This window comes from Fundulus heteroclitus, chromosome 24 (assembly GCF_011125445.2).
Source record: "Fundulus heteroclitus isolate FHET01 chromosome 24, MU-UCD_Fhet_4.1, whole genome shotgun sequence".
Lineage (NCBI taxonomy): Eukaryota > Metazoa > Chordata > Actinopteri > Cyprinodontiformes > Fundulidae > Fundulus > Fundulus heteroclitus.
The window spans coordinates 1,966,818-2,038,906 of record NC_046384.1 but is presented as its reverse complement, the minus strand read 5'-3'; the positions used below and the strand labels follow the sequence as shown (position 1 = coordinate 2,038,906).

Genomic DNA, 72,089 nt, shown 5'->3' with positions numbered 1-72,089 from the left:
GAAAGGCAGCGTTGGAGGAATCTTTAGAACCTGCGAGGTGTTTCAACTGTTTAGAAGCAGTAGAGCTTTCTGAGCTATCTAAAATTTTAGCTTCATCTAAACCTTCTATCTGTATGTTAGACCCAATCCCAACCAAGATTTTTAAGGAATATTCCCTTTGATCAGTGGCACTATTTTAGACATGATCAATCTATCCCTAGTAAATGGATATGTACCACATGCTTTTAAAGTAGCTGTTATTAAACCTTTACTTAAGAAACCTTCTCTTGATCAAGATGGGTTAGTGATTGGAACAGCCTTCCTGCATCTATCCGTTCGCTTACGTCTTTTCCTCTGTTCCGAACTGCTTTGTTAACACATTTTCAGACTACTTGTCTATGTTTCTAGTATTTTAGACTTAGCAGTAATATGTGTCATGTTAGTTATGGTTGTATGAATGTGTCTATATGTAGAAATATACATATCTCGTAATGTATGAATGTGTCTATATGTAGAAATATACACATCTAGTAATGTCAACTTTGTCAGTTATATTTGGGAGTATTGTGCCCTACTTATTACCACTCCTAAAATGCTTGACTTTCAATTCAATTCAATTCAATTCAATTCAATTTTATTTATATAGCGCCAAATCATGAAACATGTCATCTCAAGGCACTTTACAAAGTCAAGTTCAATCATATTATACAGATTGGGTCAGATTATACAGATTGGTCAAAAATGTCCTATATAAGGAAACCAGTTGATTGCATCAAAGTCCCGACAAGCAGCATTCACTCCTGGGGAACCGTAGAGCCACAGGGAGAGTCGTCTGCATTGTACATGGCTTTGCTGCAATCCCTCATACTGAGCAAGCATGAAGCGACAGTGGGAAGAAAAACCACCCATTAACGGGAAGGAAAAACCTCCGGCAGAACCGGGCTCAGTATGAACGGTCATCTGCCTCGACCGACTGGGGTTACAGAAGACAGAACAGAGACACAACAAGACAGACAAACAAGCACAGAAGCACACATTGATCTAGTAATCTGTTCTACATTAGATGGTAGTAGCGGGTGAGCCGTCTTCTCTGGATGATGTCACAGTTAACAGAACGCCAGACCAGGTGTACCTACTATGAAGAAAAAGAGAGAGAGCAAAAAGTTAAAAGCTGAAATGACGACAGTCATTTCAATGTAATACAATGCAAAACTGGAGAACAGTAGACTGAAGAACAGTAGAAATCAGTAGAGTGAGAAAATTAGACCCTGATGTCCTCCAGCAGCCTAGGCCTATCACAGCACAACTATAGAGATAGCTCAGGGTATGAGCCACTCTAACTATAAGCTTTGTCAAAAAGGAAAGTTTTAACATTAGTCTTAAAAATAGATAGGGTGTCTGCCTCACGGACCAAAACTGGGAGTTGGTTCCACAGGAGAGGAGCCTGATAGCTAAAGGATCTGCCTCCCATTCTACTTTTAGAGACTCTAGGAACCAGCAGCAGACCTGCAGTCTGAGAGCGAAGTGCTCTGTTAGGAACATACGGGGTAATCAGAGCTCTGATATATGGTGGAGCTTGATTATTAAGGGCTTTATACGTTAGAAGGAGAATTTTAAATTCTATTCTTGATTTAACAGGAAGCCAATGAAGGGAAGCTAAAATTGGAGAAATATGATCCCTCTTGTTGATTTTCATCAGAACTCTTGCCGCAGCATTTTGAATCAGCTGAAGACTTCGAACTGCATTTTGTGGACTTCCTGATAGTAAAGAATTACAATAGTCCAGCCTTGAAGTAACAAATGCATGGACTAGTTTTTCAGCATCACTCCTGGACAGAATGTTTCTAATTTTGGCGATATTCCGGAGGTGAAAAAAGGAAACTCTGGAAACCTGTTTAATATGGGATTTAAATGACATGTCTTGGTCGAAAACAACACCAAGATTTTTAACTTTATTACCAGAGGCCAAGTTAATGCCATCCAGATTAAGGGATTGATTAAGAACTTTATTTTTTGAAGACTCTGGCCCAAAGATTACAACTTCTGTCTTGTCAGAATTTAAATGCAGGAAATTTAAAGTCATCCAGCTTTTGATGTCATCAAGACATGACTGCAGTCGAAGTAACTGATTGGATTCATCAGGATTTATGGATAAATATAGCTGAGTGTCATCAGCATAACAGTGGAAATTAATCCCATGCTGTCTGATAATTTTGCCAATCGGAAGCATATATATAGTAAATAGAATTGGTCCAAGGACTGAACCCTGTGGTACTCCACAAGTGACCCTAGAGTTTGAGGAAGATTTATTATTAACATGAACAAACTGGAATCTGTCCGACAGATAAGATTTAAACCAGCCTAATGCTTTTCCCTTAATCCCTACAGTATGCTCAAGTCTTTGTAGGAGAATATTGTGATCAACTGTATCAAATGCAGCACTGAGATCTAACAGGACAAGTATAGACACAAGTCCATTATCTGAGGCCATGAGAATATCATTAGTGACCTTCACCAGAGCTGTTTCAGTGCTATGATGAGCTCTGAAGCCTGACTGAAACTCCTCAAGTAGGTCATTACTTTGTAAATGTTCACATAGTTGATTAGCAACTACTTTCTCAAGAATTTTAGATAAGAAAAGAAGATTAGATATAGGTCTGTAATTTACTAACTCATCTTGATCAAGAGATGGTTTCTTAAGTAAAGGTTTAATAACAGCTACTTTAAAAGCCTGTGGTACATATCCATTTACCAAGGATACATTAATCATGTCTAAAATAGGACCACTGATCAGAGGGAATACCTCCTTAAACAACTTGGTTGGGATTGGGTCTAACATACAGGTAGAAGGTTTAGATGAAGCTAAAATTTTAGATAGCTCAGAAAGCTCTACTGCTTTTAAACAGTTCAGACACTGCGCAGGTTCTAAGGATTCCTCCAATGCTGCCTCACTTACTGAGGATGAGGTAATCATGTTTGGGAGGATGCCAATTATTTTATTTTTAATGGAATCAATTTTATTTATGAAGAATCCCATAAAATCATTACTGCTAAGAGCTAAGGGAATAGATGGATCATCAGAGCTGTGGCTCTGGGTAAGTTTGGCAACTGTACTGAAGAGAAATCTAGGATTATTCTTATTCTCCTCAATTAATGATGAAAAATATGCTGCTCTAGCTCTGCGAAGGGTCTTGTTATACAACAATAGACTGTTCTTCCAGATTAGGTAGGATTCCTCTTGGTGTGTAGAGCGCCATTTTCTCTCCAATTTCCTAACATTGTGCTTCAAGGAACGCAGCTCTGAATTAAACCAAGGAGCCAGCTTCCTGTGAATAATCAACTTCTTTTTCAAGGGAGCTACATTGTCTAATGCAGAACGCAATGACGAAGTCATACCGTTTACAAAGACATCTATTTGTGAATTGGAAGAAACAACATTGCTGCCATCTACAGGGCATTTCTGCAATACGGAGGATATTAAAAAGGGGACAGACTCTTTAAGTTTTGATACAGCATTATCCGATAAAGATCTACTATAATGGAACCCTCTTTTGGGGGTGGAGAACTCAGTTAGATTAAACTCAAATGTTATTAAAAAATGATCAGATAGGACAGGGTTGTGAGGAAATACTGTTAATTCTTCACAATCAATGCCATATGTCAGAACAAGGTCTAAAGTATGGAGCTGAGAGTGCGTCGGTTCATGCACATTTTGAGCAAAACCAATTGAATCTAGGATAGTTTTAAAGGCTACACTAAGGTTATCACATTCTGTGTCAACATGGATGTTAAAATCACCCACTATAATAGCCTTATCAGTATTTAACACCAAATCAGATAAGAAATCTGACAACTCATCCAAAAACTGAGTGTAAGGGCCTGGTGGACGATACAAAACAACAAACAGAAGAGGTTTTATTGCTTTGCAGCTTGGATGAGGGAAACTGAGGGTTAAATGTTCAAAAGAACTGTAGTTATTAATTGGCCTGGGACTAATTAATAAATCAGACTGAAAGATAGTTGCCACTCCTCCTCCTCTTCCCACAGATCTGGGAATGTGGAAATTTGAATAATTGGAGGGAGTTGACTCATTTATACTAACGTAGTCCTCTTGTAGCCAGGTTTCTGTGAGACAAAACAAATCAATCTGTTTATCAGAAATCAATTCATTAACTAACAAAGTCTTTGGAGGGAGAGACCTTATATTTAATAGACCACATTTAATTGTTTTATTTTTAGGTTCAAGGTGAACCGTATTGATTTTTATTAGGTTTTTATGATTTGTTCCTTTTAGATAAGTTTTTGATCTGTTAAGTTTTGGCCGTGGGAAAGACACCGTCTCAATAGGATAATGGATGGGTAACAGTACAGAAGCTGCAGAGAGGTGTGTTAAACTACGGCTCTGCTTCCTGGTCTGGACCCTGGATTGTCAGCATTTAGGAGGACTAATAAATCCGGCCAGATTTCTAGAAAGAAGAGCTGCACCATCCAAAGTAGGATGGATGCCGTCTCTCCGGATCAGACCAGGTTTTCCCCAGAAAGTTCTCCAGTTATCAATGTAGCCCACGTCGTTTTCAGGACACCACCTAGACAACCAGCGGTTGAATGATGACATGCGGCTAAACATGTCATCACTGGTCAAATCAGGCAGGGGACCAGAGAAAATTACGGAGTCCGACATTGCTTTAGCAAACTCACACACCGAAGCAACACCAACTTTAGTGACCTCCGATCGGCGTGATCGGGTGTCATTACCGCCAGCGTGAATAACAATCTTACTGTATTTACGCTTATCCTTAGCCAGCAGTTTTAGGTAAGATTCTATGTCGCCCGTTCTGGCCCCTGGCAGGCATTTAACTATGGTCCCTGGTGTCTCTAGTGCCACGTTTCTGACTATTGAGCTCCCAATAACCAGGATCGGCTTCTCAGCGGGTGTGTCGCTGAGTGGGGAAAATTTATTTGAAACGCAGACGGGTCGGTGGTGAACTGGGGGCTGAAATCTAGAGCTATGCTTCCTACGAACTGTCACCCAGCCGGCCTGCTTACCCGGCTGCTCGGGTGCTTCTGGAGGACCACTAAGTGAACTAACGCTAGGTCTATGTGGCTCCGCGCTAGCAGAGGGGCGGCTATCAGCTGGTCTTTCCATAGCACGGAGCCGGGACTCTAATTCTGACACCCTCGCCTCCAAAGCTACAAAAACACTACATTTATTACAAGTACCATTATCACTAAAGGAGGCAGAGGAATAGCTAAACATCTGACACAGAGAGCAGGAGATAAGGGGAGACTTAGTCAGAGACGGAGAAGCTGAAGTAATAGTAGGAGAGGAAGCCATTGTGGAGCTAAGGCTAGGCTAGGCTAAAGCTAGGCTAGCGCCCTTCTACCACGCCAAGAGAGCAAACCGTGAAACACGAGGAGTTCCCAAGCGTGATGTGCAGCAACAGAAAATGTTTTAAAAGTGCTTATGTGTTAGAAACAGATGTTACAGCAAAGAGATTAAAGATAAAAGCGAGAGAATCTGGAGCAACAAACCGTTGCTCACGCAGTGAAAACAGGAAGTGATACAATACGCCTTATGTTCTTCTAGTTTCAGAGCACCATCATGCTAAGATTATATAAGGTTTTATTGTTTAGTGGTATAAATACTGCAGTTTGGGAATTACTGTGATTTGCTTTACTCTTTCTGTGTCGAGGGGGTTAATGAGAGCTTGTGTGTATGTGTGTGTGTGGTGGTTTTTTCTTGTATCTTGTATATTGTATCTACTCTGTTGTTTTCCTTTCTACATTGTTTGGATATGTTACTGAGGACCCCCATGAAAACGAGATGTTTAATCTCATGGGGCTGATCCTCTAATAAATGTTTATAAATAAATAAATAAAATTATAGACCTATATCTAATCTTCTTTTCCCATCTAAAATTCTTGAGAAAGTAGTTGCTAATCAACTATGTGAACATTTACATAGTAATGACCTACTTGAGAAGTTTCAGTAAGGCTTCAGAGCTCATCAATTCAATTCAATTCAATTTTATTTATATAGCGCCAATTCATGAAACATGTCATCTCAAGGCACTTTACAAAGTTAAATTCAATCATATTATACAGATTGGGTCAGATTATAGAAATTGGTCAAAAAAAAAAATTCCTATATAAGGGAACCAGTTGATTGTATCAAAGTCCCGACAAGCAGCATTCACTCCTGGGGAACCGTAGAGCCACAGGGAGAGTCGTCTGCATTGTCCATGGCTTTGCAGCAATCCCTCATACTGAGCAAGCATGAAGCGACAGCAGAAAGAAAAACTCCCCATTAAACGGGAAGGAAAACCTCTAGCAGAGCCAGAACCAGGTTCAGTATGAACGGTCATCTGCCTCGACCGACTGGGGGTTACAGAAGACAGAGCAGAGACACAACAAGAGAGACAAAAAAAGCACAGAAGCTCACATTGATCCAGTAATCTGTTCTACATTAGATGGTAATAGCGGGTGAGCTGTCTTCTCTGGATGATGTCACAGTTAACAGAACGCCAGACCAGGTGTACCTACTATAAAGAAAAAAGAGAGAGAACAGAAAGTTACAAGCAGAAATGACAACACGTAATGCATAATTGAAAAACAGTAGAACTCTATAGAGTGAGAAAAATAGATCCTGATGTCCTCCAGTAGCCTAAGCCTATAGCAGCACAACCCCATAGGTAGGTCAGGGCAACATAAGCCACTCTAGTTATAAGCTTTGTCAAAAAGGAAAGTTTTAGGATTAGTCTTAAAAGTAGACAGGGTGTCTGCCTCACGGACCAAAACAGGGAGTTGGTTCCACAGGAGAGGAGCCTGATAGCTAAAGGATCTGCCTCCCATTCTACTTTTAGAGACTCTAGGAACCACCAGCAGACCTGCAGTCTGAGAGTGAAGTGCTCTGTTAGGAACATACGGGGTAATCAGAGCTCCGATATATGATGGAGCTTGATTATTAAGGGCTTTATACGTTAGAAGGAGAATTTTAAATTCTATTCTTGATTTAACAGGAAGCTAATGAAGGGACGCTAAAATTGGAGAAATATAATCCCGCTTGTTGATTTTCATCATAGCACTGAAACAGCTCTGGTGAAGGTCACTAATGATATTTTCATGGCCTTAGATAATGGACTTGTGTCTATACGCGTCCTGATAGATCTCAGTGCTTCATTTGATTGTTGGTCGTAATATTCTCCTACAAAGACTTGAGCATACTGAAAGCATTAGGCTGGTTTAAATCCTATCTGACAGATTCCACTTTGTTCATGTTAATAATAAATCTTCAAACTCTAGGGTCCCTTGTGGAGTACCACAGGGTTCAGTCCTTGGACCAATTCTCTTCACTATATATATGCTTCTGATTGGCAAAATTATCAGAGAGCATGGGATTAATTTCCACTGTTATGCTGATGACACTCTATATTTATCCATAAATCCTGATGAATCCAATCAGTTACTTCGACTGCAGTCATGCCTTGATGACAAAAGCTGGATGACTTTAAATTTTATGCATTTAAATTCTGACAAGACAGAGTTAAAAAATAAACTTCTTAACCAATCACTTAATCTGGATGGCATTAACTTGGCCTCTGGTAATAAAGTAAAACATCTTGCTGTTAGTTTTTACCAAGGCATGTCATTTAAAAGGTTTCCAGAGTTTCTTTTTTTCGCCTCAGGAATATCTGCAAAATTAGAAACATTCTGTCCAGGAGTGATGCTGAAAAACTAGTTCATGCATTTGTTACTTCAAGGTTGGACTATTCTAATTCTTTACTATCAGGAAGTCCACAAAATGCAGTTTAAAGTCTTCAGCTGATCCAAAATGCTGCAGCAAGAGTTCTGATGAAAATCAACAAGAGAGATCATATTTCTCCAATTTTAGCTTCCCTTCATTTAAAATTCTTCTTCTAACGTATAAAGCCCTTAATAATCAAGCTCCATCATATATCAGAGCTCTGATTACCCCGTATGTTCCTAACAGAGCACTTCACTCTCAGACTGCAAGTCTGCTGGTGGTTCCTAGAGTCTCTAAAAGTAGAATGGGAGGCAGAAACTCATGAACTTACACTCTCTGACATTAGCAGAGTTGCTGAATTTACATAAAACAACCACAGAAGTTTTGTACTTCTTTGTGTGGGAAAAAGTGCCTGCATGTGGAGGATGGAGCCGCAGCGCTGTGCAACACAGAAACTTTTGGGATGATCATTATTTCCTCATTAGTTCACGAGTTCTCAATCACTCTCAGAACCTGGTGCGGGTCCATTCTATGCACTCAGAACAGTCAGACCCAACACATTTGTTTTCCTTTTTCCCCACACAAAGAAGTACAAAACGTCTGCGGTTGTTTTATGTAAAATCAACAACTCTGCTAATGTCAGAGAGTTTCTACTTTGAATAAAGCTTGGTGCAAGTTAACGCACGTCATGATCATTTATTTGATTTTAAGCTCAAGTAAACAATGCTTTTGGAATACTTTATTTCCTTTTAATCCGATCAGGGAATTTTGCGCATGTAAACAAGGTCCTGTCATTAACCAGCCAACGAGCTAACAGCCACATTAGCAGCTATCAGACTGACGTTAAGGAACGACTTTGGCTGTGAAGGACTCCACTCAAAACTTTTTTCAACGACAAACCACGATCCAAGACGCAGGTAACAAGGCACATTTTTTGCTAGCGCTCAAATTAGCAAAGGCTAGTAAGCCTTTCTCCAAATGAATTTTTTAAAAGAATGCATAACTGAGACAGCAGGTGTCTTGTGTCCGGAGAACAAAGACAAGTTTGAAAAAAATGAGTTTATCACACAGGACAGGGACTCGCAGCGTGGAACTGATTGATGAAGATATATCTGGCATGTAAAACAAAAAGGCGGAGTCCTTTAAGTAATGTTCACTTGATTAAAGTAACGATATAAAAGAAACTGCTCAGCTCTTCATTTTTATCCAATGGGTTAATGACAGTTTTGAGATAGCGGAGGAGTTTTTGACCATGGAGTCCCTGAAAGGACAAACGCTGGGAGAGGATTTATATCACCGGTTGTCTGTTGTCATGGAAGGAATGAAGCTGAATCTGTGTGCACCAGTTAGTCCATATTACAGTTTAATCATGTCGTTAATGCAGTTTTAAAATTTGTAACCTTCATACGAGCGAGGGGACTTTTACATAGTCAGTTTATTACGTTTCTGTAGGAAACTGATGCCGATCATCAGGACTTGCTTTACCGCTCTGGTGTCCGTGGGTTAGGTTTGGGCAAAATAAAGAGGAGATTTGGGCATTTTGGCGTTAATGGAGGAAATCTGACGGATTTCCTGAGCTGAGGGACAAGAACTGGCTTCGTGACTTTGCTTTTGCTGTGGACATATTTTCACACGTGAATGCGGTACCGCGCACGTGACGTCACCGTCTCAAGAGCAACGCCCCTTTTGCCGCTTAGGTAGGGCATACAGGAGAGAACGCACGGATAACCCAGCTATTACAAGCGCAACAGAACCAGCGATATGACCGACTTTGCAGCCGTTAAACTTTCCCAAGACGATGTTCCAGGCGCACGGATTACTGGTCGAACTGTCAAAGAACACACCAACCTTCAGCTCAAACGATGGCTTGAGGTTCGAGGGCTTAAAAAGACTGGAAAACGGGCCGAGTTGATGAACGGTAAGCTTTGTTTTTTTTTCCTGCGCGGCGATCATGGCAGCGTCGGCCGTTTTTTTTGTTGTTGTTGTTTGCAATCACCATCCAGGAATGGGTATATGTTTAATGTTTGTCTCATTTGAAATGTTTTTGAGTAAGCCTGGTAGCAGGCTATCATGTTAGCGCCTGCTACTATGATAGCCTATATGCTGTCATGGTAGCAGGCGCTACTTTATTAACATGTCGGCCACCAAAATACTCTTACCTTGACTTGATGTCGCTGGAATTGGGTCAGGATGTTCTTCGGTTGGGCCCTTTCCTCCGACAAAATGCTTGCTACATATGTACTTGAATTTGGTAACTTTTTCCGGGTTGAACTGTTGTGTAGGCCGACCGCCCCGGTGTACCCAGCGCACACATTTCTCCTTGGCAGTCTTGAAGAAAACATCCTTCATATGCGGCCGATCAGCGTACCTCGAGTCGCTGTTGCCCGTTCCATAGCAACAATGTTTAAAAACCATGGTCTTAGATTTGGAAAAAGCATTTGTTTACCGAGTAAAACCTAGGCTAACGCACGTCTCTTTTACAGCAAAACAGCGGCGGACTATGCAAGCTTGCCCTACTGCGTACCACGTGATGTGACGTCATCGTGACGTTACGTTTCTAAAAATAGCTCGCGCGCGGTACCCCATTAACTGAACTTAAAGCTACAGAGGGACCAAAGTTAATATAAACAAAAAGAGGCTGAGACAAAATAGATAAAATGTAAAAATGTATAGCAAAAAAACAGGATAAAAAAAAGATAAAAACTAAAAAGTGCATGACAGCACAACTCAAAACAATTTTAAGAGCTATAAAGAAAATAAAACCACAAGATAAACAAAAGCTGTCCCCTGTTGAACAGCTTGGAGGGGAAAGATCAGTTTGTGCTCAACACGTGAGAGCCTTCAAATACAAACTCACCTTATTCTCCAGACAAATTTCAGACAAATCTTTCACTTATTTTCCCACGTTAGCCTTGTAAACAGAGGTTTCCCAAAAACTACAGCAACAATGATCCTGAAGCAGCACCACAGGAGCTGCAGCTGATCCTCAGTCTGACTCCCTTTTAAAGGACAAATTCTTAACATGAATGACTTTGATGCTTCACTTCATGAAGCCACGTTTCCAAACCTGCAGAGGACGACACAGAAGATGCTGCAGCTGTTTGGCTCAGCCTCTGTGTGAGCAGACGTTCTGCATCATGATCTTCACCAAAGTCCATCACAGATCCAAGTTAACGGACCAACACCTGAGCTCTATCCTGAGATTTACCACAAAAAACCTCCAGACTAGGACTGGCAATAAAGGAGACCACCATCACCGTTCCTACTGAAAGTTAACGTGATTTCACTCTGTTGTGGAGAAAAAATAAAAGAATAATGTATCCAATAAAGCTTGGATGTTCTTGCTTTACTACCTGTTAAAGGCCAAACCTTCACATGTCATTTTTAGTAATTTACACAAATACTTCATAAATCTGCTCCTGGCACGGACCCTCTGTCTGGTTTAACAACCCGCTGTGGCCCACGAGTCAAAAAGTTTACCCACCCCTGCATTAGCACCTCCTATGCTACATGCTAAGCTAACATTAGCGCACCATGTGCTACATGCTAAGCTAACATTAGCACTCCCTATGAAGTCTGCCATGTTTCAACATAAATGACTGTCATAATATGACAAAGTTAATTTAAAACGTGAACAACGAGTTGTGATGAAGAGGAGGAATCCATCAGCTGCTGAAAACGGCTCCTAAACTTTAGCTCCATCCACACAGTTAGCATGAAGAAGGAAATCTCCAAACCTGATGGGTGCAGCAGAACTCTGGGCTGGAAAACATCCCCCATCATTGGTGTCTCCTCTGCTGCGTCCTGCCGCTCTTTGAGCTCCTGCTTCCCTCCAGTTTCTCCGCTGTGCCTCCAGCTGCTGGACTTCTTTCCAGACTTCATCACCTGCAGCAGCTGCTGCTCTCTTTCAGCCTCACCAACACTCCCGATTCTGGCCTCACAGCAACACAAGGACAAAGGACAAAGAACCCGGAAGTGATCAACGCGGCTGCGCATTAGGCGCTCTTCTTCTTCTTCTTTGTGATTTTTACTGGAGGGTGACATCTAACGTTAAGATGTATTATCGCCATCTACTGTGCTGGAGTGTGGACCAGAATTTCTCCCTTTAATCTAAATTCTTATGTATAATCCTGTGTCCAACGAGTATGACACCTAGTTTCTCTGTCAAGAGGAATCAGACAGGGTTGCCCAATTTCACCTAAATTATTTATACTAACAACGCAAATGCTTACCTTACTAATTATGAAAAATTCAAATTTACATGGTATCAAAGTTTTTGACAGGGAATTCAAAATAAATCAATTTGCTGATGACACAACAATTTTTCTAAGAGATAAAACTATGGTAGACATTGAGCTTAAATCCATTTTAAAGTTTTCCAAAGCATCTGGTCTGTCTCTCAATATTAATAAATGTGAACTTCTGCCGATCCATTCCAGCTCTGAGGCGTCTCTTGCCTCCATTACAGTTAAGTCCGAAGTTAAATATCTGGGAATATTGATTTTGAAAAATGTTATTAGAAGAGAGGATGAAAACATTGGTAGTTGCTTAAAAGGCATGAAGAGATCCTTGAGTCATTGGTTAACGAGAGATCTGACTATTTTTGGACGAACTCTTTTATCCAAAGCTGAAGGAGTATCTAAATTAATTTATCCATGCCATTCTGCTTTTATCTCTGACAAAAATATTAGGAAAGCCAATTCAATAATCTTTCAATTTATCTGGAGGAATAAAACTCACTATCTACGACGATCACATCACGTTAAAGATTATGATAAAGGTGGTATTAGAGCTTTAGATTTTGAGGCTCTGGTTGGTTCATTTAGGATAAATTGGCTAAAAAACCTTTTTGTCTCATTCCAATTCAATGTGGTTTCATATCCCTAAATCTATATTTAATAAGCTTGGTGGCTGGGATTTCTTGCTTAAATGTGATTTTGAATTAACCAAAATTAACATTTCACTGTCTAATTTTCATAAACAAGTTTTACATTTTTGGAAGATGATATTTACCCACAACTTTACCCCTCATGGATCCGTAGTGTGGAATAACAGATCAATATTAATAAATAGAAAATCTATTTTTAAAGCTGACTGGTATGAAAAAGGTGTTTTATTTGTAACTGATTTAATGGACAGTAATGGTGTTTTGCTAAATCATAGGGATTATACCAACAAATTTAATCTGTACTGTACTTGTAATGAATATCTAAAAATATGCAAAACTATTCCTGTCGCTCTGATCCATCTCATCCAAAACACCTTAAGATATTCAAATGTTACTCAATCTTTACCCAAATTCAAAATTGGAGAATATTGTGTGAGTGATTAAAAATGTAATAATGCGATGCTTGTGACTGCCTTCAAATTCAAATTATTTAATGATTACTATAATAGTTTTTTGAAAACAACAAATTTGCTTATATTTGAGAAGGCGTTCTCTAAGTATGTTAAATGGCCGATTTCACCAAAGGTTAAAGAGACTCACTTTAAAATCTCTCACAATATTTACCCAGTGGCAGAATTTTTGCACAAAAGATTTAAATTTGACTTAACATGCTGTGCCTTTTGTGAATCTCCGGATGAATCCCTTAATCATCTCTTTTTTTTTCCTGTCCTTATTCTTTTAAACTATGGAGAGACATAAAAAATTGGTTGTCCCTTAAAATTGAAGACATCCCAGAAATAACCATCACCCACATATTGTATTATGTTGATGACCTTAATAGTAAAATATCAGATATGGTTAATATTGTATTCCTGCTTGTCAAATATCATATACATTGCTGTAAATGGAGATGCTCTACTCCTTGTTTTGATTTTTGTCTTAACCAATTTAAACTGTATTACACCTCATTGAAACATTTGAAATCTGTTTTTGTCAAAAAAGTAACTGCCAGTATTTCTACTTTCCTTTTGTTTTAAATCTTGCTCTATAATCATTCATTGGCCTTATTGTTTATGTATCTGTTCTTAGTTTCTAGCCCCATTTTATGTCTATTTTTTCTACCCATGTTGTAATGTTTGTACCTCAACGAGTCTTTGCACACTATTTGTTTGATATATAAATAAAGTAAAAAAAAATGAAACAAAAAAAATCCTGTTTCCTTCAAAAATGTAATAACTGCTCTATTTTTTAATTAATAACTAATTAAGTTTTAATATCTCTATATCACATTGCCTAATTTCTTGTTTTAGCTTCTCTCTACTTGCTGTATATTTTTCACAATGAATTATTACATGTTCTACTGTTTCCATGTCCATACCACATTCACAACTACCTGTTGGATGTTTACCTATCACATGTTTTATTTAACCCTGTATGTCCGAGCCACAATCTTGTCATTACTACTTGTTCTTTTCGATTTTCTCCTATTATTTCCATAATCCCTACTTTCTTTTGTATTTGAAATAGATGACAACCTTTAGTTCCTTCCTCCCACATTTGTTGCTATTCAGATCTAATTTTGCTCTTTATAATTGATTTTATTTCAGATTTACCATATGCTATTTCCTGCTTTGTTTTAAAGACATTTTAGCTAAATGATCTGCCATATCATTCATTACCTTCTATATTTTTATGAGCAGGTATCCACATAAACCTAATCTTTGTTTCAGTTTGTTTCATTCTAAATAACACTTTATACATTTCTTAATCTAACTCCATACAACTATCAGATGAGACATTTAAAATAGACATTAGTGATGATAATGAATCTGAACATATAAGAACTTTTTCAGTTTTATTTTGCTCTACCCACTGTAAGGCCATGAGAATTGCTAACATTTCCACGGTATATACAGCTAAATTGTCCGATGTTCTTTGTTTCATATATATATATATATAATTCAGGAATAGCATAAGAAAATCCTGTTTTATTTGAAATTAAATCTTTTGAACCATCTGTATATATAATTTTAAAGGATTTATACATATTCTCAATTCTATCCTTTACAACATTTACCCAGTTATTATCTTTATTAATCTGCATTTCTTTATAAACCTCTAAATCAACATTCGCAGAAGGAGACAACCAAAAAAGTGTAATTGGATAAGGCACCGCAGCACAGTATCTCTTTCCCTGTATACCTATCTCCCTACTGCATTTATCTGCTGCCCATTAAAAACAGTCTGTTTTAGCTTTTCCACTCTCCCAGCAAGGTGTCAGGATTCTTACTGCTGAATTATTCTCCTCCTTATGTCCCTGCAAACTCACCCAATAATTCAGCATAATTTGCTTTTGTCTTAATTCTAAAGGAATCTCCCCCATTTCCACCTGCACTGCCAAAGATGGAGATGTTTTCAAAGCTCCACAGCATAATCTCAAAGCTTGATTCTGATTTACAGTCTTTGTTTTATCAACTGAGAATTTAACCCCCCAGTTATAAGCCCAATTTTCGACAGATTTAATAGCATTTTGTATTTTTTCATACACTAGTCTTACATTTTTCCCTTTTCTCCACAAAGCTCTATCATCAGCAAATAATGACTGCATGACATCCTGATCTACTTCTGTAAAAACATCATTAATCACGATTCAGAATAATAAAGGACTGATAATACTTCCCTGTGGAGTTCCATTATGAATTTATATTTATCAGATCTTGTTACTCCCATCTGTACTCCCAACTACAACATATTTAAAGGACAAGTCCGGTCAAAATCAGAATTCAAACTGCTGAAAGTACTTTAAATATAAAACTATTACATACTGTTCATTAAATAATACTTTTTTTAATTAAGAGTCATTTTCATTTAATCATGTTTACCGTAAATCCTCTAATATTGGCCTGTATTCCATTAGCGGCCGGGACTCTAACATTGGCCGGTCTCGCTGTCAGAGGAGGTAAATAATGGCCGGTCTCTCATACTATGATTAGAACCAATGTTTTTTCTGGGCAGGCTTCAACATTATACTTGTGATAGTAACATACAAGTACCACAGGGGGGGAAGTGTTTGCTAACGAATCTAAGCCATCTCTCTAGTAGCCTGGTCATCGCCTCGCTCTTGACTCGAACGTGAGACTTCAGTTTTCAGTCACCAGTAGGCCTAGGCTAACGTTAACGTTTACCATGGCAGCGAGGAGACGAAAATTTGACATCAAGTTCAAAGAGAACGTGCTGGAATATGCTGCAGAGCACTCCGGGGAGCAAGCTGCTAAACATTTTAACATTGACCCGAAAAGAATAAGATACTGGAAAAAGCAGAAAATAGATCTAGCCACAGCAAACAAAAAGAGAGCAAGGCTGCCAGGAGGAGGGAGAAAAAAGGTTAGCGAGGAGTCGGACACAAAACTCTCTGAGTGGATCCATTCAATGAGGGACAATCATAACTGAGTGTCGAGAAAAATGATCCGAAACAAGGCTCTGGAAATCTACCTTACAGTGAGTGATGGCGGTGCGCGATTTCTGGCTAGCAGGGGTTGGCTGCAAAAGTTTTTAAAGCGAAATGGCTTCGCATTGCGACGTCGGAAGGACCCAGATCTCCTCACAGAGAAACTTGTCTCATTCGTCGACTACGTGAGCAAGACTGTCGTCTCGAAAAGAATTTCAGAGAAGGACATAATTGCAATGGATGAGACTGCCGTTTGGTTCGATATGGTGTCTCCCAGTACCATTGACGTAAGAGGGACGAAGAGCGTTGCGCTCAAAACAACTACGAGAAAAGCCATCTCACTGTTGTCCTTGCTGCCAAGGCTGATGGCACAAAACTCAAGCCTTACGTCGTCTTCCGGGGGGCCATCCGCGAGGTGAAGGCAATGCAGCAAGAAATCTCAAGAGCTGTCATCGCCACATCTGCCAACGGCTAGATGAATGATGACTTGACCACAGCATGGCTCAGGTCAGTGGTAGGCAAATTCAGTTTTCGCCCACGCCTGCTGGTGTGGGATGCCTACCGCTGTCACATCAGCATCGCTACCAAACAGGAATTGAGGCCCTACAACGTCACAACCGCGGTGATCCCAGGAGGCTGCACTAAGTATGTGCAAGCCCCCGATGTCATGTGGAACCAGCCCTTCAAAGCGAGCCTACATGCTTCTTATGATGAGTGGATGGCCGGGGACGCAGACAAGCAATACACAAGTGGAGGGAACCTAAAAGCACCATCTCGCCGTCTGCTTGTGGACTGGGTTCTCGCTGCTTGGGACAAGCTGGACAAGGACCTGATCATCAAGTCCTTCAAAGTGTGTGGGCAGTCTGTGAAACCCGAGAGGGACAGGTATGAAATTAGCACTCACTTCTATCACTATCACTATTGCATTCGTGAGTGAGCCTGTCCACTGTGACTTGCAATAACAGCCAAACTAAATTAATGTATCGTTCTTTACAGCCCTGCGCTGCTGGACGACAGGCCCTGACTGCTGCCCGTCTGCGTGAGGAAGAGAACAGACACGCAGCAGAACATGAGGAGGACGAAGAGGAACTGTACAATAATGAACTTGTTATAGAGACTGGCGCGAGTGATGAGGAGATTAAAGGGAGAGATGAAGAGGAGGAGGAAATTGAGGAGGAGGATTAAACATAATTGGAGGATTTTTTTTTTTTTTTTTTTTTTTTACTTCAAACCAAACGAGACAATTTGAGTGAGCGATAAGGTGTCTAAACCTGTAAGTTGCCTTTTGTTATGAATCAATAGCCTAATTATCACCATGTATGGTTAAGTGTTTACAATGCACTAGTAGCACTACTGGTATGTTTGCTACGTTTTTGTTACCATATTACTACACTGGAATTTAGCCTGAATTACCGGTAGGCTATTTGTTGTTAATGTTCTGTATACCGTTATGGTAACTTTTTCAATAAATTAACCTATTATTTTATAGGTTCAAATAGACACAAAATCTCATTTTTATTCATTCCACTGGTAGTCTGTTTTGCTCAAATAGAAATAGAGGCCTGTCTCTAATTCTGGCCTCTTTCCAATAAAGGCCTAGACCGCGATGCACTTTAGTGAAATAAAGGCCCGGGCCTATACTAGAGGATTTACGGTATGTGGAGGCGTCCATCTTGGTCAAGAATAGTACTGTCACCTCTCAGTTTGTGACGTCACATCGCGGGACTGGCTGTTGAGCAAGTCCCAAGGCTATATCTGTTAATTGTCACTACGCGCTATTATCCAAGATGGCAACGACCAGTGCTCAAATGTGAAGCAGAGAGTGATGGATTAATTAGCCACAGCGATGAGAGTCATCATCATCTGATAGCGATATGGATTTTTTAGAAGACTTTCTTGATAGCAACCTGACATTTGACGTATTCCAGTCGTACCAGTTTGAGCCGAGGAGACCAAAAAGGGACGATGTGAGTTGAATCTGTCTGCTGCGGCTCTGGTGTTTAGACACCACAGACGCCTCCTTATTTTTGTGTTATTCTTCTCAGTTTGTTCTTCTTCCCAATGAAATATCTCAATGTCAACATCAATTAAAATTAGGGCTGTCGGTTTTAACGCGTTAACTTTGTTTGACCATAACGGAGCCTTTGTTAATAGCATTATTGTTTTTTTCCCCACCACGCCCTCCGGACTGTGTTTTTTTTTTTTTTCTCGGCTTACGTTGTTCCAAAATTGCTAGAGACTTGCACAACAGACCCGTGCTCACTGTTGCGAAGTCCACTTATTTTATGCGATTTTGATCTTGTTTTTCTAAAGTCGGAAAACAAGGAACAGAGTTGAAATAAGTAATGTTTTTTCCACTTTTACCTGTATTGTTACATCCAACTGCCATGCACGTGGGCATTGTTGCTTTGACAATAGCTCTTGTGAATTTCAATGGTGAGGTCCTCTTGAAATCCAAAATAATTGTTGTTGATCGCAGCTGTGTACAACAGTTCCTATTGAGTTTGCCTGTAAAGCGCAGAGAACTGCCCTAGGCTCACCGCGATGTTACGTCACAGGATGTGATGTCAGGCGGCCGTTTTTGCCCATAATTGGGCAATAATGGCTGCCCCCAGTATCAGTGATTGCAACGACAATTTATGGTTTTATTTATTTACTGATTAACGCTAAATTCACAAAATCACCACAAACGTATTAGTTTTAGTTATAGGTAATAGTCCGCTGATTTTTCCTTTATGACCGGACTTCCCCTTTAAAATGCTACTGCTACAACAATAAAATACACTATCACAATTATGTTAATGACACAACACTGCATATCACAAATTAATTGCAATGAACAGATTAACACCTGGATCTGTCAAAATCTTCTTCAGCTAAATAAAGAAAAAAACTTAAGTTTCGATTTTTGGGCCAAAACAGCATAGTACAAGTCAGTGCCCACCTTGAGTCATTTTGTTACTGAAAAGTGCTGGAGAGATAAACTCTCCTTGTCTTGAGTCCAGTGGTTTAAAGAGATTTGTCTAAGCCCGATATCTTGGCAATATCATGAACCCTGTCCTGAATTTCAACAACTACATTAAAGTTATCACTAAGACATCAAATTATCACAAGGATATTACCAGACTTAGATGACTGATGTCCCAAAAAGACTATTTTAATGCTGTTTTTACAGGATTTAGATAGAACAACAATAAGACAATTATGTGTTCAAAATACACTGTTACAGTCCTTAAAAAAGAAAGTACGATCATCATATTAGTCCAATTCTTAACTCTGACTACACCACCATGCACATAGAACTGGAGAGGTATTTTAGGGACTGATGCACCCCAAATGTTTAAAAGAGCATTTCCACAAGTCCTTCATCCCAGCTGCTTTCAGCCTTTATAATCTCTCCTGTTTGGGATTAAGTGTGGACAACAATGTGATTAAGTGTGGACAACATGCTAATGGTTGCTCAGGTTGTGATGTGATCATAAATCATCTATGATTTATGTTGCTAATACAATCATGTGTACTACATAGTCTTTTCACACCATTATGTGAATTGGCTGCTGTTTTTCCAAAGCATCACCACCGAAGGATGTCTCTCCTTTGTGAGTTCTCATGTTTGAGTTTAAATCTATCTTACTGGACAATATTTCCCCACATGCATCAGAACCAAAAGGTTTCTCCTCTACATGGATTCTCATGTGTGTATTTAAGTCTGACTTATCTGTAAATCTTTCACCACATGCATCACAAACTAAGGGTTTTTCTTCCATGTGATCCCCCATGTGTCTTTTCAATTGTGACTTCCAGGAAAATCTTCTCCCACATGCATCACAACAAAAAGGTTTTTCTCCCGTGTGGATTCCCATGTGTCTTCTTAAATATGATTTGAGGGAGAATCTTCTTCCACATGCTTCACAACCAAAAGGTTTCTCTCCTGAGTGGATTTTCATGTGTGTATTTAAGTCTGACTTGTCAGTAAATCTTTTACCACAAGCATCACAACCAAAAGGTTTCTCTCCTGTGTGGATTCTCATGTGTCTATTGAAGTCTGACTTATCCGTAAATCTTTTACCACATGCATCACATCCAAAAGGTTTCTCTCCTGTGTGAAGTCTCATGTGTCTATTAAAGTCTGACTTATCTGTAAATCTTTTACCACATGCATCACAACCAAAAGGTTTTTCTCCAGTGTGGTTTCCCATGTGTCTTTTTAATTGTGAGTTCAAGGAAAATCTTTTACCACATGCATCACAACCAAAAGGTTTTTCTCCTGTGTGAATTCCCATGTGTCTTTTTAGATGTGACTTCCAGGAAAATCTTCTACCACATGCATCACAACTAAAAGGTTTTTCTCCTGTGTGGATTCCCATGTGTCTTTTTAAATTTGACTTCTTGGAAAACCTTTTACCGCATGCATCACAACCAAAAGGTTTTTCTCCCATGTGGTTTCCCATGTGTCTTTTTAATTGTGACTTCAAGGAAAATCTTCTCCCACATGTATCACAACCAAAACTTTTTTCTCTTGTGTGGATTCTGACATGTCTTTTTAAATATGACTTGAGGGAAAACCTTCTCTCACATACATCACAACCAAAAGGTTTCTCTCCTGTGTGGATTCTCATGTGTGTATTTAAATCTGACTTGTCGGTAAATCTTTTACCACATACTTCGCAACCAAAAGGTTTCTCTCCTGTGTGGATTCTTGTGTGTCTATTCAAGTCTGACTTGACGGTAAATCTTTTACCACATACATCACACCCAAAAGGTTTCTCTCCTGTGTGGATTCTTGTGTGTCTATTTAGGTCTGACTTATCTGTAAATCTTTTACCACATACATCACAACTAAAAGGTTTCTCTCCCGTGTGAATTCTTAAGTGTTCTTTTAAAATTGACTCTTTGTAATATCTCTTTCCACAAACATCACAACCAAAGGATTTCTCGCTGGTGTGGTTTATGTTTGTCTTTGGATTTTTTTTCCAATTAAACTTTTTACTACCAACAAGAACTTTTTTCATTGAAACCACATTTGTGTCACCCTCTTCAATTTTTACTTTTATATAGTCAGATGTAGTGCTGACTGGAAAATCTCTGTCTTCTATTAGCTGTTGATGAAAGTAAGCGAATGCAGGTTTCTCTTCATCCTCTTCACTCTTCATATTAACAGTTGATGGAAACCTGGAATCTTCCGTCTCCTCGTTCAAATTCAGTTGCTCTTCTTCCTGGCTGACCCAGATTGTTTCAATTTCCTCCTTTATGTAGAAAAGCTCTATCTCCTGCTGATCCACATCAAGACTCCTTTCTTCAGGGACCTCTTCTTTAAAATCACCAGGCAACACTGAAACACATAACATGCCTTATCACTACATATATCTTGACAATGTAACAACCATGGTAAAGTTTAGATCCAGAGACTATTTTAAATAGGTGAACATGGCAGAGCACATGATATAACGACTGAGTTTTCCTCTGCTCTTGTATATTGTTACATTTCATAACCTTTGTCGTCACCTTCCACAGCGACACGTTTGTCATCTTAGCCTCCACCCTGACCAGACAGCATTTCCCCTGTATTTAGCTAGGCAGCTCCAAGTGTGAAGCCCAAGGCTGAGTTTGAAGATGTTCTCCGAGCATATGTTTCATGTTTATGCTCCAATTAGATCCAGTGAGTCATAGACTTCTGCTTCACCTTTAACCCGCTAGCATTAGTCTTAAGCCTACAGGTAATAACACTTTTATGTTATATCCCCTAATTCTATTTGTAGGTATAGGCCTAACCCTTTAGGTCCTAGGGAGAACCTAACCGAGCTGGGTACTTGCAACCTGAGAAGGTTGCAAGTACCTGATTCAAACCCTTCAGGTGATATTTTTTTAAACAAAATCCCTCTGACTGCAACAAGCTCGTAACGTAACATCCTGGGAACTTGTAGGAGGGAAAGACGGCACAGTTTCTGAAGGCAAAGGGTGTTTCCGTTTAGGATAAATCAGGATCGCTGACTGGTCAGTTATTGACGAGCCTCGAGGTTTGATTAACAGGCGGCTATTTGACAGGACAGGTTGTGAGACAAGCAGGGAAGAAGACATGGTGACAAAGTTAAACACTGCTGCTTCAGGTTGAATACCAACCAGTAATACATAATGTGCGAACGTTTATCCCATGTTGAGGCATGAAATGACTCACTAGTCTCAACCTGAATGCATCCAGACTCTAGCATGAACGCTTGACCCAGAGAGTCAGGAGATCTGAACTGGAGCCTCTAGTCAGAGGTTGAGGAAATAGGATGTGAGCACGTAGAGTCAGACTGAGCTGACATTTAGTCTGATAGGAAGCTGATGAATCCAGAGAGTTTTGGCCTTCAGCTGCAACACAGGACCCAGAAACAAAGTAAAGCAATCCTTACTGTTGATAGGAGCAGCAGTTAATGGAAAGCTGCTATCAGTCTCCTCCTTCACAAGGAGCTGCTCTCCTTCCTGACGGGCCCCGGGTTCCTCCTGTTCCTCCTTTATGTGGAGGGGCTCTGACTCCTGCTGCTCCCCCTCAGGACTCTGTTCTTCAGGAGCCTCTTCTTTAACATCTGCAGCCAACACTGAAACACATTACATGCTTTATCAACAACTAGATCTTTACAATGTTACAATGATGTCAACAGATGAGACTGAAACGATCAAACGGCCAAAAGTTTCATGTTTGGCATCAACACTGTTCATCCCCATATTGTACAGTGGTCAAATACAAACAATTAAAAATATTAACATTTCTGTTTTTATGACTTTCATTCAAGAGGAAATTAGAGGCACAAATATATCAGTGTTTAAGCATTAGAATGACAATAAAATGTGAAAAATATTTATTTGATGGAAAAAACATGTTTTATTATATTATAATATTATAGGTTAGAAAATGAGTAGTCTAAATTAAAAACCTGCATTAAAGTAAAGAGATAAAATTAAAAAGTTGAATATTGAAGTATTTTGTAGCTGATTAGTTGGTCAATTATTGAACGCATAACAGTTTTCCTTCCTTTTTGCCTTCTAGTCAATCAAGTCAATATTACAGTCATTAATCCTCCCAACCAATCACAACGCAGACCCAGGAACGCTCCTTCACCAAGCTCCGCCCCCTTTAGAGAGTTCAAAGAGTAGCATTTTTTTCTTAAAAACTTGCAGTTTTAGTAAAAAGCTGGTTGAATAAAGGGTTGAGTTTGAATTCAGTGTTTGTGTCTGTTTCTAAAACTAGATTGCTAAGCAACAGCATCAAATAGCCAGGGCTGCACTTAAAACATGTTTTGAATTTGTTGATAATTGTTGATATCGATCAATATGGTTTCTGTTTTATCTATATGCTTTTTTCTATATTGTCCAGACCTAAGTGCCGTCAATTTAAGGAAAAATCTTGGAATTTAAGGTTGAGGTTAACTTTATTAATTGATTAAAACAGAAAGAGCTGATCGGCTGATCCACCACCTGAACAGAGGAGGAAATTAGCACAGAAACTTCCTTAACAATCATGCAATTATTAGTATGTAGATAAGATAGACGTTATCTCCATAAAGGCAAAATAATTGATTTCAGCTGCCTGACAGGTTAAAGGTGCAGCTGTAGTAACGTAATTTTACTGAGGATAAATAAACAATAGGATAAATATTGAATAACCATAGGTAAAAAGTGGAGAAATTTAATAATACTCACTGGACAATACCTAACAGACTGAGAGTTATTTAATAACATTAAATAACAGTAAACAGTGTGTAATGGCACAATACTATGTCTATATCCTGCTTTGTGATCCAGGGTGGCACCACTGTTAGCTTCGTTCAGGCGTTACACATTTTCTAAATGAAACAGGAGGTTCTGTCTCTTGTCTCAAAAAGTGCTAAATACAGTGACAAAGTTGATAAGTTGGCAACACTGGTCAGTAATCTAAATGGCCATCTAGAAGATTACTGGTGTGATGCCATCTCCTAATTTTTTATTGCTGCACGGACCGCCAGGCGCATAAAAGTAGAGAAGAAGAAGCTTTGATCTGCAGCAACGCGCTTCATAGTCTGTGTGTAACGCCGTGATCTGGGGACAAATGTACTTTTCAACCTCTAATCTCCTCCCAGAGCTGTGAACTGGACAGCTCTGCTGTCCAGTTTGTTTTTCCCCACCTTATTTTCTCCTTTTTCATCATTTCATCAGTTGTTTTGCAACATACAACAGCTTTGAACAAGCAGGCAATCCTAGTAAATGTAGACAGGGAAGTGGTCATTAATATCAAATAGAGATAGTAAAATGACTGGCGAGTAAACAGAATAATAACCAGATCAAATGTTCATGTCATATTTATTAATTATGTCCAATTGGTTAACTTCTTTCTTGTGATCACTGGGAGCGCATTTGTGTTCATTTCTTTCTTCTTGTACCATCAACCAATCACAGGTCTTGAAAGACGGTGTCACACCTAGCAACGGGGGGGGTCAACTACACCTGAGATAAAACTCTCTGCCATTTCCTCACTCAGCAGCTTCTGAATCCCTCTGAAGCTTAGACTCCATGGTATGAATTTTTAAGCTAAGGCTGCGCTCCCACTGCAGGGACGTGTGACCCGTCCCCAACTTTCTCTTGGCAGTGTGGACGGCATAATTCGGATCTTTTCACCAGAAAAAAAACAGATTTGTGCCACTTCCATGTGTGGTACTAATCCGAATATACATGTCGGATAAGTTTCAGAGCGTCCGCAGTCTGAACGGTTGTGACGCATTTTATCCATGTGTTACGTAGTGTCACTCTCCTATCGCTCACTACATATCCACAAACAGTAGCAGCTGTTTGTGGATATGTAGTGAGCGACTTGAAAGCTCCACTGTTTCTCTTTCTTCTTACCTCACTTTGTCTTGATCTGATGTGGCCTTATTATTCATTTATATTTATTTATATATATATATATATATATATATATATATATATATATATATATATATATATATATATACAATTTCTAATCGCGATTAATCGCATAATTTGCCCGATTAATCATGATTAATCGCATTGTATGTAAAGAGCACTTTTATTTTAATGTTCTGCTGCCATATGAACAAAAGTGTTGTAACATTTGTAGCACTTATTTTATACTGGATATTTTCAACCCATCTATTGAATTTAGTGCACTAGTTGATCTTTTCTTCATAAGAGAACAGCAAGCACTGCAGCCAAAATATGGCCTTTTTTGACCTGCTGTATATTAGCCAGTCCCTAAGCTTGATGTATCATGAAACTGTTGACCTTTTGGGTTTTGTGGTTTTTATTTTATTATTACAATTTAATAATAATAATAATAATAATAATAATAATAATAATGTTATGTTCAGTGTTTTTTCGCTAATCCACCTCTTATATATTTCAATCCTTATGTAATTTTGTCTGTGTTGTGTGCACCTGCCTGTTGCTTTAATCCTATAAATTTCCCCGTCGTGGGCTAAAAAAAGGATTAGCTAATGTTATCTTATCTTAAATAACACTTTTTAATATATGTACTGGGTTCTTTCAAGGTCTTAATTACATTTTCTGTGTGGGCTCCAGTAACATATGATAGATAATATCTACTTTGAAAGTTAACATGAACTGCTGCTGAAGATGACCACTGATCTACCTGGATGTTCCCTGGAGGACTGAAACGCCTCAGTCAGAGACGTCTGTGGGTCTGTCAGGGCAATGACAGAAGTTTCGTCTCCTCTCTCCGTTTCTGTGGCTCGACGTTTTCATGTTTTTTCACGTGCTTAGATAAATTTGTTGTGTTTCCACTGAAATTAACCGGCTTTTTACAAAACATACAGCTTGATTTCATTTACGGTATTAAAATAAAGCCAAACGGTGCTACTTCCCCTGTTCATGTTTTTCCGCTGCTGCGGTCTCTCTCAGCTGTTTGTGTGTTGAGTTTGTGTGAGAGCTGAGTGGTCGGGCCAGGCTGAGCCTGCGTGCTGATTGGCTGGCGCCGCTGAGCCATGTACCGGAGGGGAGGGGGAGTGCTGCCGTGAGTGCTGACTGACACTGACTGAAAGCATGTGAGTAACATGCGTTAATGCGCGATAAAATAAATATCGCCGTTAATAGTCTAATGAATTAACGCGAAATTAACGCGTTAACTTGCCCAGCCCTAATAAATAAATAAATAAATATATATATATATATATATATATATATATATATATATATATATATATATATATATATATATATATATATATATATATATATATATATATATATATACACATATATATATATATATATATATATATATATAGCAACATACAGCAACAGATAAGCCTGTTAATCATCAGTCAAAGATGATTGACAGGCTTATCTGCACATCAGAGACTGCAATATTCAGCAACAGCTCCATGGAACTACTAGAAAGGAGAGAAAATGCCATTTCACCTCACAGCCCTAACCTCGTAGTCGGCGGTCAGGGAAGTTTTATTTTGCTCACTCTGACTTTCCTCGGATTTAAAAAAAGAAAAAATCTACCACAATAGAAAAGCAGAAGAGACATTTCATTTGGCACTATAATTATCTGGCTACGTAGATGTTTGAGAATCATTGGACACTCAACCAGTTGGCAGCTAAAACCTACGATTTTGTAAGCATGTAGTTTAAAGAACTAAAGTCGGTTCCCTGGTGTTGTACTGTGGCTGTTAGTAACTATGTGGTTCTTTACTCACTAAGGAGAGGAACAGGAGGAGGATAAATCACTCAATAGACAATGAAAAATGTGTCGTTCTCACTTCTGAGATCATGGTAACGCCCTGACGTGCTTATAAAGTAATATGTCTTTGTATGTATCCATCTATCTGACTGTCTGTCCGTGTATACATTAAAAAATAACTGGGATGTCTTTGTATTATTTATTATTATTATTGAATTAAAGCTTGATTAAGTTCCCACATACTCAGTTAATCACTTTGAGAAAATCATGGAAGATTTATTCAAACTAGGAGTAGACAGATTATGAATAAATCTGGGTTCCTTCTAATCACATTTTATTTCACAGAAAGGTGAAGTTCTCTCTGGACATCCTGACATTAAGCACCCACTGGGAGTCTGTAAAGGTGAGAACCTTAGCAGCACTCAGAGGCTCAAAGGAGTACCCAGACTGACGGTTAACCGACATCTGAAAAACACCCATAATACCAACACCCGTTAATAAATGTGCCGTGTTTACATGTCACAATTAAGACACTAAATCAAGTTATTTGTGACATTTTGGCTGACATTATTGCCTCTATTTTCTCCTGGTTGTAGTTGTAGGTGGTTGTAGTTAAAAAGATTAGCACCAGCTTACCCTGCGACGTCTGAGTCGCCTTGTTTCCTGCTGCAGCTCCAGGAGCTGCATCAGCCTCCACGGTTTTCCTCACTCTGCATCTCTCTTCTTGGAGGAACCAGCTAACCGCTAAGAGACCCACCTCTGCAACCCAATCTGCTGTGTCATGTGATCAAATGAGCAAAATTTGATTGGCTCAGAGCCACTGAACGCGATCTAGTGTTGATTGCTTTGGCTTGAGGCACCAGAAGGTCAAAACATTTGTAGGTGAAATTTCTGCTTCGGCTGAACAATTAATCGCATTTTCAATATAATCGCAATTTTAAAAAACGCAATTTCCAAATCGCAGAGGTCAGCAATTTTTGGCTATGTAACAATTAGGGAATCAGACGCTTCCTTTAGGTGTTGGTAAAATGTTTAAAGTGGGTTTGCCTCCACATGAAAGGGAAGAGAGTTGCAGCAGTGAGATAATCTAATTTTATTACTTGTTTTATAGTTTATATAATCATACATAGCAATAAGTACAGGTCAATCAGTTTAATACATAGACTTGCTCGTTGGTTGGACTTTATGTTCAACAAGGATTGATCAATTAAAAGCTGTTCTCTTGAATAATATTCTGATCAATAGAAATATTAAAAGTTCTTGTTTTAAATAGTCCTTGTTTACGAACATCTTTATTTAGAGGCCATTTTTGTGGCTTGTGGTTAATGGCTTTTTGTTCAAATATATCGTAGGCAGAACGCAATCATTTCTGCTCTGAGTTTAGATGCTGTGGGTCTTTTAGCATCTAATCCGCACGGCGAGGAAACAAATTGATTTGTTGTTAGTATATGTTTAAAAGGACATGATCAATTAAACTGGGGGAAAAAACTGCATTAAATCGCAATATTAAGAAAAAAAAAATCGCAATTAGATTATTTTCCAAAATCGTTCAGCCCTAATTTCTGCTGCTGAATATTTGCTGCTGGGTTTAAAATAAAAAAGAATCACATACATAGTTGCTCAGACCAATCAGTGTTATAAATTCAATGTCTAAAAAAGCAGTCTGATTGTAATTAGATCGTATGTCTTCTATATTCTTTCTATGTAGAAGAAGACTCTGAGGATGTTATCTAGTTCTCTCTTTTCCCTTTGCTCTATTTTGGTCACCCTTCTCCCTTTTAACGTTTTGCCTCATCTTTTTCTCTTCCTTTATTTCTCTTCCACTTTTCAGTTTGTGTCCATTGAATGTGAAATAAGCCCAAAATAACCCCTAATAAAGTTGTTATCAAACGTATCACACAGAGCAATATAGTGAAAGCAGTAATGCTCCACTTGTGAAAGTAAACCTGTTGGCCTCTCCTTGGCATCAAGACAGCAATTCTTGGTGCTCCACAACCAGACAGGACACGTAAAAAACTGACAGAATCAAGGCTGCCAGACAACCGGCGCCACCGGGTCCTCTGACTACCACCAGCAACCAAAGCAGGTGGAGTGTCTTGCTCAAGGACACAACGACAGAGGATCGGTGTGGGGCTTCAAACTGCCAACCCACCAGTTCCAGGAAAAACTCCTAGCTGAGATATTTTGTCTGATAATTCCAGAGAGTTTTGGCCTTTAGCTGCAACACAGGACCCAGAAACAAAGTAAAGCAATGGTTACTGTTGATAGGAGCAGCAGTTAATGGAAAGCTGCTATCAGTCTCCTCCTTCACAAGGAGCTGCTCTCCTTCCTGACGGGCCCCGGGTTCCTCCTGTTCCTCCTTTATGTGGAGGGGCTCTGACTCCTGCTGCTCCCCCTCAGGACTCTGTTCTTCAGGAGCCTCTTCTTTAACATCTGCAGCCAACACTGAAACACATTACATGCTTTATCAACAACTAGATCTTTACAGTGTTACAAAGATGTCAACAGATGAGAAACTGATCAAACCGTCAAAAGCTTCCAGTTTGGCATCAACACTGTTCATCACCCTGATTACTCCACATTGTTGTAGCCATGGTAACAGTGGCCAGTTACAAGATAATATTCAACTAAGAATACAAACATCCATATTTTTTCCGACTTACAGACAAGAGGGAAGTAGATCTGGAAATATAAGTTAATATAAGGAAATGTAAGAGATTTCCCAGACTTAAAATTATAAAATAACTTTAAAAGAATATATATTATATAAGGAAAAAACATCAAGAACTAGATCTTTAACATGTTACAACCATGGGAAAGATTCAGTTTAGAGAAAACGATTTCCATGCAGTGTAATTATGGCAGGATTGGTCCTCCATAAAATATGCAACCCTCTTTCTAGACAAGATGAACCAAAAAGCGTTTTTGGATGAGCTTTCCAATGTAGATAGACAAGAAAAACTTGATGCTGAACGGTGCTACATGCTAAGCTAGCATTAGCACTCCCTATGAAGTCTGCCATGTCTCTGGATAAATGGCTGTCATGACATAACAATATTAATTTAAAACGTGAACAACGAGTTGTGATGAAGAGGAGGAATCCATCAGCTGCTGAAAACGGCTCCTAAACTTTAGCTCCATCCACACAGTTAGCATGAAGAAGGAAATCTCCAAACCTGATGGGTGCAGCAGAACTCTGGGCTGGAAAACATCCCCCATCATTGGTGTCTCCTCTGCTGCGTCCTGCCGCTCTTTGAGCTCCTGCTTCCCTCCAGTTTCTCCGCTGTGCCTCCAGCTGCTGGACTTCTTTCCAGACTTCATCACCTGCAGCAGCTGCTGCTCTCTTTCAGCCTCACCAACACTCCCGATTCTAGCCTCACAGCAGAACAAGGACAAAGGACAAAGAACCCGGAAGCGATCAACGCGGCTGCGCGTTTGCGAAAGGGGCATTGGCTGTCGCGGCGCAAGAATTGCGGCCGCCATCTTGGAGCGGTCATCCTGCAAAAAGATGTGAATCCCACAGTCATCTCATGATTTCTCAACAACCTTGTAGTAAACCCACACATAATAATTTCAAGAATATTACTTTGCTTTATTTTTTAACCTTTTACTTAAATTTTTTTATAAAATTAAAAATAAACTTGGTCTATTGGTGTTTTTTTGCACAGTTCTTTAAACACAGAGAGAATCAAAGTCTTCATTGAGTCATGTCTACTTTAGCCTGACGAATATCAGTCAGTAAACAAAAACTGTTTTACAACATATCTTGTATATTTAGATTTTTTTATTATAAATATCCTCACATAACTGATCTGACCAGTGATGACATGTTTAGCCGCATGTCATCATTCAACCGCTGGTTGTCTAGGTGGTGTCCTGAAAACGACGTGGGCTACATTGATAACTGGAGAACTTTCCGGGGAAAACCTGGTCTGATCCAGAGAGACGGCATCCATCCTACTTTGGATGGTGCAGCTCTTCTTTCTAGAAATCTGGCCGGATTTATTAGTCCTCCTAAATGCTGACAACTCAGGGTCCAGAGCAGGAAGCAGAGCCGTAGTTTAACACACCTCTCTGCAGCTTCTGTACTGTTACCCACCCATTATCCTATTGAGACGGTGTCTTTCTCACAGCCAAAATTTAACAGATCAAAAACTGATCTACAAGGAACAAATCATAAAAATCTAATAAAAACCCATATGGATCACCTTGAACCAAAAAAATAAAACTATTAAATGTGGTCTATTAAATATAAGGTCTCTCCCTCCAAAGACTTTGTTAGTTAATGAATTGATTTCTGATAATCAGATTGATTTATTTTGTCTCACAGAAACCTGGCAACAAGACGACTACGTTAGTATAAATGAGTCAACTCCCTTCGATTATTTAAATGTCCACATTCCCAGATCTGTGGGAAGAGGAGGAGGAGAGGCAACCATCTTTCAGTCGAATTTATTAAATAGTCTCAGGCCAATTAATAACTACAGTTCTTTTGAACATTTAACCTCCAGTTTCCCTCATCCCAACTGCAAAGCAATAAAACCTCTTCTGTTTGTTGTTTTGTATCGTCCACCAGGCCCTTACTCTCAGTTTTTGGATCAGTTGTCAGACTTCTTATCTGATTTGGTGTTAAACACTGACAATGTTATTGTAGTGGGGGATTTCATCATTCATGTTGACACAGAATGTGATAACATTAGTGTAGCCTTTAAAACTATCCTAGGTTTTGCTCAAAATGTGCATAAACCGACGTACTCTTGGCTTCATACTTTAGACCTTGTGCTGACATGGCATTGATTGTGAAAAATTAACAGTATTCCCTCACAACCCTCTCCTATCTGACCATTTCTAATAACCTTTGAGTTTAATTTAATTGAGTTTTCCATCTTCCAAAGGTTTCATTATAGCAGACCTGTATCAGGTAATGCTGTATCAAACTTTAAAGAGTCTGTCCCCCTTTTAATTTACCCTCACTATCACAGAAATGCCCAGCAGATGGCAGTAATGTTGTTTCCTCCAATTCACAAATAGATGTCTTTGTTAACGGTGTGACTTCCTCGTTGCATTCTACATTTGACAATGTAGCTCTGTTGAAAAAGATAATTATTCACTGGAAGCTGGCTCCCTGGTTTAATTTAGGGCTGTGTTCGTTGAAGCGCAAAGTTATGAAATTGAAGAAAAAATGGCGCTCTACACACAAAGAGGAATCGTACCTAATCTGGAAAAACAGTCTACTGTTGTATAACAAGACCCTTCGCTAAGTTAGAGTACCATAGTTTTCATCATTAATAGAGGAGCATAACAAGAATCCTAGATTTTTCAGTTGCCGAACTTACCCAGAGTCATAGCTCTGATGATCCATCCATTCTCTCACCTCTCAGCAGTAATGCCTTTATGGGATTCTTCATAAATAAAATTGATTCCATTAAAAATAAAATAATTGGCATCCTCCCAAACACGTTTACCTCGTCCTCAGTTAGTGAGGCAGCGTTGGAGAAATCTTTAGAACCTAATTGATGTTTGAACTGTTTAGATTCAATTTGATTCATTCAATTCAATTTTATTTATATAGCGCCAATTCATTATACACATCATCTCAATGCACTTTCCAAAGTTAAATTCAATCAGATTATACAGATTGGTCAAAAACTTTCCTCACTAAGGAAACCCAGCAGGTTGCATCAAGTCTCTCCAAGCAGCATTCACTCCTCCTGAAAGAGTGTAAAGCCACAGTGGACAGTCGTCTGCATTGTTGATGGCTTTGCAGCAATCCCTCATACTGAGCATGCATGAAGCGACAGTGGAGAGGAAAACTCCCCTTTAACAGGGAGGAAAACCTCCAGCAGAACCAGAACCAGGCTCAGTGTGAACGCTCATCTGCCTCGACCCACTGGGGCTTAGAGAAGACAGAGCAGAGACACAGAAAGCACACATTGACCCTGGAGTACTTTCTATGTTAGATGGTAATTGTGGATGATCTGCCTCCCCTGATGATGTCACAGCTAACAGAACGCAAGGCCAGGTGTACCTTCTATAAAGAGAAAAAAAAACAAAGAACAAAAAGTTAAACCACCAGCAGACCTGCAGTCTGAGAGCGAAGTGCTCTGTTAGGAACATACGGGGTAATCAGAGCTCTGATATGATATGATGGAGCTTGATTATTAAGGGCTTTATATGTTAGAAGAAGAATTTTAAATTCTATTCTTGATTTAACAGGAAGCCAATGAAGGGAAGCTTAAATTGGAGAAATATGATCCCTCTTGTTGATTTTCATCAAACAGCTCCTTTGCACGCTTCGACTCTCCAAGCTGCAGGGAGCCTGAACATCTCCCCCAGCCAGAGGAGAACCATCAGCCTCTCCTCCTGCAGCTCCACCAGGTGACTTCCTCCCTGAAGGAGGTCAACACCAACAAGGCTGCAGGTCATGGTGTCAGCCCGGACGCTTAGATCATGTGCTGACCGGCTAGCAAGGTTTTTTTTGGACATTTTCATCCTCTCCCTGCAACTCTCCATGGTTCCAGCCTGTTTGAAATCCTCCGTTATTGTTCCTGTCCCCAAGAAACCAACCATCTTCTGCCTCTATGACTATCGTCTTGTTTCTCTGACCCCCGTCATCATGAAGGGCTTCCAGAGGATCCTCCTAAAGTCCACCAAGGACGCCGTCCCTGCTGGCCTAGACAGCCTGCAGTTCACCTACAGGGAGAATGTCTCCACACAGCTTCTTCTCTAAAGCTGTAAGGCCTGTCGGCCCCTGCTGAGGAAACTGAGTCTGTACATGTCACCGTGTCACTACTGTGAATGCATTTTTTTGCACACTCTTAACAATCAGGTATGTTTCATTGTAGTTTCATTGCACAGTTCTGTGTATGACGATTTAACAACATTGTACACGACTTACTGCAAGCTTGAATGTATCATTAAAGAAGCTTTGAGTGACAGGTTCATGCACCACAATAGATCATGTCTAGATGGGACTGACTTTCAGTGGTTAGTGCGAGCAGCAGACCCTAAAGACTGTCATGCACGCTTTAATCTCTATAAAATATATTTAAAAACACTGTGCACAATGCTTGCTACGGAATTACTAATTGTTTGTTGTGTGTATGCTTAGCCGGAGTATTTCCTGGAAACATATCACCACAGTAGCACGGGGTAACAATAAAAGTTTCCTGATTCTTGATTTTTATGTCCAGCAGAATGAGTCAATGAGCTCCTATCTTTTTATATCGACAATACTAAATTATAAATAAACAAATCTATTGGAAACAGCGTCTTCTGACACATAACAGTGAACACAACTAAATGAAGACTTTCATTCTCTCTGTTATTAGAAAACAACACTAAACTATGTAAATAAACGCCACAAAAACCAAGCTTACTAATTTTAAAATTCTATTTTTTAAACACAAGATTGAAAATAAAGATCATCTATAGGAGGAGAACATGAAGTTGTTGACAGCAGCAGCTCAGCTGATCTGCTCCCCAGGATCTTGTCACAGCTAAACAGAACACCAGGCCAGATGTAGCTACTATGAAGAGAAAAGCAGAGCATCAAGTTAAAAGGTGGAGTAACAGCAAATACTTCAGAACTGGAGAGTAGTAGGAGAAAGTAGCAGAGTGAAGAAAATAGATCATAGCAGCAGATGTATTTGTTTAATAGGATCTGAGTTTTTGAGCGACATTCAGTCCACACTCCTCACCAGTAGGTGGCGGTAATGCGCCATTAAGTTGTTTACCTACCGTTGATCACTTCCGGGTTCTTTGTCCTTGTGTTGCTGTGAGGCCAGAATCGGGAGTGTTGGTGAGGCTGAAAGAGAGCAGCAGCTGCTGCAGGTGATGAAGTCTGGAAAGAAGTCCAGCAGCTGGAGGCACAGCGGAGAAATTGGAGGGAAGCAGGAGCTCAAAGAGCGGCAGGACGCAGCAGAGGAGACACCAATGATGGGGGATGTTTTCCAGCCCAGAGTTCTGCTGCACCCATCAGGTTTGGAGATTTCCTTCTTCATGCTAACTGTGTGGATGGAGCTAAAGTTTAGGAGCCGTTTTCAGCAGCTGATGGATTCCTCCTCTTCATCAGAACGTTTTAAATTAACTTTGTTATATCATGACAGCCATTTATCCAGAGACATGTCAGACTGCAGAGGGAGTGCTAAAGCTTGCTTAGCATGCAGCACCATAGACATTATGTACGTAGATACCTCATTAAATGCTGGAGGCCATCCTGCATCGCCGCCATATTGGATAGGTCTCTCTTATTCCAGGCTGCCATAGGAGCCAATGGGAGGAAACGCAGAGGGAGCAACCTTACCCATATTTTCTGGAGTTTATGGTTATAATAACCGGCGATAACTATTTAAAGCAGATAGTAATAGTAGTAATATCATCTTTATTGTCATTGAAAGATACATTACAACGAAATTTGTTCTCTGCTTTTAACCCATCATCCTTGGAGAGCAGTGGGCTGCCATGTGGGGCATCCGGGAAACAATCTGGGGTTAGGGGTCTTGCTCAGGGACCCAGAGTGCAGGCACTGGGGATCGAACCGGGTACTTGCATCCTTCTCTGAGTGCAAGCACACTGCTCTAACCACTAGACCAACACTCCAGATCACGTGATACAGATCACTATTTTGGGATGAGATTGGTTCTGAAGACGAGTTTTACTTGGTGAGAACATTGATGGACCCAACAGATGGACCATGATATTATGTTTATTAATCTGTTTTCGCCATATGTCACAAATGAAGAACCCTGGAGTTAGAGACTCTTGCAGGAAGCTGTGCAAAACGTTTCTTTTTCAAGGGTCTTAAGCAGCAGCACTGTTTGCAAGCAGGGTAGTGGAAGACACTGGAACCACCTGGAAATTTTAAAAGAACACTTTTCCAGGCTTTTAAAAGACTGTGTATGTATGTGTGTATGCAAAAAATGAAGAAATTATTGTTGCCGCGTATAGAAGGCTCAGGATTGTACGTGTGTGAGAGTGAAATACATTTAAATGAACAAACAAACTTGCTTATTTACTGAAATATAAAATGTATTAATAAAAGCATAAAATAAAGTATTTCAGCGTGAAATATTTATATACACATTTAATAATATGCCATACCACATATCTGACTTTGCTAAATATCATAAAGCAAAGTATTTCAGTATGAAATCACCTATTTATACATTAATATACTATATATCTGCCTGTTAAAGACCATATATTTATGAAATGCATTGTTTAAACAACATATTTCATAATGAAAATGTGTTTTTTAATGTGTATCATAACCACATATGTGCTGTTTGTAACAAACAAAACAAAACAGGTAAAATTCAGGAAGTTATTATTTACTTTTGTTGGGCAATCAGCTCCACCCCTTTTTTCTTTCATATTTAACTACATCCAAATATATTAAAATATGTTTTTTCCTCATATAATATATATTCTTTTAAAGTAATTTTATAATTTTAAGTCTGGAAAATCTCTTAAATTTCCTTATATTAACTTATATTTCCAGATCTACCTCCCTCTTGTCTGTAAGTCAGAAAAAACATGGATGTTTGTATTCTTAGTTGAATATTATCTTGTATCTGGCCACTGTTACCATGGCTACAACAATGTGGAGTAATCAGGGTGATGAACAGTGTTGATGCCAAACATGAAGCTTTTGGAAGTTTGATCAGTTTCTCATTTGTTGACATGGTTGTAACATTGTAAAGATCTAGTTGTTGATAAAGCATGTAATGTGTTTCAGTGTTGGCTGCAGATGTTAAAGAAGAGGCTCCTGAAGAACAGAGTCCTGAGGGGGAGCAGCAGGAGTCAGAGCCCCTCCACATAAAGGAGGAACAGGAGGAACCCGGGGCCCGTCAGGAAGGAGAGCAGCTCCTTGTGAAGGAGGAGACTGATAGCAGCTTTCCATTAACTGCTGCTCCTATCAACAGTAAGGATTGCTTTACTTTGTTTCTGTGTCCTGTGTTGCAGCTCAAGGCCAAAACTCTCTGGATTCATCAGCTTCCTATCAGACTAAATGTCAGCTCAGTCTGACTCTACGTGAGGTGGGGATGCATATGAACCTGAAACTGGACTATAAAAATTAACTGTCACTGCACTCTGGTTTGTTGACAGACCAGTCACAAGCACCAGCAGCTCACCAGTTGTTTCTTTATTGGCTGTAATGCTTAATGTTTATGAACTACAAGCTTTGTCAGCAAACAAACCTCTAACCCAGTGGTTTCCAAAACTTATATCATGTACAATTTCAGTAAATCTATATAATTTACTAATGACAAAAAATGAGACAGAGACAACTAAATAACTCATGCAATATGTATTAACTAAATATTTTAAAAATTAACATGAAACTTTATCAAAATATGCTTAATCAAAGCAGCAACACACTAATTTAAAACAAAGGTCACAAAACTTCAGCACCTAGAACTGTCCATGGTCCTGAGCTACAAATTATAAACCTAACATTTTGAATCAGTAATTAAACTTGACCTATTATAAATATTTACACATACAAATATGTTGCCTAATTACACATTAGTGAGATACATGTGCCTGTTGGAGTGTGCAGATGCTTTAAATCCTTCGCTGCACTGAGGAGAGGGCCACTCAACAAGTCTTGTTCAAAAGGGACCTCCTGTTGTTCTTCATTTAAATTTGAGCAGAGAAAGCTAGATCACACATGTAGATAGTGGGGACAAGCTCCAATTTTCCATTCATACCTTACCCCATAACAGCGTTGTTGCAGCTAAAGGCCAAAACTCACTGGATTTATTAGCTTCCTTGGCTACAGAAGCTGCTCGTACTTTCCCTGTGACAAGATCCCAGGATGTTGCATTATGAAGGCCTCGCAGTCAGAGGGATTTTGTTAAAAGAGCATTGGTAGTCATGGTTAAACGTTGTCGGTTAGGGAAAGCAACATTCAAACACCCTTTATCCTGGTTATTTATAAGTTGTTTATTCCTTTTTCCGAAACCTAAAGGAGTCTAAAGGAATGGAAAAGATTTACTGCTGTCTGCAGGGACTATTTTAAGTTACGTAAATATATTTTAGCTTTGGTATTTGGATTTGGGTTTAATGTCTATTTGTCCGTGCTTACCATGAAATAATTTCACACACACGATTCACAACTCATTTGGAATATTCCCCCTATTTTTGCCTTAAAGTTGATTGATAAAACAGATGCTTCTTGTAACACCGTGAGTTTCACGATTACCGCCATTAACGTCTTTGTTTTCAGGAGTTAGCTCGGCCTGGGGTCCACTTCTGCTTGGGCAGTGCAATGTCAGAATCGGGGTCACATCAATTTGGCGGCAACGCCATTAGTCAGCAAGTAATGGAGATAGGATGGCAAAGTGAAACCCATCCGCTTTAGGAGAAATACAAAATACAACTTAATAGTTTCCTATCAAGCTGCTCTCCTAATAGTTTCACCAGGAACAACAAAACACATACAAAAAAATGTGGACAGGTTCCATCTGTTTGGCTTTGCGCTCTCTCTGTTGCTACGTAATTAACGATAAGGCCGGGACAGGCGATGAAGGCTTGACCACAAGCCGATCTTTTATTGTCTTCCTTTGTTCACGGTTGATGAAGGACCCGGCTCATGTAGGCCCCTGAATTGAGAACTTTAGGTCTGACTTAAAGCTCTTTGTGGGATTGCTTTGGTCTGGGTAAATGACACACCTGGCCCCACCCTGTTTCTGTTGATTGGCTGGAGAAGTGCCTCTGCTGAAAAGTGTCATTATGAAATAAATAGGCCATTAGGCCAAACAGTGTTATGAAGTAAAATATGACTTTTTGAAAAATGTAATTTGAAAATAAGAACTAGTAGAATTATATAGAAATACCTAAACAATAATGTAATATTGTGATTTTCTTATGTGAAATACATATTCATTATACACATTTTTTTTCAAAATATTTCATGACAATTTTGTAAGCATTCAGTTATTTCACAAATAAATAAGAAATATACAAAGTGACAATAAAATTAAGTAAATCATTATTTTATGTTTTATTTATTTAATTTTGAGCACTTTGGCTTTCCATAAATTTGGGAGGGTGTTAAAAGGGATGTAAGCAGGATCATTGCTGAAATTGGCTAACGTTGCTAACATTCAGAGCATTATCAAATATTAAACGGTATTTATCAAACCTTGCGATTCCAACTGTTGAGTCTGACCTACCATGGAGGCGATTGGGGCATATGTGTCTGACTGAAATGGTTTTACACCTGAATGCAGGGCTATGATGACGAAAGCATGTACCGTTTAAACAATGGATATTCAACCGTATGTATAAGGCAGTATGTTAGCCTGGCAATCCAGACTGAGGTACGGCGTGTACACGGCATATGAGTCTGCAAAGACAGTAGTACGTAGAGCCAGATTTCAAATGCAAAACTAACAGGGTCAGCAGAAACAACATAGAACCAATCAGATAACTATGGATGTTACACAAACTCCAAGCAGCAGCCCAGCATTCCTAACTAAAAAAAACACACATACTTCCAGATTCATCTGAATACATATTTCCACCTTTACGCAATCCATAAGTCATTTTAAAAGTCTTTCTATGTCTATACCACAGTCACTGTCCTCAGATACTATCTTATTAGCGATAACCTCTAAATTTCGTTTCTCTATGGGATATGTTTGTTTATAATGCATGTTTTTGTGTTGCCACCAGATATTAAAGAAGGTGCCCCTGACAATCAGAATCCTGATGTGGGCCAGCAGGAGCTGAAGATTTTCCACATAAGTGTGGAAAGTGAAAGAATCTGGGCCAACATGAAAGAAGAGCAACTGAATTTGAAGGAGACTGAAGAGACCAGGTTTCCATTAACTGTTGTCCATATGAAGAGCGAAGAGAATGAAGAGAAACCTCTATTCTCTCACATCCAACAGCAAATAGAAGTCGGCGATTTTTCAAGTAGCACTTCAGCTGTTCATATACAAGAAAAAAATAAAGAGGACTCAAATGTTGATTTATTGAAAAATGTTACTGTAGGTAATAAAAATGTAAAAAAAACTCTAAAGACAAACAAAACAGTCCACACCAGAGAGAAATGCTTTAGTTGTGATGCTTGTGGACATTTTTTTTTCTTTAAGTCACATTTGAAAACGCACATGAGAATCCACACGGGAGAAAAGATTTCTTTCTGTAATGCATGTGGTAAAATATGTTCCTCAAAGTCAGACTTAAATAATCACATGAGCATCCACGCAGGAGAGAAAACGTTTGGTTGTGATACATGTGGAAGAAAGTTTTCCAGCAAACCACATTTAAAAAGACACATGACACTTCACAATGGAGAAAAACCTTTTGGCTGTGACGCATGTGGGGGGAAATTTTCCAGTAAGACATACTTAAAAATACACAACAGAATCCACACAGGAGAGAAACCTTTTGGCTGTGATTCTTGTGGTAAAAGATGGTCCACAAAGTCGGCCTTAAAAAATCACATGAGCATCCACACAGGAGAGAAACCTTTTAGTTGCAATGCATGTGGGAGAAGATTTTCTAATAAGTCACATCTAAATAGACACACGACACTTCACACAGGAGAGAAACCTTTTGGTTGTGATGAATGTGGGAGAAGATTTTCCTGTAAGTCAGATTTAAATACGCACATAAGAATCCACTCTGGAGAGAAACCTTTTTGTTGTGATGCTTGTGGTAAACGTTGTACTTCAAAGTCAAACTTTAAAATACACATGAAAAGCCACACAGAAGAGAAACCATTTGGTTGTGATGCTTGTGGTACAAGATTTTGGTCAAAGGCACATTTACAAATACACATGAGAATCCACACAGGAGAGAAACCCTTTGGTTGTGGTGCATGTGGTAAAAGCTATTCCTCAAAGTCAACCCTAAATTGTCATATGAGAATTCATACAGGAGAGAAACCCTTTGGTTGTGATACATGTGGTAAAAGATGTTCCTCGAAGTCAGACCTAAACAAACATGTTAGAATTCACACTGGTGAGAAACCTTTTGGATGTGATGATTGTGGAAAAAGATTTTCAAGAAAATTACATTTAAATTTACACATGACAATCCACACAGGAGATAAACCCTTTGATTGTGATGCTTGTGGTAAAAGGTTTTCCTCAAAGCCACGTTTAAATAAACACACGAGAACCCATACAGAGGAGAAACCTTTTGTTTGTGTGTCATGTGGTAAAAGATTTTCCTCAAAGTCAAATTTAAACAAACACACAAGCATCCACATCAGCGAGAAACCTTTTGGTTTTGATGCTTGTGGAAAACAAGAGAAGATAAATTCCTGAATTGTCCCACAATGGGGAAATTCAGGCATAATAGTTATACACCAAGTCTCCAATGAAAAACAAGCTAATCTAATCTAAAGTTCATGTTAAGGCAACCAAGAATGAACTCATTAGAAAGGCCCTAATAAAAAATTTAGACCAGAGTAAATATTGTACAATTATTGATAATATTGCATATCCAGGTATATATCGGTATTGTGTATCAGCCAATATGTTTAGCCCAAGTATTTGTATCTGATTGGATCAGAAAAAATGGATTTGTGCATCTCTATTTTTAAAACGAATTGTTCTCCTTGATTAACAATAATTATTAGATTTATTTTATAACCAAATAAATGATTTGCCAGCAAAAATGTTTTTTCATACAATAATTTTGTAAATGGAAACTCCTACACAAGAGTAACAACAAGCAATTTTACTGGTATAATGAAGAAAGCAATAAAATTCAACCTAGAGGTCAGAGGCATCTGGTAAAAAGAGCCGTCTGATCGGCTTCTGGCGAGTCTTAGAGAAGCTACAATAATTAACAAGGCGTGCAGACGGGGGATTGGCACAATATCCCCAGCACTGGCCCAGAAGATCTGATAGTGGATGAACGTCAAGGTTTAATTTTGATAATGAATTAACATTTCTATTAGTAGTAAAATGAAAAAGCATTTTCATTCAAATTGGCTCCGTCATCGTACCACAACCATTGAACTATTTACCTTTACATATCAGGCAGGCTGGCTCAATATTTGCTTTTTGATATTCTTTTAAGACATAATTTTCTCTTTTTACCCAGTTGGAGATTTTGGCTTTTGAGGTTTTATTGCTTGTTTTTATGTCTCTGCTCTTTATTTGACTTTTACTGTGCTTTTGCTGTTTTATTCTGTCATGTTCTGAAATATTTGCTTTTTAGGAACTGTAAAACACTTTGGCCAACTGAGTTGTATCTTAAAGTGCCTTATGAATAAAGTTGTTGAATTGAGTGATTTCTGTTTTACTTATGAATGAGTCAAACTTCATCTTGATTTGTCTAGTATGAAAATTAGGAAATCTAAATCAATGGAAATGTGTCCTACATTTCAATGTATAAATCCTGTAAATTGAACCTAGTTGCAATTTATTGCTAAATATAGAGATTTAAAGCATTCGTATTAGAAATATATCTCATATTTCAGTTTTATTTTTGGCATATGTGAACCTGTAACCATGATAGTAAAACAAGGTATAATCATATCATTAGATGCTACAAAAGATCTATAGCAGAGGTGCCCAACCAGTCGATCTCTGGCCAGTCTTTTGTCGATCGGGAGAATTACAGAACTGTTTATTTTTAATTCATTGTTTGATGCTGAACTTTAATCCTATGATTGGACTCGCTTAACCTACAGTCCCAGGTGCACTCAAACGTATCACAGACGAGAAAAAAAAATCAAAGAGGAAGTTTTCCTATTAGCCACAATCAAACTGAGGGTGCTGGTGAAGATTCTATCATCCAGGTCATGATCATTCCAAAAAAGTTAAAAAACAGAAAAAAATTGACTTTTTTCCTGAAGTTTGAAGACGTTTCGCTTCCCAACCAGAAAGCTTTCTCAATTCAAATGTCTGGAGTAGTGTAGAGTTCCAAGCCTTAGATTATTGCCCAAAAAGGCCTTGCAATGGCTTGGATAACATGCAAATTAAACCGAAACTGGTCCAACCCTTAGCAATGGGGAGTCGTTAGGGTCATTGTTAGCCTGCAAATTAACCTGAAAAAAGGGGTGGACCAGTTTTGGCTTAATTTGCAGGCCAAGAATGACCTTAACGACTCCCCACTGCAAAGGGGTGGACTGGTTTTGGGTTAATTTGCAGGTGGTATGGAGCGGTATGACGAAAGACCATTATTTTCATCTAGAATTGGGGGACTACTTTTTTGTATTTTCCAACTTAAAGGCAATTTGTCTTATTTGTAGTGTGAGTGTGGCATTGCCTAAAATTAAATTGGAGATTTAAATTGGACATTTTAAAATGATCCACAAACACAAAGAGACTGATTTCCCTGCTAAAAACCAGCTAGTTCCACAGCAGTCATTTTTCACTCAGCCCACCACCAAGGGTAAGGCTGCAACTATTGCATCATACCGGGTCAGCATTGGTCTTGCCGAGCATAAAAAGGCTTTCAAAGATGGTGAGGTTGTAAAAGAGGCGTTTATGGAGGCAGCAGATACACTGTTCAGTGGTTTTAAGAATAAAAGTGAGATAATGGCTGCTCTAAAAGACGTGCAGTTATGCTGGAATGCTGTTACACGACGACTCGAGGGAATTCTGCAAGCAAGTGCCATGGGAATCTTTCCCGGATATCCTGAACTATCGCTGTATAATCCACCAGCAGTCATTATGTGGATAGATTTTAAACATAGAAGACATGACGGATGTTGCCATGAGGATTGTGTGCAGCGTATGGGCCAGGAGTCTATAGAGGAGGTTATTCCAGGCTCACCTGAAAGAGGCTGGTGCAGAACATACAGACCTACTGCTGCATACAGAGGTCAGATGGCTGAGCAGAGGTAAATATTTGGAACGATTCAGGGAGTTGTTGCCTGAGATCAGGGACCTTCTGAAGCAGTCCAGCTGTGGTGAACATCCAAAGTTGGAGGATGCCGAGTAGCTCATGGATTTGTCATTTCTCACAGATCTCTCCGGCCTTCTCCATGAACTTTACCTGGAGCTTCAAGGAAAAGACAAAAAATATCATTCATATGATCGGCTTAGTGAACACGATCAAAAGGACGCTAAAATTACTTTAAAGCTAGCTGCTATGCAGGGACCTGAAGAACTTTCCTCGCATGCAGGCAGAACTACAAAGTCAAGGTCAAGATGTGACACAGCTTCACCTTGAGCGATATCAGCAGCTTCATAGCATCCTGGCAGAGTTTGAGAGACGATTCACAGACTTTTCATCCATTGAGCCGATTACAGATACACGTGTTTCCCTTTTGCTACACATATCGATGTGGAAGACATTGTGTCAAAATTAGTCTCCCTTCTTCATTTGGACATCTCTGGTGCTGAAACCGAGATTCTTGCATTGCAAAATGACATTGAACTCTAACCCAGAGCAGCGCCTGGCATGAAAGTAGACTTCTGGAACCTGCTGTCTGAGGAAAAGTATCCCAATCTCAGAAGATGTGCCTTCAACTTGACAACATTTTTGGATCGAACTACTTGTGTGAATCTGCCTTTTCTCACATGAAAATCATAGTACAGATGCACAATATTTGATTACCTTATGACCATCATATGGCTTGGAACCAGTTCATGCTGCCCCTCCTCTTAGAACCTGGCATCCTGCTCCCAGTGTCAGAAGTCCTGCTGGGGTAAACATATACATTTTAGTTTTTGAGGCTAAGGACAGACTACAGACCACTTCAAAAGTAGATCTTGGTTCAATAAAGGTTGGGTACCTCTGATCTAGATCCTCTAATTTTTCCTCTAATGTAGCTCCATTTCAAACTTTGAAAAAGGGGACACATGCAGAAACACAATAATGGCCCTTTTCCATTAAACAGGTTTCCAGAGTTTGCTTTCTTCACCTCAGGAATATCGCCAAAATTAGAAACATTCTGTCCAGGGGTGATGCTGAAAAACTAGTCCATGCATTTGTTACTTCAAGGCTGGACTATTGTAATTCTTTACTATCAGGAAGTCCACAAAATGCAGTTCAAAGCCTTCAGCTGATCCAAAATGCTGCAGCAAGAGTTCTGATGAAAATCAATAAGAGGGATCATATTTATCCTATTTTAGCTTCCCTTCATTGGCTTCCTGTTAAATCAAGAATACAATTTAAAATTCTTCTTCTAACGTATAACATTCTAATAATCAAGCTCCATCATATATCAGAGCTCTGAGTTTACATGGCCTAACACTTCGTAGTTAAGCTGCTGTTGTTCCCAAACACTTTCATTTTCTTATGATACAGCTGACTGTGGAATATTTAGGAGCGAGTAAATGTCATGACTGGATGTGTTGCACAGGTGGCATCCTATCACAGTTTCACACTGGAGCTCACTTCTGAGAGCGACCCATTCTTTCACAAATGTTTGTAAGACCAGTCTGCATGCCTAAGTGCTTGATTTGATACACCTGTGGGCATGGAAGTGATTGAAACACCTGATTCCAATATTAATTTGGTTAAGGTTAGGGTAATGTGTCCAAATCCACAGGAGTTGTGATGAGAGGAATTAACACAGAAAAAACCCTTGCTATATTAATTTGTTCCCAAGTTGTGAGAGGGGAGCAGGATATTTCAGAAAGCTGAAATATTAGCTTCTCCATTGATAGTCCTAAAAACGTCTTTTTCTATATCTAAAAAGAGAGAATATATTCTCACACTTTAGTGACACTTTGATGGAGGAATATGTAAAGCACCTAAACGACACCTTGGCTCGAGCTGATAACACAAAACACAACAAGACATTAACAATTACAGATTAGCTATGAGAACTGTCTCTAATCTTGTTATCACCAGAATAATAACATACACCATCTTGTCACAACATTACCACGTGATATCATGATAAATATCATATTTATCATGATATTTATTGTGATAAATATCATATTTGTGATATCATCATACATATGATATTTATCATATTTATTGTGATAAATATTATGATAAATATTGCTCACCTGCATCTAGAACCACATTCAACATTCAAGGAAACCAGAGGTTCAAACTACTACCAGAAACAAAATTAGGGAAAATTACAAAAAAAAGATGAGAAGAAGAAACAAAAGAAAAATGGTTTTACAGAATTCAGAAAAGGGTACAAAATGTAGAAGAGCTACAAGAACCACCAGAACAAATAAAACTGGACACCAACTGGAGGACACTGGACGGATGGCTGCAGCACCTGGTTCAGCTAGATGTCGGTTCTGCTGTCAAGATGAAACAACAGAACATGTAACGCTTCCAACACCAGACAGAAATAACCAAATTCATTAGGCAAACTGGACAGGAAAATGAACAGTTAAAACTTGTATTACATCAGGAGAAGGTTGGAATAATCAATGATAGATTATTAGTCAATAATAGGTCTGGAGAGGAGAAGAGAATATTTGACATGGGCTTACAAACACCATGGAGTGGGATGTCGGGTAGTATATTAAATGCGGCGTATGGTAACATATGTTTTTGTCTCCCTTTGGAAGAAATTACAGTTGTAATAAATATGCATATTTTAAATGTTTGTCTCTGGCAACTGTTTCTCCTTTTCTACCAAATCTCCAAACAGGTTAGGCGGGCCTCGGTGAACGAGACAGGAAGAAGCAACAGGCCGTGCACGTCAAAAGCAAAAACACTTTTTTTAAAATTGAATAAAAAATAAATAAAAAATAAAATTTGTTGTAAAAAGAAATTTGGGGGAAAAATAACTATGAGGAACTATGTTTTTTTTTTTTTAGATTTTTAAAAATTTTCATTTTTCCACATTTTTACAGATTTTATATAATTTTTCCCCAAATTTCTTTTTCAGATTGAGTTTTACTAATTGCATTCGTTTCCATTTGTGTTTTACGGATCATATTCGCTGTTGCCACATAAAAATGTTGCTGCTAATATCCCTGCTGACCAATAGAAATGCGTCTTCGCTCCTCACTCCAGAGGAAACCCCGCCCACATAAGTGAAAAACGCAATGAGTTTACAATCTGTTAAACTCAATCTGAAAAAGAGAAATTTGAAAAGAGGAAAATATGAAAAACAGCAAAACTATTTTTTTAATTAAAATATGAGAAAATAGATTACTTTTTAAAAATATTTACATTTACAAAACGTGTTATTTGCTTGCAATGATAATGGAACAAAATTAACTCGATATTTGAATTGCCATTGGGCGAAAATGTGCCATACAAATAAAGTAGCCTTGCCAAAGGGCACTCCTGAAGACCTATTTGACTATCAAATGGCACCAGCCATCTTTTATAGTGTGGTTTGTTGGAGCAGTGGCTGTTAGGAAGGGGCTGGATAAACTCCTGAGCAGGGCCAGCTCTGTCCCGGGATCACCCCCAGACCCGGTGCAGGTAATGGGAAACAAAATGGCCAGTAAGAAAAAAAAAATCACTAATAATTAATGGATGTCTACAGCCCACCCCAAAATGGAGCTGGAGAGCTCTTTATAATCTGTGGTGCTTCCAACATATTCAATGTGTCACCAGGATGCTAATGAAATTTCGTTGCATACAGTTTACGACAATGTAATGAGACTGTCACTTGAAATAAAATAACATTACTAATTATAAGAGTCTATAATTAGTAATAAATTATAGTTAGGTTCAATTTACAGGGTTTATACATTGAACTGTAGGAAAAATTTTCATTGACAGATTGGATTTCCTAATCTTTATCCAAGTTAAATAAAGAAGAAGTTTTGACTCATTCATAAGTAAACCAGAAACAACTCAATTCAACAACTTTATTATAAAGCACTTTAAGACACAACTCAGTTGACCAAAGGGTTTTACAGATCCTAAAAGCAAATAAATCAGAACATGAAATAATAAAACACAGAGGAAAAGTACAATAAACATCAAATACAGAGCAGAGACATTAAAAACAGCAAAAAAACAAAACAAAAAAAAAAACCCTCAAAAGTCAAAATCTCCAACTGGGTAAAAATAGAAAAAATAGTTTCATGAGAATATTAAAAAGCCAAAAAAAGAATTTCCTGCCCAATAGTTTGATGAATGTTTTGACAGACATTAAAATCTAAGTTTCCATCTGACAGAGTTGTTGCCTCCTCAGGGAATGACCGTGTAATTCTAACTGTTCTCTATTGTTGGAGGGTTCTGTGTGAATGTAGTTAACTTACACGCAGATGTTAATTATGTTAAATACATTTTTGCTGTTTAACTATTTATTTGATTCTAAAAGAGTAGCATTTCTTTTACAATCAAAGGTGTCATTAATAATTCTTGGTAATTCATGAAAGGAATAAAAGTTATTTTTCTCCCTACAACACGAGTAAAAAACTCAGACTCCCTCACCACTGTTCTCTGGGATTTTACTAGAGCAAACCATACTTATGAACTTCCTAAACACAGAGAGCATTATATGTGACCTACCAGGATCAATAAAGCCGCCTTTTCCTTACACTCCACTTCGGTCAACTCCACCCATCTCTGACCATTTAGCTGGAATCTGCTAACTTCTTTGCAGAGACATTTCAAAAGAATTTGAGGGTTAATCTGCACATCCACACCAAATCCAGTATCAATGTTATGCTCAAATATAAATGCAGAGAAAATTACTACATTTCAACTACTCAACTGTAAAAGCTTAGAAGAAATTATAAATCAGTTAAGCTCATCCTCCTGCTGTCTTGATATACTACCTACAACCTTCCTTATAAAAGGTCCAGCTTGTCATTGCATCTGACCTGATCCACATAGTAAATTCATCCCTCTCATCAGGGTTTTCCCCCAGGCTTTGAAAACAGCTGTTATCAAACCACTGATAAAAAAAGAACAATCTGGATAAATCACATCTGCAGAATTACAGACCGATCTCCAACCTGACATTTATCAGTAAAATTATTTAAAAAGTTGTTTCAACAGTTAAATAGCTTCCTTACATTACCAACCCCATTGATATTTTCCAGTCAGGTTTTCTCACCAAGGCACTGAGACTGTCCTCGTCAAAGTGTTCCATGACATCCACATAAATACAGGCTGTGGAAGAACCATAGTGATGGTTTTGTTGGACCTCACCACAGCATTTGAAACTGTTGACCATGATATATTATTAAAGCGACTGGAGAGCTGGGTCAGACTCTCTGGTACAGCACTCAATTGGTTCCCAACCAAAAAAAAGTGTTAGATATTTAATACTTTTTATTTTTTCTGGGGGTTTTACATTTTTGTAGGGTGTCCTTTAAGAATTTTAATATCTTGTTTTTCTGTGAGTGTTTTAATTTGGGTCTGCCTCTTATCATTAGGAAAGTCTCACCAAGATTTCGGTCCATTCCATGTGCTCATAACAGTCAGAACAAACACACGTCCACTTTTGTTTGTTTTTTGAAAAAGTACAAAACTTTGCAGTTGTTTTATGAAAATTCATCAACTCTGCTAATGTCAGAGTTTCTACTTTCAGCATTGTTGGTTAAAATCCTACCTATTGAACAGGGACTTCTTTGTGTCAGTAGATAACTTCTCATCAGAATGGACAAAAGTCACATGTGTGGTACCCCAAGGTTCAATCTTTGTATTCAATATCTATATGCTCCCACTAGCTGAGGTTGTAACAAGAAACAGTATTAGTTACCATAATTATGCAGATGATACACAGCTCTCCATTATGATTCACCAAGTGATTCTAAACACATCCATTCACTGAACGAATGCTTAGAACATATCAATGCATGGATATTAGGGCTATCAAACAATTAAAAATTTTAATCGCGATTAATCGCATAATTTCAATAGTTAACTCGAGATTGATCGCAAATTAATCACATATTTTATATTTTTATTTCTGAAAGTGTAAAAGCCTATTTTTGACATTTTTATATGCAATTTTGCAATAAATTACACTAGTAAATACATGCTTGTACAAAAAATATTTTTATTTTTTATTTTTCAAGCACTTTTCAGAATTGGAATGAAAACATGCTGGTGCAATAAAATAGCCAATAATGGCTAAATCACAAATCCTAATGGCCTGATGTTTACACAATGTGTGAACAAATGTGTAAATAAATAAATATTTCATGCCGAAATATTTTTTTGCCTCCTAAACAAAGATAGAAATGGTATTAAGCATTTACATATAAATTAATACATTTTACATTTAAATAAAGTCTTAAATTTTATTGTTAATTTTTCACTCTCTCACACACATCTAATCCTGAGCTTTGAAACCAACAATAATTTCTTTGTATATCTTTGCATTCCGTTTATATCCACATTCATACCATTTTTTTAAAGCCTGAAAAAAGGTTTTAATTTTCCAGGCCATTCCAGAGTCTTAAACTTTGCTTATAACTGGGGCAGGAGCTTAATACCCTTGAAAGAGAGCTGTTTAGCACAGCTTCATGTGCTGACACTGTAACTCCAGGGTACTTCATCTAGCAATGTGATTCAGCTTTAGTTTGTCAAATACAGAGACAACAAATTAATAAGCATTAAGTACGGTTTATGGGTTGGGTTTATGAATTTGATTCACACACAGCTTCAATCACTTTTCACCTCTTTCACTTTCTGTGCCTCTGATTTCTGTCTTTTTAATGCAGTTATTTTTGTAACTGGGGTCTGTTGGTGAGGAAGTCACTGATCCAGAAGCATTCAGGCATTTCTTACCTACATTTCCAGAAAAATCATTCACTCTATATTTAATATTTTATTTTCCCTGAATATGCCATATTATCAATAATGGGGAAACATTTACTCTGGTTATTTTCGTTTATAATGGCCTTTAGAACAAACTTTACTTTAGGTTTTTTCTTAATGATTTGGTGAATAGCTCTGTCTTTTTGCCACGGCCGTGCCTAGGTTCCTCATTGTGGGACAATAGCGGACTGTTTAAGTTCTATCTTATTTTTCCACAAGCATCAACACAAAAGGGTTTCTCTCTGGTGTGGATTTTTGTATGTCTATTTAAGTCTGACTTTGAAGAATATGTTTTCCCACATATATCACAGCCAAAAGGTTTATCTCCAGTGTGACTTCTCATGTGTCTATTTAGCTCTGACTTTGAAGAATATCTTTTAGAACATATGTCACAATCAAAGGGTTTCTCTCGCGTGTGGGTTCTCACATGTCTATTTAGTTCTGACTTTGAGGAATATCTTTTACAACATATATTGCATTCAAAAGGTTTCTCTCCTGTGTGGCTCTTCATGTGTATATTTAATTGTGACTTTATAAAATATCTTTTTCCACAATCATCACAACCAAAAGGTTTGTCTCCCATGTGGACTCTAACATGTTTATTTAAATCTGACTTCGAGAAATATCTTTTCTCACATGCATCACAACCAAATGATTTCTCTCCCGTGTGGGTTCTCATGTGAGTGTTTAAGTGTGACTTGATGGAAAATCTTTTACCACAATCATCACAGCCAAAAGGTTTCTCTCCTGTGTGGCTCCTCATGTGTGTATTTAAATGTGACTTAATGAAATATCTTTTTCCACAATCATCACAACCAAAAGGTTTATCTCCCATGTGGACTCTAACATGTTTATTTAAATCTGACTTTGAGAAATACCTTTTCTCACATGCATCACAACCAAACGATTTCTCTCCTGTGTGGGTTATCATGTGAATGTTTAAGTGTGACTTGATGGAAAATCTTTTACCACAATCATCACAGCCAAAAGGTTTCTCTCCTGTGTGGGTCCTCATGTGTGCATTTAAACGTGACTTGATGAAAAATCTTTTTCCGCAATCATCACAACCAAAAGGCTTCTCTCCTGTGTGGTTCCTCTTGTGTCTATTTAAAACTGACTTGAGGAAAAATCTTTTTCCACAATCATCACAGCCAAAGAGTTTATCTCCTGTGTGGCTTCCCATGTGTCTATTTAGCTCTGACTTTGAAGAATATCTCTTACAACATATGTCACAACCAAAAGGTTTCTCTCCTGTGTGGCTTCTTTTGTGTGTATTCAAACGTGACTTGATAAAAAATCTTTTCCCACAAGTATCACAACCAAATGGTTTGTTTCCCATGTGGACTCTAACATGTTTATTTAAGTCTGACTTGGAGAAACATCTTTTCCCACATGTATCACAACAGAAGTGTTTCTCTCCTGTGTGGCTTCTCATATGTATGTTTAACGTTGACTTGATGGAAAATCTTTTTCCGCAATCATCACAGCCAAAAGGTTTCTCTCCCGTGTGGCTTCTCATGTGTCTATTTAGACATGACTTTAAGGAATATCTCTTACAACATATGTCACAACCAAACGGTTTCTCTCCAGTGTGGCGCCTTTTGTGTGTATTTAAATGTGACATTATTAAAAATCGTTTTCCACAATCATCACACCCAAAAGGTTTGTCTCCCATGTGGACCCTAAGATGTTTATTTAAGTCTGACTTTGAGAAATATTTTTTCTCACATGCATCACAACCAAAGGATTTCTCTCCTGTGTGGCTTCTTACGTGTATGTTTAACCGTGACTTGATGGTAAATCTTTTTCCACAATTATCACAACTAAAAGGTTTTTCTCCTGTATGGATTCTCATGTGTTCTTTTAAATGTGACTCATGGGAAAAGCTTTTACCACATGCATCACAACCAAAGGATTTCTCCATAGGGTTGATTGCTATGTTTGTTGGAAATACGTTGACTTCTTTTTGCTGTTGAGGAAAGTAAGAACATAGAGGTTTCTCTTCTCCCGCTTCACTCTTCATATGAACAACAGTTAATGGAAACCTGGTATCTTCAGTCTTTTCCTTGAAATTTAGTTGTTCTCCTTCCTGGCTGCTGCAGATTATTTCATTTTCCTTCTTTATGTAGAGTAGCTGCAGCTCTTGCTGGTACCCATTAGGATTCTGGTCTTCAGAGGCTTCTTCTTTAATATCTGAAGGAAACACAGAGCCGTAGTTTAACATACCTCTCTGCAGCTTCCATGCTGTATCCCACCCATAAACCCATTGAGACTGTGTCTTTCCCACAGCCAAAACTGAGCAGATTAAAAACGGGTCTAAAAAGGAGCAAATCATAAAAATCTCATAAAACTCATTGATTTATTGTCTCACAGAAACCTGAGACAATAAATGTCTCACAGGGTGTAAATGAGTCAAATCCCTCCAATTATTTCAATTTCCACATTCCCAGATCTACAGAAAAAGGAGAAGGAGTAGCAACCATATTTCAGTCTGATTTATTAATTAGTCCCAGGCCAATTAATAACTACAATTCTTTTGAACATTTAACTCTCAGTTTCCCTCTTCCACACTGCAAAGCAATAAAACCTCTTGGTTGTTTTGTATCGTCCACCAGGCCCTTACTCTCAGTTTTTGGATCAGTTCTCAGACTTCTTATCTGATTTGGTGTTAAACACTGACAAGTGTTTATTATAGTGGGGGATTTTAACATTCATGTCGGCATTGAATGTTATCACCTTAATGTAGCCTATAAAACTATCCAAGATTCGATTGGTTTTGCTTAAAATGTGCATAAACCGACGCACTCCTGGCTCCATACTTTAGACCTTGTGCTGACATATGACATTGACTGTGAAGAATTAACAGTATTTCCTCACAAGCCTGTCCTATCTGATCATTTTTGATAACCTTTAATTTCACTTTAACCGAGTTCTCCAACCCCAAAACAGGTTTCATTATAGTACATCTTTATCAGATAATGCTGCATCAAACTTTATAGAGTCTCTCCCCCTTTTAATATCCTCAGTATCACAGAAATGCCCTGCAGATGGCAGCAATGTTGTTTCTTCCCATTCACAAATAGACGCTTTTGTTAACGGTGTGACTTCCTCATTGCGTTCTGCATTAGACAATTTTGCCCCCTTGACAGAGAAGGTGATTATTCACAGGAAGCTGGCTCCTTGGTTTAATTTAGAGCTGTGTTCCTTGAAGCACAACGTTAGTAAATTGGAGAGAAAATGGCGCTCTACACACCAAGAGGAATACTACCTACTCTGGAAAAACAATCTATTGTTGTATAAAAAGACCCTTTGCAGAGTTAGAGCAGCCTATTTTTCATCATTAATAGAGGAAAATAAAAATAATCCTAGAGTTCAGTCCTTGGGCCAAATCTCTTTACTATATATATATATATATATATATATATATATATATATATATATATATATATATATATATATATATATATATATATATATGCTTCCGATTGGTAAAATTATCAGATAGCATGGGATTAATATCCACTGTTATGCTGATGACACTCATATTTCTCATATTTTATCTTTTATCTTTAAAATTCTCTTCACGTATAAAGCCCTTAATAATCAAGCTCCATCATATTTCAGAGCTCTGAATACCCCACAAGTTCCTAACAGAGCACTTGGTTCTCAGACTGCAGGTCTACTGGTGGTTCCTAGAGTCTCTAAAAGTAGAATGGGAGGCAGATACTTTAGCTAACAGGCTACTCTCCTGTGGAACCAACTCCCAGTTTTGGTCCAAGAGGACATCAGGGTCTATTTCTCTCACTCTGCTGAGTTCTCCTACTGCTCTCCAATTTGCATTGTTTGTTGTTATTTCAGCTTTTAACTTTTTGTTCTCTTTCATTTATTCTTTATAGAAGGTACACCTGGTCTGGTGTTCTGTTAGCTGTGACATCATCAGGGGAGGCAGATCATCTACTATTACCATAAAACAGAGAAGGTACTCCTAGATTAATGTGTGCTTCTGTGCTTTCTGTGTCTCTGCTCTGTCTTCTCTAACATAGAAAGTACTCCTGGGTCAATGTGAGCTTCTGTGCTTTCTGTGTCTCTGCTCTGTCTTCTCTAACCCCCAGTGGGTCGAGGCAGATGAGCGTTCACACTGAGCCTGGTTCTGGATCTGCTGGAGGTTCTCCTCCACTGTCGCTTCATGCATGCTCAGTATGAGGGATTGCTGCAAAGCCATCAACAATGTAGACGACTGCCCACTGTGGCTCTACGCTCTTTCAGGAGGAGTGAATGCTGCTTGTCAGCAGCTTTGTGTTTCCTCACAGACCAGCAGACTCTAGCACAACCAGCAACACTGGACCCTCTAGTCAGGGCCAACACGTTTTGAAGAAACAGGATAAGAGCAAAGAGGCGGACAGAACTGATATTTTGTCTAATGAATCCAGTGAGTTTTGGCGTTTAGCTGCAACACAGGACACAGAAACAAAGTAAACCAATCCTTACTGCTGATAGGAGCATCAGTTAATGGAAAGCTGCTATCAGTCTCCTCCTTCACAAGGAGCTGCTCTCCTTCCTGATGGGCCCCGGGTTCCTCCTGTTCCTCCTTTATGTGGAGGGGCTCTGACTCCTGCTGCTCCCCCTCAGGACTCTGTTCTTCAGGAGCCTCTTCTTTAACATCTGGAGCCAACACTGAAACACATTTCATGCTTTATGAACTAGACTTTCAGTCCCTAGTTGCATTTCCATTACAAATGTGCGCAAAACATGGTTGATATTCTGCTAATTTCCATACAACACATTTTTGCAATTGGTGTGTTTCCATTAAATAAGAAATGCAATTAAAATCATACGTTGATATATTTATTCACGCGAGTATCTCGTCCATGAGGGTAGTATTTGAAACAAATTTTATCTTTTCCACCGGTGCCACTTTTGCCGAGCTTGCTCTTCTTTGCAAGGTATTTCTGTTTAGAGTTTCCATTTTGAACGTAAGATTTTACACGGCTTGTGGAAGCCCTTTTTTCAATCTAGTATGTTGGAAATACCTCTGTCACAAACCACATGTAAAAAACTTGCCATCTCTTGTGAATCCAAACATGCCACGGCAACATACTGCTGCTACTTCCTGTGATCTTCTTCCTCTATTTCACAAGTAGTAAGATCCGGTTGTTGATCACGTGACTCGTGTGATGCAAAAAAACTGTTACTATTGCGTTAAGAAAATGTAACTTTCTGCTGCTGTTTTTTTCACTCAACGACTATCACCATAGCAGTGAAGATGAGTAAATTGGCAGCTCTACAAACTTTGTAAGAACTTATGAGCTATATTTTATAAGGTCTCTCTACATTTTATTGGTTTTATGTTTTATTCAGCTGATTCGGATTTGATGGAATTATAGACAAGATGTGAATTTATAAAGTCTGAGGTTTCTATCAAAAGGCTTTTCGTGTGTTTTGCAGTGTTTACTTTGAAATGTATTTAGGCGAGGCTCAGAAATTGTCATATAATCACCTATTATTAAGACATAGTGAACATTTGGTTCCACTTGAAAAATATTATTTAATGTCTAAGCTTCATACAAACAATAAAAGTTTACATTTACACTTTATAACTGAGGAGCTGTACTAGAATTCTATCCGGCATGTCATTTCAAGTGGCTACAGCTCCTTAAGTCCTCTGGGATCAAGGGTGTTAGAATTGGCCTTTAATGATTAAATGTGCTTAAAGCTATACTAGTAATTTACTTGTTATTAACTGTGTTTGAGGTGATATTAGACATACTGTTAGTCTGTGTGATCAATCAATCAATCAATCAAATTTTATTGTCAATTACAATTTTCATTGCAATCGAAAAATCAGTTCCAGTGCAACCGTCCATCACATAGACTTAAACAAACAAACAATTGGGGGAACGATTGACTGAGGCCTTGCGTTGCCAAGGAACGCAGCCAGTCGGCCACTGCTATTTCAGCGCAGCCATCAAGGCTGCATTCCTCCAAACAGCCCTGAATCCCGCCTACACGGAGTTCACGAGGCGCTGCCCTTGAATCTGTCGAAGTAAGAGCAACAACATGGGGGAAAGAGAGGGGGAGGAAAAAAAGAGACAGATGCTTGCCAATTTATGCTCTCACCAATAAAAAGACAAACAACCGACACAAAAAAAACCTCATAGCACGAAAAGCACAAATAACACAAGACAACATGTATGCAGAAGGTAAACATTTGAGACCTGTCGCGTGTGCGTAATTCATCAGTTTTATGAGTATCGGTTATGCGTGTGTGTTTGGGTAAAAGTGTTTATATCTCCGTGAACACTCTCCAGAGGCCATTGTCCTTGGTGTTATCAGCCAGCCCACAGTTCAGAGAAGCATCCACAGGTGTCCGCGGGGGAGGGGGGTAGCCGGGGGATTTTTCTGAGCACTCTCCGCCATAACAATCCAGGAGTTGAGATAGGGAGGGAATCCAAATATGTTATTTGTTATGAGACAAGCTGCACTGCCTTTCCTGTCAGCTTTAAAAGGCATACTATGCAACATTTTTCAGTTAATTAATGTGTTCCATACCGTTTTGGATGATTAAATGAGTCATTTCAGGTCCAACAAAGGTTTTCTCGGCCGCCCTGGTGGTCTGTAGGGGAAATACCGCACTTGCAATTGCAAGAGCTCCCGGCCCGCACACACAGGTTCAGAACTCTCATGCAACACCGCGAGAGTCGGTCTTGCTTTACGGCGAGAACTCCATGTGTTTTTGCCCTGCCATTCACTATATGCACGCGCGAAAGCAACAACAAAGAACCGCGTGTTAACGTCAAATAAACATGCAAGCATATCGAGTTTTATTATTATTATTATTTTTTATATATTTTTTTGAATGTTGGCGAGACGCTACCGCGGCTTTGACCTCCTGCTTCCCTCCAGTTTCTCTGCTGTGCCTCCAGCTGCTGGACTTCTTTCCAGACTTCATCACCTGCAGCAGCTGCTGCTCTCTTCCAGCCTCACCAACACTCCCGATTCTGGCCTCACAGCAAACCCAGAGCTGAAGTCAAGCTAGCCCTCACTGTTTTTTATCCACTGGTTTTTATGGATCACGCAAACACCATGAATTACGGCAGTCCCGCTGGTTTGGACCTTTCAAAATAAAAGCCATAGTGAAGTCAGTTTATATTATTGCCGCTGTGTTGTAAAAAAAAATATATATATATATATATATATATATATATATATATTATTTCCTCCAGTGAATATGAATATATGAGAATTATATTAATGTTACCATATTTAAAATTTCATTAACATTTTGTTATTATGAAATTCCACATCAAATCTTGATGACCTTTGGTGAGCAACACCTGAGGTGTTCTATTGTCATCCTAAAGGGAAAGTATTCACTGAAAATAGTTATGATTTAATAACCACGGAGACTTGGGTTAGATAAATGGGCTTTCTGAATTAAGGAGCATCCAGTTAAACACATCAGAATCAGACATACTTTATTGATCCCAGGGGGAAATTACTTTTGTTACATGCTCCAGAATACACACGCATATATATTTACAACATTCCACACAAGGTAGTACCATATCACAATAGTCATATCACTTCACCTTGGGAATACAAGTGAAGTGATATTGAATCAGTGAAAAAAACATGAATTAGTGAAAAAAAAAAAAAACATTGCGGGCTGTTTATCTTCGGCAAACAAGAACAAAGAACTCTGAAAAGATCAATGCGGCTGCACGTGCTTTTAAATAACTTTATTTATGATGAAACAAACAGCTTAACAATGTACACAGATTGGAGATATAACTGAACCGGTAGAGCTGTGGATGGGAAGTTATTCATATTTCATTATTTTAAGTCAAAGAATATTAGAGAGTTTAGTGCAACATTTACAGTTTAATTATTTTTAATTACTGTGTCATCAGCAAATTGGCTAATTTCAAATTCTTTATCAAAAAAGGTATTTACATTTAAATTTTATTATTAACAAGCACAATGAGTGTCTGAATGGCTGAGATGAACATTTCGGTTGAAACTGGGCATCCTTGTCCTGGCATACATGAAATGTAGGGGACATACCAGTAATAAAGAAAACTGAATTCTAGATATTATTATAAAACATCCCGATCATTTCACAAAAAATTTTCCCCAAAGCCTAAAAAGTCAAGTATTTCCAGTAAAAGCATGTGTTTAATGGTGTCAAATGGCATGTTAAAGCCAAGTTCCTGTTATCAAGCTGATCTAGAATCAGTCTAGTTATTTTGGATGCTTTCAGCCAGGGACAAAAATAAACTGCAGAAAATACGTGCAGAGTTACTCTGTCTGCCTTTACTACTGTCGGCTCCTATGGCGGAGGGATATTTCAGCTGGATACAAAGTGTCTAGTGAAGGCAGGTCTCTTAATAACCGCTGTTTCGTCACTTATTTTAGAGCCCAAAAAAGCGATTACATTTTCAGAAACGTGCCCCAAAAAAACGCAAAATTTAGAAGCGCTTTTAGAAAAAACAAGCCCAAAGTCGCATGAAATGAACAGCCTGTGTAACAGTGAGCGCGGGTCTGCTTTGCTACAGTCTCTAGCTCTCTTGAGACTACAGAAAGCGCCGAGGGTAAAAAAAACCTCAGTCCAGAGAGCACGGCGGGGAAAAACGTTAGGGAACGGTGTGTGTGTTTTGACGCACGATTAACGGCGACAAAAAAAAAATGTCGGCGTTGTGGTCTTACGCGTTAAAACTGTCAGCCCTAATTTATATACATTTTTAAATTCAGACCAGAGGGGGGGAGGAATGTATCCCCCCCCAGGGATAAAACATGAATGACCAGAGGGGGGGACGTCACAAGCAGAGGGGGGGGTAAATCCCCCCCCCCCCCCGGCAAATCGCACCCAGTATATATATATATATATATATATATATATATATATATATATATATATATATATATATATATATATATATATATATACACACGTGTGCTACTTAAAAGTGGACCTCTGTGTTGTGCAAATAACTGTTTCTCTCACCTTGAATCTCCCTAAATATCACAGTGCTACTCAAACAGTCGTCAATCAAGATAATAATTGATATATATTGTTACTGAACCATCGTCCAGCTCTAATCTATAGATCTATGCTTCTAGAAAGCTGGTCATGTCCCTCTCTTTTCCTTCAAGGGTGGCTCATGGGTTTGTAATCAGTAAAATTTTATTTTGCTCCTCAGTTTTCCTGGACTTCCTCCATTCCTTCTCGCCCAGTCACTAAAAAGTAGTGTGTTTGCGTCAAAACTCCAATTTCTTAGACTTAGACAAACTTTATTGTCATATTGTATATACAGAGTGCATACAAAATTAAATTTCGTTGCATACAGCTTACGTCAATGTAATGAGGTTGCAAATGAAATAAAATAACATTACAATATAGAGTGCAGCAGTGATCAGAATGTACAGTGCAGGAGAAAAGCAGTTTAAAAAAATGTGCAGAAGAATGTTCAACCATGTTTGTAGTGCAAAGATAATGATGCAAGAAAGCATTACTTTGGAAATGCCTTTTTCAAGGCTGCTTGGTTTGACCCTAGTGTAGAAGAAGACTGGAGGAACCCGGCTGGCTGTGAAAAAACAACAATCTGGAAAGACTCCAAGCGGGCGGAGCCAAGCAGTGCAAAAACCGAGCAGGGGGACCAGATCGTAATCCTCCTGCGGTCCTCATATTCAGTGCAAGCCCCATGTCCACCGGGTCATAATGACCTGGCTGCACCGAACGGCCATCATAGCACAGTTTAATTTAACTGAGGGAATGCCTGAATGCCTCTTGGCAGAAAGACTGCATTTATCCAGCTCACTTCAAGGGCACTGTTAACTGGTATTTCAATAGACTTAAGTAGCAGAAATATGCAGCAAATTTCACTTGTTTTATTCACCTGAATAAGTCCTTTTTGTGCCACTGAAAAATAACAACACATCTTCTATTCTCTCCTCCTCTCCTAAGTAAGAGCTGTTACTTCAAGAAATCTTTTATAGACGCTAGTCAACAGAATCTAGACATCCACATCTATAGAGCCAGTTGCCGGAGAAGACCACATGTTTTGGCATGTTTTTGTCTCCTGCTGATAAATATCAGAACTAAAGCCTTTTCATATCTTTGCAGTGTTAAATTGACTCTATGATTGTTACTTCAATGCAAAATGACTGTCGGGTCAAACTGACCCAAAGAAAAGATTTGTTACTTTTTTGTGCGGCTTAGCTTACAATATGAATAAAAGGAAACATTTTAGTTTTCTAATGCTGGGGGTCAATGTAGGAAAAGTCATCACATTTTTTTTTTTTTTTAAACTTGGTTTCGGGTCATCATTATTCGCAAGTAACAGGAGTGTTATTATTATTTATTTATTTAATCAGGACAGTGCACATTAATGAATGTAATGTTAAATGGTTATCTACAAGCTTGTGTGATGCCTTTTACTCTCTGGCTTTATATGCTCAGAAAGCATCTCGCTTTCCAGGCCGGTGTTGTTCCAAATGTTCCTAACAGAGCACTTTGCTCTCAGACTGCAGGTCTACTGTACTGGCGGTTCCGAGAGTCTCTAAAAGTAGAATGGGAGACAGATTTTTTTAGGCTACGTTCACACTGCAGCTTTTGATGCTCAATTCCGATCTTTTGCCAAAATCTTTTTTCAGGTGGTCGTTCATAGGGCTGGACGATAATTCAATAACAATATATATTGATCGATAGACGTGTGGCGCGATAGGAAAAAATAGGGTCGATAAAAGTTCGATAGAGAGTTTTCCTTCCTTCCTTTTAGCCTATCATATTAGTTGATGCTACAGTCACTACTTCCTCTCGACCAATCGTAATCGCGGACCCAGGCATGCCATCACAAAGCGCCGCCCTCTCAAACCACAACACACAGCACGCGAATATGTCGCAGCAAGTAGCGGCGGAGGAAACTGTCCCAAAACGGGGTTTTACTAGTTCGCCAGTCTGACAGAAATAAACCACAGTGATTTGTAAAACTTGCAAGGAACCGGTAAAAACTAAGTCTGGTAACGCAACCAACTTGTTTCATCATGTAAGCCGCTCACACCCGCAGCAGCGCGAGCTCTGTCAGCCCCGCGCGGCAGCGCGTCTTCGTAGGAATCTTCTGGAAGTTCTTTCAAAACAAAGCAGGTATAGCAGCTAAACTGGGCTCCCTTCTTTGTGATAAAATGACAAAGCGTCCAAGCGGCATAAGGACATCACGCATGCAGCAAAATGCTTCATAGTGATGGACATGCTGCTGTTGTCTGCAGCTGAAAAACCTGGCTTCAAACAATTACTTGCCACTCCTGATCCGCGATAAAAAGTTGCGGGACGCAGATTTTTCTCTAACAACGCTCCCTAAATTGTGCAACGAGTGCAGGGAATCAGTGCAAAATGAGCTGCAATCAATCCCACGCCACAACCTCGGACCTCAGCCCTACATCAGCCTCTCAATTATGAAACCTGAGAAGTAACTAGTGTACTATTCCCACCTAAATAGGCTATTTTATTTATTTATTTGGTATATTTATTTTGGTCATTTTACTGGTCACTTTAGTTTATTCTTTGTCAGTATTTAATAACATAACTCAGGTCTCTTAAGTTATTTTTCTTTAAAAAAATATCTGTTATGGTTAAAAAAGTTGGTTAAATAAAGATTTAATTGGAATTCTGTGTTTGTGTTCTTTATTAAAATTAAATCATTTAGCAATATCATAAAATGTCCAGGCAAAGCTGCACATAAAATATGGTTTTAAATATTTTCAATAATTATCAATATCGATCAATATGCATTTTTTTAATTGATAAGCTTTTTTTCTATATCGTCCAGCCCTAGTCGTTCATACTACTATTAAATGCGACCGCCATCAGAGTTCCGTCTGAACGGTTCAAGACCGCAAAGCGACCCGCATGCTGTGGTAGGAATCCAAAACAATAACGGACTTCCTAGACCTATTGATTAAGGAAACGATGGAGTGATGAAGTTTCAGAACCTTTTTTTGAGAAACAGAGCAGAGATCAGATAGTATTCACACCCAACAGTGCTGCTACAGACTGCGCCTGGCCTTTTTTCATTATATCTGCATCACCAGCTCCCTCACACAGGCCTGTTTTAGGTTCCTATGCGCACATTATTTTAATTTTACATTAGACTAGGTGCGCTAAGTGATGAAAATTACACAGAAATTCTGCTACTTTGGAAGAACTGTAAGAAAATTAAATAGTAATAATAATTGATGAGTGAAGGTGTAAGAAAATCACTGAATAATGTCTGCTTAAATTTTTCCTTTAAGGTTTAGACTTAACACATGAGAACTGAGAATAGAATACCCAATAAAGGACTGAATTGGACGAGGTTAAAATTGTGATTGTGTGCATTGCATTATCAATTATACAAATGTTAGATGAATGACAAGTCTCATATTTTTTTACTTAGAGCTGTATGGAGCAGTTAAATGAACAGGGGGTGTTGTTTTTGAAGAGAAACAATGGGTTACTGTTTACAGGATGATGAGTTTAAAAGTTTGTTTCAAACACAGTCAAACGGGGATATAGAGTACAACCAGGGTTGAGTAGATAAACTGTCTGCTAAAACCAACAAATTATTATAATAGGCAATTAAAGGAGTTGGAATTGCTCTTCGCTTTAGGCGAAAGGAGTATTCAATTAGAAGTCCTTTGGTTGGATGCACGTCAAGCTGAAACTGATTCACAGAACTACTTCGTGTCTCCTCCCTAGGCTACACCCACTTCCTGAATATCAACCAATTACTACTTAGTGTGTTCTTGGGGCTTGCAGACACTTCCTTTTTCCCAACTGAGGTTTTCAAAATAAGACAAAAGATATATAGGAATGCTTCTGATTAATATCTACAAATCTTCATAGTGGTGCATCTTTTACAAACGTATAGGTAATTATGCTGAAGAGAAGACATTGAAGAGTTAAGATACACATTGAATGCATTCTGTTAAGAATTGCTGAGAAAACTACTGCAAATACATTTAAACTTAAGATGACTCCTTTAATATAGGAGTAATGCAAGACATAATGATCACAGTGCAGAAGTTTATGCTAAGTGATAAATATTTGTCAGCGTGAATATCTGGATGTAAATATTCGAAGGAGGTTTAGGATAATTGAAACATGATTGAGAGTTTGATAAGAACACTATTTACACCTTGTTTCTGTTCCTCAACAGACAACAAGGCCTGGTGTCTGATAACCATCTTCACAGAGCGTTTTGCTGGGAATAAATTGCTCATTGTCTGAGCCACAACTGAACACTCATTGCCATTCAGCTCAATCATCCTGTTCAAGCAGAGGAGCAAGAAAAGAGCTTAAGAAGTTTGGGAGGAACAAGCCAGAGAACTATGATATGTTATTCGGAAACAGAGAACAGTTGCACAAGAACCCTGTGCCGACCACTTATGCGCGATTAGATTCACGTCTGCCATGTGTTCTGAATGGCCTGAAGGCTTTCTTTACAATGTCTTCTTAGCGTACGGACTCTTTTGATATTGTATTACTTTGTTTTTCAACTGAACTATTCCACTGACTTACATGATCATGTTTGATTTTATGTTATGACATTTATACTGTGATGTTGCATTATGGTTTTATGGTAAAGAATACAAACTGCCTGCTTCAGACCCACACACCAAGACCTACAGTTTATGCAATATTTTGCTTTGACATAGGGAGAGCCAGGATCTGATTGGCACCAAAAATCCTTAGTTATGATAATTTTCAGATTCAATACGAAGGCTTCTTGCTGAGAATGGGTGAGAGTGGGATTTCTCTGAGGGTATCGTCAGTTTTTACCATTTCTTAGAGGGGATGGGGGTTTCTGGTGGGGAAAGGCAGACATTTTAACTTTTTTGTTGTGATGTGCTTTTGGAGCACGTGAACAAGGGGAATGGCGTACCGCGAGCGAGCTATTTTTAGAAACGTAACGTCACGATGATGTCACATCACGTGGTACGCAGTAGGGCAAGCTTGCATAGTCCGCCGCTGTGTCGCTGTAAAAGAGACGTGCGTTACCCTTGGTTTTACTCGGTAAACGACTGCTTTTTCCAAATCGAAAACCATGGTTTTTAAACATTGTTGCTATGGAACGTGCAACAGCGACTCGAGGTACGCTGATCGGCCGCATATGAAGGATGTTTTCTTCAAGACTGCCAAGGAGAAATGTGTGCGCTGGGTACACCGGTGCGGTCAGCCTACACAACAGTTCAACCCGGAAAAAGTTACCAAATTCACGTACATATGTAGCAAGCATTTTGTTGGAGGAAAGGGCCCAACCGAAGAACATCCTGACCCAATTCCAGCGACATCAAGTAGTGAACAGGTAAGAGTATTTTGGTGGCCGACATGTTAATAATGAAGCGCCTGCTACCATGATAGCATATAGGCTATCATGGTAGCAGGCGCTAACTTGATACCCTGCTACCAGGATAGCTTACTCAAAAACATTTCAAATAAGACAAACATTAAACATATACCGATCCCTGGACGGTGATTACAAACAAAAAAACGGCCGACGACGCCATGACCGCCACGCAGGAAAAAAACAAACAAAGCTTACCGTTCGATCAACTCGGCCCGTTTTCCGTTTTTTTTAAGCCCTCGACACTCAAGCCATCGTTTGAGCTGAAGGTTGGTGTGTTCTTCGACAGTGCGACCAGTAATCCGTGCGCATGGGACATTGTTTTGGGAAAGTTTAACGGCTGTAAAGTCGGTCATATCGCTGTTTCTGTTGTGTGTGTAATAGCTGGTTGCTACGGGCGTTCTCTACCTGTATGCCCTACCTAAGCGGCAAAAGGGGCGTTGCTCTTGAGTCGGTGACGTCACGTGTGCGGTACGCCATTGTAAGAGATTATGTGGTTACAGAGACTGGACTGTAAAATCGTTTGCCATGGAGATCACAGATCACACGTCAGCATTGTTGTGTAAAATAATTGTACTGAACTGAAGCCTTTCTGTGCCTTTTAGATTAAATATGGTAAACATAATTATGGTTTCATGAGTCTTTTTACTCCTAGAGAAGTCTACAATAGAAACACCACATTATTCAGTAAAAAAAAAAAAACCTGGGGTGACCGCAGCAGGGTCAACAAACAGTAACACTATTTTGTCTCTGAAACAGTTGCACTAAAATAAATCTTGAATCACTTATTCACCTCTTTTACTTTCTGTGCCTCTGATATCTGTCTTATTGATACAGTTAGTTTTATATACTGAGTAATCAGGCATTTCTTATGTACATTTCCAGAAAAATCATCCACTCTATCTTTAAAAATGTTATTTTACCTGAACATGCCATATTATCAATAAGGGTGAAATATTTACTCTGATTAATTTTTCTTCATGACCTTTAGAACAAACTTTACTTTAGCTATTTTTTAATGATTTGGTGAATAGCACTGCCTTTTGGCACTGCCTTGCCTAAGTTCCCCATTAAGGGAAAATAGGACTGTTATTCCATCTTGTTTTTCCACAAGCAACACGACCAAAGGGTTTCTTTCTGGTGTGAATTTTTGTATGTCTATTTAAGTCCGTCTTTGAAAAACATTTTTCCCACATGTATCACAACCAAAGTGTTGTGTGGCTCCTGAGTGGCTTCTAATGTGTATGTTTAATGTTGACTTAATGAAAAATCTTTTTCCACAATCGTCACAGCCAAAAGGTTTCTCTCATGTGGGGCTTCTCATGTATCTATTTAGCTCTGACTTTGAGGAATATCTTTTACAACATGTCACAACTAAAAGCTTTCTCTCCTGTGTGGCTTTTCATGTGTTTATTTAAATGACCCTTTCTTGAAAATCTTTTTCCACAGTCATCACAACCAAAAGGTTTATCTCCATTGTGGGTTTTCATGTGACTATTCAAATATGTCTTGTTTAAAAATCTTTTTCCACAATCATCACAACCAAAAGGCTTCTCTCCCGTGTGGTTCCTCCTGTGTCTTTTTAAAGCTGACTTGAAGGAAAAACTTTTCCCACAATCATCACAGTCAAAGGGTTTCTCTCCCGTGTGGCTCCTTGTGTGTCCATTAAGTTCATACTTAGAGAAATATCTTTTACAACATATGTCACAACCAAAAGGCTTCTCTCCTGTGTGGTTCCTTTTGTGTTTATTTAAATGAGACTTCATAAAAAATCTTTTTCCACAATCATCACAACTAAAAGGTTTATCTCCTGTGTGGATTCTTTTGTGTGCATTTAAATGTGACTTTATAAAAAATCTTTTTCCACAATCATCACAACTAAAAGGTTTATCTCCTGTGTGGATCCTTTTGTGTGCATTTAAATGTGACTTTATAAAAAATCTTTTTCCACAGTCATCACAACCAAAAGGTTTTTCTCCTGTGTGGATTCTAAGATGCTGATTTAAGTCTGATTTTGAGAAACATCTTTTCCCACATGCATCACAACTAAAAGGTTTCTCTCCTGTGTGGCTTCTAATGTGTTTATTTAAATGAGCCTTTCTTGAAAATCTTTTTCCACAGTCATCACAACCAAAAGGTTTATCTCCAGTGTGGGTTTTCATGTGACTATTCAAATATGTCTTGCTTAAAAATCTTTTTCCACAATCATCACAACCAAAAGGCTTCTCTCCTGTGTGGCTCCTCCTGTGTCTTTTTAAAACTGACTTGAAGGAAAAACTTTTCCCACAATCATCACAGTCAAAGGGTTTCTCTCCCGTGTGGCTTCTCATGTGTCTATTAAGTTCATACTTAGAGAAATATCTTTTACAACATATGTCACAACCAAAAGGCTTCTCTCCTGTGTGACTCCTTTTGTGGATATTTAAATGAGACTTCATAAAAAATCTTTTTCCACAATCATCACAACTAAAAGGTTTATCTCCTGTGTGAATCCTTTTGTGTGCATTTAAATGTGACTTTATAAAAAATCTTTTTCCACAATCATCACAACTAAGGGGTTTATCTCCTGTGCGGATCTTTTCGTGTGCATTTAAATGTGACTTTATAAAAAACCTTTTTCCACAATTATCACAACCAAAAGGTTTTTCTCCTGTGTGGATTCTAAGATGCTTATTTAAGTCTGATTTTGAGAAACATCTTTTCCCACATGCATCACAACCAAAAGGTTTCTCGCCTGTGTGGCTCCTCGTGTGTATATTTAAATCTGACTTAGTGAAAAATCTTTTTCTACAAACATCACAACCAAAAGGTTTCTCTCCTGTGTGGCTCCTTGTGTGTATATTTAAATGAGACTTCATAAAAAATCTTTTCCCACAATCATCACAACCAAAACGTTTCTCTCCCGTGTGGATCCTAACATGTTTGGTCAGATGTGAGTTTGAAGAAAATCTTTTTCCACAATCATCACAACCAAAATGTTTCTCTCCCGTATGTATCCTAACATGTTTGGTCAGATGTGAGTTTGAAGAAAATCTTTTTCCACAATCATCACAACCAAAACGTTTCTCTCCCGTGTGGATCCTAACATGTTTGGTCAGATCTGAGTTTGAAGAAAATCTTTTTCCACAATCATCACAACCAAAAGGTTTCTCTCCTGTGTGGATCCTAACATGTTTGGTCAAATCTGGCTTAAAAGAAAATCTTTTCCCACAATCATCACAACCAAAAGGTTTCTCTCCTGTGTGGATCCTAACATGTTTTCTCATATATGACTTTGAAGAAAATCTTTTTCCACAATCATCACAGCCAAAAGGTTTCTCTCCTGTGTGGATCCTAACATGTTTGGTCAAATCTGGCTTAAAAGAAAATCTTTTTCCACAATCATCACAACCAAAAGGTTTCTCTCCTGTGTGGATCCTAACATGTTTTCTCATATATGACTTTGAAGAAAATCTTTTTCCACAATCATCACAACTAAAATTTTTTTCTCCTGTATGGATTCTCATATGTCCTTTTAAATGTGACTTATAGGAAAAGCTTTTACCACATGCATCACACCCAAAGGATTTCTCCCTAGTGTGGATTGTGATCTTTTTCGTTATAAGTTTTTTCATTGAACCAACATTTGAGTCATCATCTTTCATTTTCCCTTGAATATAGTCAGCTGAATTGCTGGTTGGAAATACACTGACTTCGTTTTGCTGTTGAGGAAAGTAAGAACATAGAGGTTTCTCTTCATCCTCTTCACTCTTCATATAAACAGTTAATGGAAACCTGGTATGTTCAGTCTTTTCCTTGAACTTGAGTTGTTCTCCTTCCTGGCTGCAGCAGATTATTTCATCTTCCTCCTTTATGTGGAGTAGCTGGAGCTCTTGCTGGTACACATTAGGAGTCTGTTCTTCAGAGGCCTCTTCTTTAATATCTGAAGGCAACACAGAGCTGTAGTTTAACACATCTCTCTGCAGCTTCCACACTGTTACCCACCCATTACTCTATTGAGACAGTGTCTTTCCCACAGCCACAACGGAAGAGATTAAAAACGGATCTAAAAGGAGCAAATCCTAAAAATCTCAAAATCATTGATGTATTTTGTCTCACGGAAACTTGTCAGCAAGAGGATTATGTTAGCATAAATGAGACAATCACTCCAGAGATTTAAATTTCCACATTCCCAGAACTACGGGAAGAGTAGGAGGAGTACCAACCACCTTTCAGTCTGACTTATTAATTAGTCCCAGCCCAATTAATAACTACAATTCTTTTGAACATTTAACCCTCAGTTTCCCTTATCCTAACTGCAAAGCAATAAAACCTCTTCTCTTTGTTGATTTGTATCGTCCACCAGGCCCTTACTCTCAGTTTGTCAATCAGTTGTCAGACTTCTTATCTGATTTGGACTTAAACACGGACAAGATAATAATAGTGGGTGATTTTAACATTCATGTTGACACAGAATGTGATAACCTTAATGTCGCCTTTAATACTATCCTTTATTCAATTGGTTTTGCTCAAAATGTGCATAAACCAACACACTCTTGCCTTCATACTTTGGATCTTGTGATGACATTTGGCACTGATTGTGAATAATTAACAGCATTTCCTCACAACCTTGTCCTATATGACCATTTTTGATAACCTTTTAGTTCAATTTAGCTGAGGTCTCCACCCCCAACAGAAGGTTTCATTATAGTAGATTATAGTAGATATTTGTAAGATAATGCTGTATGAAATTCCTCATTTTAATATCCTCAGTATCACAGAAATGCCCAGCAGATGTTTTTTCTTCCCATTCACAAATTGACGCCTTCGTTGACAGTGTCACTTCCTTGTTGTGTTTTGCATTAGACAATGTAGCTCCCTTGAAAAAGAAGGTGATTATTCACAAGAAGCTGGCTCCCTGGTTTGATTTAGAGCTGCGTTCTTTGAAGCACAACGTTAGGAAATAGGAGAGAAAATGGCGCTCTACACAGAGTTAGAGCAGCATATCTTTCATCATTAATTGAGGAGAATAAAAATAATCCTAGATTTTTCTTCAGTACAGTTGCCAAACTTCCTGAGAGTCACAGCTCCGTTGATCCATCCATACCCTTAGCTCTTAGCAGTAAAGACTTTATGGGATTCTTCATAAATAAAATAGATTCCATTAAAAATAAAATAATTGGCAACCTCCCAAACATGATTACCTTGTCCTCAGTAAGTCAGGCAGCGTTGGAGGAATCTTTAGAACCTGTGCAGTGTCTGAACTGTTTAGAATAGAGCTTTCTGAGCTATCTAAAATTTTAGCTTCATCTAAACCTTGTGTCTGTACTTGTCCTATTAGATCTCAGTGCTGCATTTGACACAGTTGATCACAATATTCTCCTATAAAGACTTGAGCATACTGTAGGGATTAAGGGGAAAGCATTAGGGAGGTTTAAATCTTATCTGTCGGACAGATTCCAGTTTGTTCATGTTAAGAATAAATCTTCAAACTCTAGGGTCACTTGTGGAGTACCACATGGTTCAGTCTTTGGGCCAATTCTCTTTACTATGCTTCCGATTGGCAAAATTATCAGATAGCATGGGATTAATTTCCACTTTTTTTGCTGATGACACTCAGCTTTATTTACAAGAGAAATTATATGTCTTCTATTTTACCCTCCCTTCATTGGCTTCCTGTTAAACCAAGAGAATAATTTAAAATTCTCCTTCTAACATATAAAGCCCTTAATAATCAAGCTCCATCATATTTGAGAGCTCTGTTTACCTTAAGTTTCTAGAGTCTCTAAAAGTAGAAATGTAGCTATCAGGCTGCTCTCCTGTGGAACCAACTCCCAGTTTGGTCTGTGAGGCCAGCAGGGTCTATTTTTCTCACATTACCGAGTTCTCCTACTGTGCTCCAATTTGCATTGCTCGATTGTTATTTCATCTTTTAACTTTTTGTTCTCTTTCATTTATTCTTCATAGAAGGTACACCTGGTCTGGCGTTCTGTTAGCTGTGACATCATCCACGGGAGGCAGATCATCACTATTACCAAATAACAGAAAGTACTCCTGGATCAATGTGTGCTTCTATGCTTTCTGTGTCTCTGCTCTGTCTTCTGTAACCCCCAGTGGGTCGAGGCAGATGAGCGTTCACACTGAGCCTGGTTCTGGTTCTGCTGGAGGTTCTCCTCCCTGTTAAAGGGGAGTTTTCCTCTTCATTGTCGCTTCATGCATGCTCAGTATGAGGGATTGCTGCAAAGCCATGGCCAATGCAGGCAACTCTCCCTGTGGCTCTATGCTCTTTCAGGAGGAGTGAATGCTGCTTGTCAGCAGCTTTGTGTTTCCTCACAGACCAGCAGACTCTAGCACAACCAGCAACACTGGACCCTCTAGTCAGGGCCAACATGTTTTTAAGAAATAGGATTAGAGCATAGAGGCGGACAGAACTGATATTTTGTCTAATGAATCCAATTTGTTTTGTCCTTTAGCTACAACACAGGACACAGAAACAAAGTAAAGCAATCCTTACTGTTGATAGGAGCAGCAGTTAATGGAAAGCTGCTATCAGTCTCCTCCTTCACAAGGAGCTGCTCTCCTTCCTGACGGGCCCCGGGTTCCTCCTGTTCCTCCTTTATGTGGAGGGGCTCTGACTCCTGCTGCTCCCCCTCAGGACTCTGTTCTTCAGGAGCCTCTTCTTTAAAGGAAAAGTCCGGTCAAAATCAGAATTCAAACTGCTGAAAGTACTTTAAATATAAAACTATTACATACTGTGCAATAAATTATATGTTTTTTTAATTAAGAATTATTTTTCATTTAATTGTGTTTATGTGGCGAAATCCATCTTGGACGAGAATAGTACTGTCACCTCCCATTTTGCGACATCATGAAGCGGACCCTGTTGAGCAAGCGACACTGCCGCACTACAGCCGACAGCAGAAATATCCCTCCGCCTCAAAACGCAAAACAGAAACAGTCCACGGACGGTGAGGAAAAAAAAAACCAAACAGTCCGCGGACGGTGAGGGGAAACCCCATAGACCCAGGCTTTGTTCCCTCGCTTCTGAAGCCCTGAATTAGGCGGATGCACGGGGAAAAACATTGCACAAAAGTTGTGATGGTATGCACATTAGGCTAAAGACTAAAACACACAGACCAGCTCTGCCCAGACGATGGACAAAATAATAAGGCACATCACATGTGATATACCTCCGCCCCTCTTGTCGGTAACCAAATATCCCCGCAAATTCTAAATTATAAAAAATAATAACCTACCGAAAATCCTCGCTCTCATGTCATGTTCAAAACATTCTTCTTAGAAATAGTTGCTGCATATGCCGTGTTTTTTTTCTGGCCAGAAGTTAGATAGCA

At 38.8% G+C, this 72,089-nt stretch overlaps 4 protein-coding genes across 4 annotated transcripts; 1 reads left to right on the top strand and 3 right to left on the bottom strand.

Annotated features, from left to right (window-relative positions):
• Positions 1-19,195: 19,195 nt before the first annotated feature.
• Positions 19,196-22,499, bottom strand: LOC105924417 (gastrula zinc finger protein XlCGF57.1). The gene is made up of 2 exons (XM_036128314.1): positions 22,455-22,499; positions 19,196-21,391 (listed from the first exon to the last, which is right to left on the bottom strand). Coding segments are annotated over exons 1-2 (1,800 nt in total). The 5' UTR covers positions 22,456-22,499; the 3' UTR covers positions 19,196-19,592.
• A 14,119-nt stretch (positions 22,500-36,618) lies between these two features.
• Positions 36,619-41,998, top strand: LOC105923696 (gastrula zinc finger protein XlCGF57.1). Its single transcript, XM_036128321.1, has 2 exons — positions 36,619-36,665; positions 39,425-41,998. The coding sequence occupies exon 2, from the start codon at positions 39,526-39,528 to the stop codon at positions 41,026-41,028; it is 1,503 nt and encodes a 500-aa protein (XP_035984214.1). The 5' UTR covers positions 36,619-36,665; positions 39,425-39,525; the 3' UTR covers positions 41,029-41,998.
• An 8,334-nt stretch (positions 41,999-50,332) lies between these two features.
• Positions 50,333-71,258, bottom strand: LOC118557848 (gastrula zinc finger protein XlCGF57.1-like). Its single transcript, XM_036128313.1, has 2 exons — positions 71,252-71,258; positions 50,333-52,570 (listed from the first exon to the last, which is right to left on the bottom strand). The coding sequence occupies exon 2, from the start codon at positions 52,398-52,400 to the stop codon at positions 50,577-50,579; it is 1,824 nt and encodes a 607-aa protein (XP_035984206.1). The 5' UTR covers positions 52,401-52,570; positions 71,252-71,258; the 3' UTR covers positions 50,333-50,576.
• LOC118557844 (oocyte zinc finger protein XlCOF6-like) lies at positions 65,879-68,680 on the bottom strand. Its single transcript, XM_036128300.1, has one exon. It carries the CDS (start codon positions 68,511-68,513, stop codon positions 66,117-66,119), a length of 2,397 nt encoding a protein of 798 aa, XP_035984193.1. The 5' UTR covers positions 68,514-68,680; the 3' UTR covers positions 65,879-66,116.
• Positions 71,259-72,089: the final 831 nt, after the last annotated feature.

Bases quoted from the DNA above. Each gene is read 5' to 3' on its own strand.
- LOC118557848 (XM_036128313.1), bottom strand. From the start codon at position 52,400: ATGAAGAGTGAAGCGGGAGAAGAGAAACCTCTATGTTCTTACTTTCCT.
- LOC105923696 (XM_036128321.1), top strand. From the start codon at position 39,526: ATGAAAGAAGAGCAACTGAATTTGAAGGAGACTGAAGAGACCAGGTTT.
- LOC118557844 (XM_036128300.1), bottom strand. From the start codon at position 68,513: ATGAAGAGTGAAGAGGATGAAGAGAAACCTCTATGTTCTTACTTTCCT.